At 45.8% G+C, this 60,948-nt stretch overlaps 1 protein-coding gene and 1 long non-coding RNA gene across 7 annotated transcripts; one reads left to right on the top strand and one right to left on the bottom strand.

Annotated features, from left to right (window-relative positions):
- The first annotated feature begins 234 nt into the window (after positions 1 to 234).
- LOC309648058 lies at positions 235 to 896 on the top strand. Its single transcript, XR_014256452.1, has 2 exons — positions 235 to 297; positions 555 to 896. It is a non-coding gene; the product is annotated as an uncharacterized lncRNA (long non-coding RNA).
- A 12,494-nt stretch (positions 897 to 13,390) lies between these two features.
- Positions 13,391 to 34,530, bottom strand: ZFP90 (ZFP90 zinc finger protein). Of its 6 annotated transcripts, none has more exons than XM_082436072.1 (5): positions 34,384 to 34,530; positions 34,003 to 34,069; positions 21,283 to 21,409; positions 20,849 to 20,944; positions 13,391 to 17,381 (listed from the first exon to the last, which is right to left on the bottom strand). In XM_082436072.1, exons 2-5 carry the CDS (start codon positions 34,033 to 34,035, stop codon positions 15,736 to 15,738), a joined length of 1,902 nt encoding a protein of 633 aa, XP_082292198.1. In that variant the 5' UTR covers positions 34,036 to 34,069; positions 34,384 to 34,530; the 3' UTR covers positions 13,391 to 15,735. The 6 variants fall into 6 exon arrangements, with proteins under 6 accessions (XP_082292198.1, XP_082292200.1, XP_082292199.1 ...); XM_082436074.1 differs by having other exon boundaries at positions 34,480 to 34,530; XM_082436073.1 differs by having other exon boundaries at positions 34,355 to 34,482.
- Positions 34,531 to 60,948: the final 26,418 nt, after the last annotated feature.

Below are 60,948 nucleotides of genomic sequence, written 5' to 3'. Positions count from 1 at the left end.
GCGAGCGCCGAGAGTGGCGAGCCGGAGAAGGGGCGTGGGGAGCGGGGATGGATTGGGGGGTAGGGGAGTTCGAGTGGCGGCCTGCTCTAGGTCGGCGACCGCCGATTCCCATGTGCTGAGGCCGGTGGGGGCTACTCCGGAGATCCCCGGAGAGGGAAGGGGCGATGGAGCCCTCGTGCACGCCTTGGACGCACTCTTAGCCCGGCCCCACCAAACGCGCCCGCTCTGCGGGCAGGTTCCTCACCTTGAAAGGAGCCGAGTAAGGGGCGACCGCAATGAGAAGCCCAGGCACCACAAGTAAGAGTAGCCCCTGCTCACCGCAACTAGAGAAAGCCCACACACAGCAACAAAGACCCAACACAGCCCCCCCCCCACCCCCTGCCAAAAAAAGAAGGCAGTAGGGAGGCCAGTGTGACCCGAGTGGAGTAGACAAAGGGCAGAGTGGTGGCAAGTGATTAAAGGAGTGAAGTGAGGATTAAAGTAGATAATGAATGTTAAGCTTTTTGAACCTAGTAGTTGCTCAAAAAATTAAAGCTTTTTTTTTTTTCTTTAAGAAACTACATTTCGGGCTTCCCTGGTGGCGCAGTGGATAAGAATTGCCTGCCAATGCAGGGGACACAGGTTCCATCCCTGGTCCGGGAAGATCCCACATGCTCCGCCAAGCAACTAAGCCCATGCGCCACAGCTACTGAGCCTGCGCTCTAGAGCCCGTGAGCCACAACTACTGAAGCCCATGCACCTAGAGCCCATGCTCCGCAACAAGAGAAGCCACCGCAATAAGGAGCCCACGCACCGCAATGAAGAGTAGCCCCCGCTCGCTGCAAATAGAGAAAGCCCTCAGGCAGCAACAAAGACCCAACACAGCCAATAAATAAATAAATAAATAAACATTTTTTTACAACCTACATTTTGTTTTTTAAAAATTTGTGAAATAATGTCAGGTGTACACACAAAAAGGGAAAACAACATAATGAACATCCGTTTAACCATGACCTACTCTAATAAATAAAACTCATCAGCTATGGCTGAAGCTTCCTATGCACCTGACCCTATCCCCACCCTCTGCCCCAAACATCACTCACTGAATATAGTGCTGATCATTCCTGTACACAGCTTTATATATTTACTCCATATGCATGTATACATAAACAATCTCTAGTACTGTTTTTCAGGTTTTAAATATATATATGTATATATACACATATATATGCATGTATATATACACATATATATGCATATATCTGGTAAAGGATTAATATCCAGTATAGAGAACTCCTAAAACTCAGTAACAAAACAACAAACAACCTGATTCAAAAATGGGCAAAAGATTTGAATAGACATTTTCCCAAAGAAGTCATATGAACGGCCAATAAGCACATGAAAAGATACTCAACATTACTGATCAATAGGGAAATGTAAACCAAAACTACAAGATACAACCTCACGGCCATTAGGATGGCTACTATCCAAAAGCCAGAAAACAGGGACTTCCCTGGTGGCGCAGTGGTTAAGAATTCGCCTGCCAATGCAGGGGACACAGGTTCGATCCCTGGTTGGGAAAATCCCACAAGCCACAGAGCAACTAAGCCCGTGCGCCACAACTACTGAGCCTGAGCTCTAGAGCCGGCGCGCCTAGAGCCTGTGCTCTGCAACGAGAAGCCACCGCAACGAGAAGCCTGCGCACCGCAACGAGAAGCCCGCGCACCGCAACAGAGCATCCAAGAACCAATGCAGCCAAAAAAAAATTAAATAAATTTATTTAAAAAAAAACAAAAGAAAACCAGAAAACAACAAGTGTTGACAAGGATGTGGAGAAACTGGAGCCCTTGTGCACTGTTGGTAGGAATGTAAAATGGTTCAGTCGCTGTAGAAAGCAGTATGGAAGTTCCTCAAAAAATTAAAAATAGAATTACCATATGAGCCAGCAATTCTATATCCAAAAGAATTAAAAGCAGGGTCTTGAAGAGACATTTGTACACCCATGTTCATAGTAGCATTATTCACAATAGCTAAAACATGGGAGCAACCCAAGTGTCTGACTGATGAATAGATTACCGAAAAGTGGTGTATATTGGGTTGGCCAAAAAGTTCCTTTGGGTTTTTCTGTATGGTGTTACAGAAAAACCCGAAAGAAACTTTTTGACCAACCCAATACACTCCACGGAATATTATTTGGCCTTAAAAAGGAAGGAAGGGGCTTCCCTGGTGGTGCAGTGGTTGAGAATCTGCCTGCCAATGCAGGGGACACGGGTTCGAGCCCTGGTCTGGGAAGATCCCACATGCCGCAGAGCAACTGGGCCCGTGAGCCACAACTGCTGAGCCTGCGCGTCTGGAGCTTGTGCTCCGCAACAAGAGAGGCCGCGATAGTGAGAGGCCCGCGCACCGCGATGAAGAGTGGCCCCCACTTGCCGCAACTAGAGAAAGCCCTCGCACAGAAACGAAGACCCAACACAGCCATAAATTTAAAAATCAATTAATTAATTAATTAAAAAAGACAGGGTAAATGCTTAAACCTTTCCCTTTAAAAAAAAAAAGGAAGGAAATTCTGTAATATGCTATAACATGGATAAAACTTGAAGACATTATGCTAAGTGAAATAAGCAACTCACAAAAAGAAAAATACTGTATGATTCCACTTATATGAGGGATTTAGAGTAGTCAACATCATAAAGACAGAAAGTATAATGGTGGTATAATTGACAAGGGCTGGAGAGAGGGGGAAATGGGGAATTAATGTTTAAAGAGTATTGTTTATGACAGGAAACTGTCACATGTAGCCCAGTGATCAAACTTAGTGTCACTAATATAGTCCAGGCCTTCGTGATGGGCCTCCTGATATGATGTAATGGGAAAAAGATAACATGGCCTATGCAGTATTTACACAAAAGTGACTTTCTTGCATCTAATCACAAAGAATAGCCGACAGATTCAGATTGTAGAATCTTCTACAAGACAACTTCACTGGACTCTTCAAAAAATGTCATGAAAGAAAAAATGAGGTGACCATTGATCAGGTCCTGGATCACAAACAAAACAAATTTACAGCTATACAGGACAAAACTGGAATAATTGGGGAAATTTAAATATGGAACTGTATATCATTTAATTGTATTTAGTTATATCCATGCCGAGCGTCTTAGGTGTGATAATGGTATTGTGGCTGCGTGTGAGAATGTCCTTGATTTTAGGAGATGCAGGGTGAAGTATTTTAGGTGTAAAGTGTCAGGATATCTGCAGGTAGGTCTAAAACGGTTCAGCCAAAACAAAATAAAATAATATGTGTGTGTAAATAACCTGGCAAATTGGATCGACAGTGAATCCAGATGAAAGATATATGAATGTTTGTTGATTGTACAGTTTTGAAAACGTTTCTGTTGGTTTGAAATTTTTTTAAAGAAAAAGTTGTGGGGAAAAAACCCATTTTGCCCACGGAGGTACTGAGCCCCTCCTGCATTATTTATGACAGAGTTGCCTGGGATTTGCAGGTCTCACCACAGCCGACGCTCACGCTGATCGGCCCTATTGCCAGGTGTTCCAGATCTCTTCCCCTCAGGTGCATCCCTTGTGGATGGAGTATATCGTTACTTAGATGCTGCGAAAATTCCAGCATCCTTTAAAGGCGGGAAGGGAAAGAAGAAAGAGAAGGAGAGGAAGCAGGCAACAGGATCACCTGGTGCAAGTTGTGTGGCCTCCCGGGCACCCCTTGCGGTGTGGCACCGCCCCCTCGTGGCCACCGGCATGCACGCGTTGTCCGGGCCGGGAGACGGGCAGGACCCTGCAGCACTCGCTCCCACCAGGACGCGCTCGGGGAGAGTTCCCCGCAAGGGCAGCACCCCCACAATCCCAGCTTGTTCACCTTGGGACCAAACATTTTAAAGAACACCAACTACGAGCGGGCATGGAGCAAAGTCCTTTACAGACATTAACTCAATCCTAGCATAAGTCCCAACAGGTGGGACAATGGTAGCCCCATTTAAAAGATGTTTGCGCCAGGTCACTCAGAGAGCAAGAAGTATTGACCGTTTTTAGCCGTATAAAACATATTTCTGTCTCCATTCCTGAAAGATTTTGCTATATACAGACTTCTAGGTTGACAGATATTTTAAGCACAATGAAGATTCCATTCCCCATTCCTATGGCTTCCACAGATTCTATTGGGAAGTTAGATGTTACTTCTTGAAGTTAATTGATCTTTTTCTCTAATTGCTTTTAAGATTTTATTTACCTTTTATATTCTATTGTTTCACCATGATGTATCTGTTGTGGACTTATTTTTATTTATGAAACTCCTCGAGTTTCATTGGGCTTCTTGAATCTGTAGCTTGGTATGTCTTTCATATAGCTTGTTCTGTATTTTCCTTCTGGGACTCTGATTAAATTTATGTTGGGCTTTCTACCCAATGGCTTAAGGTGTTTTACTTTGTTTTCTGTACTTTCCATCTCATTGTCTCTGTGCAATAATAGTTTCTGGACAATTTCTTCTCACCGATATTCCAGTTCATTCTCTCTTCTTTTATGTTTAATTTGCTGTCACATAGCTGTTGGTTTTTTTAATTAGCTTTTTTTTAAAAAAACATTCTATTTGGTTATTTTTTTCTAAACTGCTAGGTCAATTTTTAAAGCTTGTTTTTGTAGATATTTTCAACCTTGTCTTTTATCTCTTTAAAAATACTAAGAATTGCTATTTTATACTTTCTCTGATAATTCCAATATCTGAAGTGTTTGTGTCCGTGTTTGTTGTCTATTAATTCTGCATGTTCTTTCACGATTTCTTATGTCCTTGTGTATCTGGTTATCTTTGAGAATGTGCTGGAAGTTACTAAAAAAGAAGTGTGTGTGTGAATACTTTGATGTCTAAGATGATAATACCTTTCTCTAAGGATCATTTTCATTTGCTTTTGTCAGACACCCGGGCACACCACTAGGTCAATGTTATAGAGTTTGAAGGCTGAGGATCTCTACACCTCCAAGACAACCTGAATTTGGGAGACATGTCTATGCCAGGGCTTATCTCCAGTTTAACATTTTCTTGAGGGTGTCTTCATTTGGGGTCCCAGTTCAAATGTGGGGTGATTATTCAGACTCCCAGCTTTCAACACTTATACATTTGTACCCCTTATACTGCAAGTCCACCAACTTTACTGCTGGCTTTCCCAGGTGTCTCTTTCTACCAGCAAATGCCTTCAGGCAAAAGCAGCTTTGAGTCTTGGGATTATGACTTAGTCTCTTGCTTCTCCTAGAGTCTGATCCCTAATTCTTCACTTTCCTGTTAGCTCTTTGCAATGCTTTTCTTTTTTCAACGTTTCATCCAGCTTAAGTTATTTTCCATGGAAGAGTTGGTCCTAATTACCTAGACTACCATTACCATGAGTGTAACCCTTCACTCAAGGCTTCATTATTCTCCCTCCAGCCTAGCTGCACAGGACGCTTCCTGTCCCGGGGAAGAGAGCAGACGGGAGGAGAGAGGAAGAGGAGATGGTGTTTTTGGTTTTATGACCGTGTTTCGGGGGAGTAGAAACTTACAGCCCCTCAGGAAAAGCCACACTTTTTTTCAGAGAGGGGAGCTATTGTTACCTTAAGTTTCTCCACTTACCTAGACTACCTCATATGATTCAACGTCTCCCCAAATTGTCCAGCAGATCACGTGATAGGAGATAGCAGTTTCCGGCCACTAGGCAGAGCCGGGGTGGGGGAGAGAGCGCAAGGTCCCGGCCTTGCGTGTTCTAGCCATGGGGAGTGGGTGGTTGGTGGCGGCCACGAGAGGAGCGTAGCCTGGCCCCGGGAGCAGGGCGCAGGGCAAATACCTGGCGCGCGCTCAAGCTCTTGCCTTCTCTGCACTTTCTCAAGAGGGAGCGAACACCAAGCGGGACGCATTCGCCTCTGCGCAGATCTAAAATGACCATGCCACGCGCCAGGGCCACGTTCCTCTCCCACGAGCGCCCCGGTCGGTGGCGGAATACGTCAAACCAGGAGCCGAGGCGCACCACCGCCAAGGCTTTCGGGAAATGTAGTCTCTAGCCGCGCAGCGCCTGGAGACCTGGGAGGCTGCTCCCTTTGCAAGCGGGTGGCCCGCACTAGGTGGACTATACTCCCTACCCAGCGCTCCTACAGTGTTGGGGGACTTAAGTGGGCTTCCTTTTTTTTTTTTTTTTTTTTTTTTTTTGGCCCAGAGGCATGCGGGATCTTAGTTCTCCCACCAGGGATGGAACCCCTGTCCCCTGCAGTGGAAGCGTGGAGTCTTAACCACTGGACCCACAGGGAAGTCCAAGTGGGCTTCCTTTGACACCTCTTTAAAAGGCACACCCAGATCTTCCTATTAAGTCTAAATTTGGTGGTATAAACCTAATCTGTCTGGTGTCACCATTTTTTTTTTTTTTTTTTTTTTTTTTTTTTTTTTTTAGAATTTTTTTTTTTTTATAGATATTTCTTTTTTTTTTTTTTTTTAAATTTTATTTATTTATTTATTTTTATTTATGGCTGTGTTGGGTCTTCGTTTCTGTGCGAGGGCTTTCTCTAGTTGTGGCAAGCGGGGGCCACTCTTCATCGCGGTGCGCGGGCCTCTCACTATCGCGGCCTCTCTTGTTGCGGAGCACAGGCTCCAGACGCGCAGGCTCAGTAATTGTGGCTCACGGGGTCAGTTGCTCCGTGGCATGTGGGATCTTCCCAGACCAGGGCTCGAACCCGTGTCCCCTGCATTGGCAGGCAGATTCTCAACCACTGCGCCACCAGGGAAGCCCTGGTGTCACCATTTTAAACGGCTTTCTCGCCCTCGCCAGGCTATCAAATCCCCCTTAGGAGCTCATAACCTGAGAAAAAGCAATTTTGTGCTTACTTACAGTTATTAAAACTTAGTCTAGACCAGTTCAAAACTCCAAATTCATACCTGATTCTTAGATGCCCGCATGCCCAGCCCGCACGGGTCGGGCGAGGGCTAAGAAGGAAGGTGCCGGTCCACTGTGTTAGTCCTGTTGGGCCCAGGGCCGATGGCCTGCCCCAACAGGTGGCCTCCTCACAGGGAGATGCGCACCGGTCTGTGGGCTGCGTGCAGCTTCACCCCAGCCCACTATATTCATTCAGAGAGGGGTAGCCTAGTTCTGTCCTCACCTCCAACCCCTCTCCAGGTGGGTCACCCGCTAGTTTGGTGGGGCAGCCCCTGGGACACAAAGCCATTGCTCCTGCCCACCCTCTGACTTCTTTCCTCCAGGGAGCTCAGGCATAGGATAAACATATCTCCCAGTTTGCGAGCGCAGTCCCAGCTTCCCGTCTGGTTAGCTCCCCCTTGAGAATGAGCTCAATGGTCCTGGTTTAGCTGATCAGTAACACATATGGTCACCCCACCCAGGATCCACTGAAATCCTGTCTTGTGATCTCTGACGGCAAAGAAATTGGAGAGAGTGGGCCTGTCCTTTTTTTCCAAGGCACAGCACAAAGGTGGATGCTCAGAGGCCTTCACATTCTGCTGGTGGGGTTACTCCAGCAGAACACCCCTCCACTCAGAAATCTCCAGACAGTTGCAGGCACCTGTCTGTTACATTCCTCCCCACCTCCTTACCACCGAATACACACTCTTCAGGTGCACGTGCAAGCTCTCCTAAGAACTCGGGGTAGTAGCCCTGAAGTGGGCTTGTGGTTTTACTGGAGATAAAGACAGAAAGCTCCAGTGATGTCAGATACCCCCAATATCTCCAGTCATTCTCCTGGTGCCTGATTCCCCCAGCCCTGTGGGGAGGGCCAGGGGCCTCACCCTAACACAAGGATCCTCTCCTCTGGATCTGACCCTGTTGCGTGGTTATATGTCAGTGGGGGCCTAGGAATGAGAGGTTGTGAATCTCTCACTTCCTAGTGAATCCTGTGGGAGCATGTGCCCAGTTCTTGTGGTACCCTTTAGAATGTAGGGGAACAAGACTTTTTTCATCTTTTCAGGCTTTATCAGCAATTCTAAGCCAACAGAAAAGTCCATGCCAAAACTCTGTGACAACTCTTAACTTCTGAAAATGAGTATTAAAATTCAAGAACAATTGGTAATTGCTAGTTTCTTAATGCACATGGTAAAACAAAAACCCCATTAATTACTACAACTAATACTTATCTGGTCATAGCATAATAAAATACCATCTTTATATCAGGTCCAAATTTCTTGGCTCCTTTATCCATTAAAATGTTTGTCAAAAAAAAATAAGTGTTTTTCCAAACTTACAGGGCTTTCACTACAATTTGCTAGCAAAAATTGGTTCTTTCCTTCCACCAACTCCTGCCAATAATCACCTGCCAATGTTGCTTATCTACAGGAAGCCCTCTGTGCCCCTGCCCTCCCCTTCTTTTTAATTATTCCCTCAAATGGCATTTCTAGAGAGTGGGAACTACTTTGATTCTGACAGTACCGAGACTGACCCTTTCTTGGGCTTGGATCAGACTTCTCACCCTTGGGAGCATGAATGCCCATCATTCCTTCTCCTAAATCCTTCAGACATGCTGGATGTACAGGTCAGACAGGCTCATGGTACCGAGGGGGACCAAGGAGGTGGCTTTGTGTGAGAAGGGACCAGGTAAGAGCAGGGAGGCAGACTAACTGTAAGAGTTTAACATTCACAGAGACACATACAACAAATATTCATCAGCCTCTTTTAACAAATATTAATATTTTGACAGATTTGTTTTATTAAAAAAATTTGTCTTCTTTTATCCCTTCCCAACCCTTTCCCCTCTAGCTACTGAGGAAACCACCACTCTGAAGCTGGTATTTTAATACTTTCCTACTTTTACTTCATATGAGTTGATAAAAAAAAATAGGTGATATGGATTTTTTAAAGTTTTATCACACTGTATGTAATCCCTCTGCAACTTTATTTTCAATTGTTTTCAATGTTAGCCTTGTTAGTACATGTACACTCAGTTCAACCATTCATTAAACATTTGAGTATCTCCTGTACTGGGTACAGGGCACTAAACAAGATACGTAAGTTGTTGTTCTCAATCATCAAGCTGCTCACTTTCTATTTTTATACTTTCCTGTAAATATGTTATGCTTGAATAAAATTTACACCCCCCAAAATCTCTACTCTCACAGAGCTTACCTTCTTGAGAAGGACATATAATAAACAAGTAAATGTCAGGCGGTGGTAGGTATTATGGAGAAAATGAAGCTGGGAAGGGAGGTGGAGCATGCCATGCTGGGGGACTGCTTTTTTTTGGCCACGCCACGCGGCTTCTGGGATCTTAGTTCCCTGACCAGGGATTGAACCCGCGTCCTTGGCAGTGAAAATCCTGAGTCCTAACCACTGAACCACCAGGGAATTCCCGGGGATTGCTATTTCAATAGGATAGTCAAAGAAGGGTTCACTGAACAAAGATCTGCAGGAGGTGAGGAACCAAACCAGGTGGTATCTAGAGGAAGAGGATTCCAGGAAGAGTCAATAGCAAATGCAAAGCCTCTGAAGTGGAAGCTTGCCGTGGGTGTTTAAGTTACTGCAGAGTTTGGTGGAGCCGGAGTACAGTGATCAAGAAAGAAGACGAGTGGTGAGTCAGATAATACAGGAGGGTGGCAGGTGGTGGCAATACTGCGTAGTGCTTTTACTTTAGTCTTTATTCATGAAGTGGAGAGTTATTTGAGGGCTTTGAGAAGATGAGTGACGCAATCTTAGACTTTTACAGTGTCACTCTGGCTGCTGAACTTCGAACATAGAGAGGCACTGGTGGAAGCAGGGAAACCAACTAGGAGGCTATTTATTGCAAATATCTGGACCGTAGATGATGATGGTGACTTGGGCTAGGATGGTAGAGGCAACAAGAAATGGCCATCCACATATATCCTGCAAGTTGGCAGACAGAACTTACTGAACCTTGGACGTGGGGTGTGAAAGAAAGGAATCAAGAATGGTTCCCCAGTTTGGGGCTTGAGCAACTGGAAGGATGGGGTTGCCTTTTCCCAGATGGGAGGGCTGAGGTAGGAACATGCTCATGATGAGGGTGGGAAGGGGAAATCATGAGTTAGTTCATCTTTGGACATATTAAATTTGAGATGTCTGTTAGAAATCCAAGTGGAGGTGTCAAGTAGGCAGTTGGTTATGAGTATGGAATCTTGGGCTGGAGATAAAATTTTCAAGCAGGTATTTAAAGTCTTGCAAGTAGATGAGAGCCCCAGTGAGGGTGACTGTAGAAAAAGAAAAGAGGTCCAAAGATGGAGCCCTAGAAGAACTCCTATGTCTAGAGCAAGGGAAGATATAGAACTTGGGAGAAGTAGCTGTCAATAAAGTATAAGGAAATCTAGGTGTGATAACCTGGAAGCCAAGGGTGAGGAAGTGATCAACTGTACCAAATAATGCTGACAGGTCAAGTAAAAGGACTGAAAAAATACGACTGGATTTAGCCACATGGAGTCCATCAGTGACCTCTGACAAAAGCAGAAACAAAGACCTAATTGGAAGGGGTGCAAGAGAGACTGGAAGGAGAGGAATTGCAGACAATGAGTATTAGACACCTCTATTGAGGAATATTCCTATTAAGTAGGAAATGAAGTGGCAGGTGGAGGGGGATGCAGTGTGTGTGTGTGTGTGTGTGTGTGTATAATATTTACATATATTTACAAATATAGATTTAAGATGAGAAAAATCACGTTATTATGCTGACAGGAAAAATTCAGTAGACAAGAAAAAAAAGATGCAGGAAAGAGGACAACTGTAGGAATGATGTTCTAGTTTATGAACAGGATCTAATACACCAGAGAGAAGCTGGTCTTAGATAAGAGAACAAAGTGTCAACCACAGTAGCAGGAAAGAAAGGAAGAGCACAGGGACAAGATGCACGTAGGTGAGTAGTTACCTTCTGACTGCTTTTATTTTTCTGTTAACTAGGAAACAAGGTCACCAGCTGAATGAGGACTGGGGCGAAGTGCTGGAGGTTGAGAAGCCAGAAGCTCTAAAACAGTACCTTAGGAGACTGGGACAATGGCTGGACTAGGGAAACAAATGCCTGAGGGTAGCAGTCAGGGATTTAAAGTGGGACTCGTCACTGTGGCTCTGTTTCCTGCAGCCACATTTAGCTGCATGCGTACAGGAGCAGAATAGGAGAGTTAGAATGTTTTTTGGGGGTTTTGTTTTGTTTCCAGATGCTCTGGTTCCTTTACTGAAGTACTGTATTACATTAAGAATATGCCACGGTTTATTAACCCATTCACTTACTGTCAGACATTTGTGTTGTGTCCATATATTTACTATTTCAAACACTGCTGCAATAATCATCCTTGTACATGTCTTTGTGCTCACATGGGAGTACTTCTACTCTACCACATAGATCTAGAAGTGGAATCAATGGGTCATCAAGTATGCTTAACTTCAACTTTACTGGATATTACCAAATTACTCCCCAAATGATTATACTAATTAACCCTCTCACTAGCAATGTATAAAAGTTCTCATTTTCCCCCTACCAGACTTCTAAATTTTTTGCCAGCCTAATGGATATGAAATAGTATCTCACTGTTTTCTTTTGCAGTATTCTGATTTCAAGGTTGAGCATCTTTTCATTTTGAAAAGCCAGTCTTCTTTCTCTATCAACACATCTCCACTATACTGCTAACAAGACTATATTAAGTACCTATTGTATGCCTGGCATTGTGATAATCAAGGGAACAAAAAAAAAGTTAGCAAAACAGATGTGGACTCTGCCTTCCTGGTACTCACAATCTACTGTGGCGTGGGGAGAAAACCAAATAATCAAAAATACAAATTGTGGTAAGGTGAAGGACATTAACAATGATCCATGAAAATTTAGAAGGAGACCAATTTAGCCAGGCAGTCATTAAAACCTCCCCTGATGTGACATTTGCATTTTTAACAGATAGGAATTAACTAGTTCAGTATTTATAAAAGCCCACTGTAGCTATAAAGAACCGAGCACCACCAGCATCAATATGCCTAATAACTGCAGAATTGTTTTATCATCCATGCTGGCACAGAGAAGTGCTAGATGCTCTGGCAGACATAATGCCTGCCCTGGGGCCCTTCCCCACACACACCCAGGCACCAGGAGTAGGAGACTGGTTTTCTCTTGCTTCCCTTTTGCAATTTTGAAGCTATTACTCCTACATTATTATAACTAGTTTATTCTTGCATGAATCTCACACCTGGTTATACTTACCTATACATGCTGACCCAGTAATCCCATTTTTGGATATTTATCTCACTCTGGATATTTTAAGAAAAAATTCTATAGAAAAAAAAAGTGGGGGTGCTTAAAAAGGTGAAAGTATTCAATGTCATTATTATAAAACCAATGCCCCAAACTATCCAAATATTATTGCAACAGTAGGGAGTTTGTTAATGGGATCATGAGACTGTGTAGCAACATGAAAAATATTTATAAGAAAGTTTTTTATTTAAGTTTGAGACAAGATTTTATCCACAGTCTAGGCAAATGCAAATAACTGATATATTAAAGTATGAGGGTGTGGGTGAATCTGGGGGATTTAATTTACTGAAACAGTCAAGAAAAACATTCCAAGGCCCTTCATCATTTTGCTTCCACTTGGTCTCCCGTCTAACCTATCACCATATCCCTTCATCCATTCACCCCCAAACGACACTGTGTTACATGCACCTCTTTGAACATAACATGGCTCTGGAGACATGAAATTTAGAGGTTAAGAGCTCTGCCTTTGCAGCCAGGCAGTGCTGGGTTCCAAGTCTGAATCTGCCATGGGCAGTACTTTACCTCTCTGGGTTTTTCTCCCCATTATAAAACAAAGATATAATACATGCATTAAGTTTCTTTAATGCAAGCAACAGAAATATAACAAAGGGGGACTCATTCGACTGATAGTGGGGAGCCCACTGAATCCCAGAAGAGCTTCAGAAATTGAGCCCAGTCCAAGGACCTCAGGAATGAGAAATGAGAACACCCTCATGGCGGCTGCATCCTCTCCCGCTACAACAGACCTCTCCGCTCTGGTAAGGAATCAGGCTCCACGTAACTGTAGGCCTTCACCTTACCAGCCTAGCAACCTCAAATTAAAGTATCCTTGCTAAGTCTATTTTGAAAAAATTCTGTCAAAGGACTCTGATTGGCTCAATTGTTCCTGGAACTATCATTGAGCCCCAGGATGTCCTGGCTTGTGTTGCTGTGGTCAGTACAGCAGGGATTGTTACAAGAGGAAGAGGGGGGGAAAAGCTGGGCAAAGACAAGACACCACAAGACCTATTAGGGGACCTGTAAGGATTAAATGAAATGATGGCTATAAAGTACTTAGCACAATGTCTTTCAAGTAGTAAGCAATCAATAAATGCTATTAACTCACCTGGCTGTGATGAGTTTAGCAGTTAATCCCTCTTCCTTGATGCACCACTCTTTAATCTTAGCCAAGTTCTGAAAATGGAAAAAGACAAACTGACTCCCATTCAACTAAGAAGGCTATTTATTGAAATAATACAACAATGTTACAAGGATGTATTTCATATGGCCTAGAAGCTGGGTGTTCATTAAGTGCATGGTGCATGGTTGCTGGGACTAGAGAATCCTCTGCTCAATCAGCCATACATACATCCTGGGCACCCTCCCTGCCAATGATGATATGCTGAGTTTCAGAGACTGGTTGGATCTAGGCCAGGCTGCACACACAAACCAGTGGTCTCCTTTAGGTCTTCTGGAACTAAGTCTTTATAAACTTCCACAACAGCTGCGTAGCACTCAACTGGTTACAATTCATGCCATTCTTGCAAACAGTCCACTATGGGGATCCCCAAACAATCAACAGAAAAATGAGTTCCTGATAGGCATCCTAGCCAATCAGTAGAGGAGGTTCCAAGTAGAATTGCCCATTGTCAAACCACGTATCAGACAACACAGGCATGGTCTTGGCATTGTGGTGTATGCTAAGCGTGGAACATCATAAACAAGGTATTTTTGAATGGTTAAAGTCTTGGAAGGGCAGATCTGCTATAGAGTATCCCATCTTGCTCCACATATGACAAACTCACTGGGCTGGACTTCCCACATTTCAGGCCCCAGGCACATTTTTCCTGCAGAGAATTATGAAGGATGTTTGGGAGCTGCCTCATGTTGTCCAGGATGAGACAAAAATGATGGATCCTGCCACCTGGCATGCAAAGAAGCCAGTAGGAAAGGTTCACCATCAACACCACCCCATATCACTCCTCCCCAGGATTCATCATTAGGGCAGGAAAATTTGCTTATCTTGGGGGAAACAGAGGCTCTTTCATGAAAGGGGTCAATTTCTACAGTTGCTTCCAAATTTATCTGCACTACTGGTGCCAATGAACGAACAAAGATTCTGGAAATTCCTTTAGAATAGGCCGTGGGAGGCTTTAGGGGATATTAAGGATTAGAGTGGGCTATTGAAGCTTACCTCACACTTTACTGACGGAAAAGCATCACAGAGCCATAAAAGTTAATTTTTTAATGGTGAAAATTTCTTTGGCACACAAAATGACCCACTACATGCTGATTCCCTAAACTGATTTAAAGGCAAATTTTATGGCAATGGATAATTGGATTTGTACTTCTCTACAGTAAAATTAATTTGGGGAAATTTTTTTCTCTTAGTTCTGTGTTGTTTTCCCATTGATCAAATCAATACAGGAAGCTTGGGGCAGTGCTTTTTCATGGGAGGATCACGAAAAGCACAGTAGGAAGACTTACTAATTCTATGAAACTGACATACCTTAGCTGAAGTATGATACTTGGGAAAAGGAAAAAAGTCATTAGTAGTTCAACTATTTACAATTTCTGTTAACATTTTGGTTTGTAAGCTTCCATCAAGCTGCTTTAAATAAGTGTGTGACAAATCTGCATATGTCTTGCTGCCTCTTATGCTTTTATGAATTCCCAAAGTATTCAACTCCTGAGTGCTCATTAAATATTTGTGCATCTGATTTATTTTAAAACTTATTTTAAAGCCCTGAATTCCAAAATATCTTTTCAGTGGCAAGACCATGGGGCCAAAGATCCAGGAGACCTGCATTTTCCACCCAGCTTTGCCGCTATAAACCGTATCATGCTGTGCAACCACTTCACATCTTTGGCTTTCAGTTTCTTCATCTGTACAATGAAGCGGTTGGACCAGTTGATCTAATTCTTTGAATGGTGAATTCCTGAAGGTGAAACTGGTTTCCATGGTAAATTTAACTTAAGAGCTGCAGTTGAATACAGCTGTCAAGCAATTTAAAAATGAGTTTTGGTCACTACCATGGGAGTTTTATTTATTTTTAAAAAAGGCTGTAAACAGTGAGAGTTACAAATTAAACTGTTGAAAGTTGGTGATCTCCTGCAAACATATATTCAAAAGATTTACAAAGTCCAATATATAGGCATATCATTTCTAACAGGTTATATGTTTGTAGTTGTTTTTACACACGTCTGTAATCAGATCTGAGAATGTGGCTTTTATTTTTTTCCTGGTTTTTTTTTTTTTTTTTTCTCTCTTTTTTGGCTGCGCCACATGGCATGCGGGATCTTCGCCAACCAGGGATCGAACCTGTGCCCCCTGAAGTTGGAAGCGTGGAGTCTTAACCACTGGCCCACCAGGGAAGTCCCAGAGAATGTGGCTTTTATTAAAAAAAACACTGTCTACTAGCACAGAGCTTTCTCCACACACAATGTGCACACATACACACACACAATTCATTACATTCTCAAGCTTTCTCTCCAGTAAGAATCCTCTGATACTGAATAAGAACAATATTTTAGCTAAAGCTTTTGGCGCATTCCCTAATTTCAAGGTTCCTAGAGTTTATTTCGTGTATGAATTCTCTGATGTTTAGTAAGAGCTGAGCTTCGACTGAAGTTTTTCCCACATTCCTTACAAGCATAGGGTTTTTCTCCAGTATGGATTCTCTGATGATCATGCAGATTAGTTTTCTTTCGGAAAGCTCGCCCACATTCATTACATTCATAGGGCTTTTCTCCAGTGTGAGTTCTCTCATGCTGAATGAGGGATGAACTCTGACTGAAGGCTTTACCACAGTCGATACATTCATAGGGTTTCTCTCCAGTGTGGGTTCTCTCATGTTGAGTCAGTGATGAGCGTCGACTGAAGGCTTCTCCACATTCATTACATTCATAGGGTTTTTCTCCAGTATGAATTCTGTGATGCTCTATGAAACTCGTACTCCTTTTGAAAGCTTTCCCACATACATTACATTGATACGGTTTCTCGCCAGGATGAGAAATAGGTTGTTGACTGAAGGCCTGCTCACAACCATAGGGGTTTTCTCCAGTGTGGATCCTCTGATGGTCAGAGAAGTCTGTAATGTGGCTGAAGTCTTCCCCACAATCATTGCAATGATAGGATTTCACTTCAGTGAGAGTGTTTTCACCTTGAGTAAGAGATGAGCTCTTGAAATCTATGCTGTAGTTATTGCTTTGGTAAGGTTTGCCTCTCTTATGAATCCTCATATGTTTATAAAGGGATGGGCTCTGACCAAAAGCCCTCCCACATATGCTACATTCAAAAGGTTTCTCTCCTGTGTGAGTCCTCTCATGCTGGACAAGGGAAGAACATCGACTAAAGGCCTTCCCACATTCCTTACATTGGAAGGGTTTCTCTCCACTATGTGTGACCTCATGCTGAGTGAGGGATGTGCCATGCCTAAACGACCTACCACACAAATTACATCGATATGGTTTCTCTCCAGTGTGAATTCTCTGGTGTTGAACAAGGGAGGAGCTGCGCTGGAAGGCTTTCCCACAGAGACTACACTGATAGGGTTTCTCTCCAGTATGAGCATTCTCATGCTGACCGAGGGATGAGCTATGCCTGAAGGCCTTCCCACACACATTACATTCAAAGGGTTTCTCCCCAGTGTGAATTCTCTGATGCTCAGTAAGTTGTGTCTTCCAGAGGAAGGTTTTCCCACAGTCAGTACATTCATGGTGTTTCTTTCCAGGATAAATTCCCTGATCTGTACCGTTGGGGAAAGTTCCATCTCCTTTATGAGTTTTCTCATGTTTAGTCAGTGATGACCTATGAATAAAGGCTTTTCTACATTTATTACATTTATAAGGTTTCTTTTTTGCAAGGATATTATTCTGACTGAGTAAGTCTGAATTATGTCCCAAATTGCTCCCAAGTGTATCACATTCATTAGACCTTGGAGGAATGTTCAGTTGTGTAACCGGGTCTGTGTTCAATCTAGAATTTTCAACAAATTTATTTTGCTCACAAGCTTCCTCTGGTGTGATTATTTTCTTCTGGGTGGATGCATCTGGCCCCAAATGTCTCTTCCAGTTTTCCTTGTGCCTCTCTAACTGGCCATTAACATCCCAAGTGTCTTCTAACGTGGCACATGAGGGATCATCTGTGCTAAGGGATACTTCAGATACGCTCTGCTGCAGATGTGAAGATTTGGCTTCAGGCCTGGTCTTCCAGTCTGAAAGAAATCCAAAGTGCAAAAGTCCCCTATTCCCTCCTGTTATAACAAACTGCTACAGTAGGAATGAGGAAGTAAAAGAGATATGTTATACATCACTCTGTTTTGAAATTAGTCCTGTAGCTTCAGGAGAAGACCCAAAATGGAGAAAGGAAGAGTGGAGAGAGGTGACCATGCAGACTGCAGATCCAGAGTGAAGAATAAGTCCAGAATGAGGAAGCCCATGTAGGAGGGCTTGTTAGGGAGTAGGGAACAGGTGAGCAAGAGAGAGTTAGGCACAGATACAAACGGAATAGGATCATGGTCCGTCTTGCAGAATCCTATCTGCTAGCCATGCCTTCCGTCCATTTTACAAACTGCCATGGAATCTATCTTCCTAATACACTCATTTCATAATTTCTTTAAAGTCACCTCTGAGGCTTCAGATCTTCAAACCCTGCAGAGAAAATCTGCAGCCAGTGATCTAACTGAAATGATTCTTTGACATAACTGGAGATCAAGGGCTATACTTCCCATGGAGAAAAAAAAGTAATATTTCAGGAGGCAAATCATCCTTGCCCTTACACACAGAGCTGTGGTTTTAGTCTATTTGAGTTCTGATTCTACATTAATCACCTCTCTTAACCAAAAACAATTTATTTTAATCTGCCTAAAAAACTGATCTCTAAACCTCTGTTTAACCTCAGAATACTAATAGCAGAAAATTAATTAATGTCTAGGTTCTAAGAATGGTAACCTTTTAAAAACTAAGGGGAGGGAGGTTTCTGGAATGATGGAGATGTTCCATATCAACAGAAGTTTGGGTTGGATGGGAGAATGCACTTGTCAAAATCAAATGGATGGTACATATACAAGAGGTATATATTTCACTGTATATAATATTTTCTAAAAAAAAGATCTATGAACAAATATTGAACTCTAGTCAACGATATACATTTTGAAGTATGTAGGGGTGAAATGTACTCATGTCTGCAACTCACTAGGAAATGCATCAAAGGTAAGACAGATTAATAGATAGATGGACGAAGAGATATGTGATAAAGCAAATATAACATGTTAACAACTATAGCACCATGGTGGTAGGTATATGGTGTTCACTGTATAGTTTTTTCAACTTCTCAAATGTTTGAAAATTTGCATAATAAAATATTAGGAGGGGAAAAAAAACCCCAGTAACTAAGGAGCCCTAAACTCCCAAATTCCTTACCCTGGAACAAGACTCAATTCTAAATTTCTGAGGACAGAGAATGCTTTGTATTCCTTTTAGAATCCTTCTCAGTGGGACATTCAAGAAATGTTTGTTGAAATGAATGAATGAGAAAGTTCTCTCCCAGCAAGATTCCATAACAATCAATCAAGTAATTTTCTGACTGCCTTCTATATGCTCTGCAATACAAATAGAAAATATTTAGAAATATGGTAAATAGACTCTCCAGGAGCTTAAAAACCTAAGAATAAAAACAAGACTCAATCTTTTCACGACTTAAAAAAAAACCCCATCAGATGGCACATATTAAATCTGAATTTGTGTGGTAGAGATGATATAAATGGTATTTGTGATCAAGGAAGAAACAAATAAATATATTAGCAAATATTAAGTTTTATGGATTAGACAGACCTTGAACTTAAAGAATAGATGGCTTTGGATAGGCACAAAGTATTATCTAATGAAGGAAACTATATGCTACTTACAGAGAACATCGAGAAAAAGTTCAACCTAGGTGGAGCTTTTTTTAGAAAGAATAGAAAGATAATACTGGAAGGGATGATGGGGACCTTTAAATCAAGGGAGTTTCTGCTTCCTATAATGAGGTACAGGGAGTAATAGCAAAGTTCTTTCAGAGGTGGCTGGTTTAGGAAGATAAAGAATTAAAATCCAGTATGGTCCATGAAGTGATGAACAGATAAACAAAATGTGATATATCCATACAATAAAATATTACTCAGCAATACAAAGGAATGAAGTTCTGATACATGCTACAATATGAATGAACCTTGAAACATTGTGCTAAGTGAAAGAAGCCAGTCACAAAGGGCTACATATTATGATTCCATATACAGAAAATATCCAGAATAGGCAAATCCATAGAGATAAAAAGTAGATTTAATGGTTGCCAGGAGCTGGGGGGTATGGGGAATGGAAAGTGACTGCTAATGGGTATAAGATTTCTTCTTGGGGTGTTGAACATGTGCTGCTTAGATAGTGGTGATGGCTGCACAACTCTGTACATATCCAAAACAACCACTGAAATGTACACTTTAAAAGGGTGAATTTTATGGTATGTGAATTATATCTCAATAAAACTATGATTTAAAAAATCCAGTATGGATTACAAAAAGATAAGATTGAGTGAGCAATTTCAACTGGGAATTATAGTAATCTAAGTCTGGGGCTTGGTTTAGGATGTCACCAGTCCAAGTTAAAAGGGAGGAAAACCTAAGATACTTCTCAAAGGAGGAAACTAACTTGGGTTGAAAGAAAAAGACTAGACTGACTATGGTGTCTGGCCTGAGGGACTGGAATCCTGGTAATTTCTAATGGGCAAGGGGAGAAATGGATAATGGGCAATGTAGCAAAATGTGCTGACTGGGGATGCAAGATGATTAATTTAGATTTTACACCTTTAATAAGAACGTTGTGGGACTTACAAGTGGAGGGGTCCTGTGAGAAGAAAATAAAAGTGACCAGGGTACAAGTAAGGATGATTCTGAGTCTACAGCACACAATAAAGAGCTGCAACTACCAGAAGGCAGGCACCCTTTTATAGTGAGGTAATACAGAAAGAAAGGAGAGGAAGCCGGAAGGCAGGCTCCTTAAGGTAGATTCACTAAGAGGGAAAAGCAAGAAAAACCAAAGACCCAAAGCCAAGAAGCATTGAATGAGTGGGGAAACCAGGAGAGGATAATACTCCAGGAACTGTGGAGGGAGGAAATGAATCAAATGGACAGGAGTGCAGGATGGAAGGAGGATGGTGTTGCTCGCCAGACAGATGGTACAGGAGTGCAGTCAGGGAAAGAAGTCTGGAGGGAGGGAGAATCAAGGTTATGGGTATTTCCTACAAGTCTGGGGCATCCGACAGTGAAAGCAGCAAGAAAAAAACAAGGAGGAGACATGGAAGTTCAATTAATATCTGAATGAGTAAGAAAAGAGATCTCTAAATAATGAAGGGGGACTGAGGACACCAGAGGAGAAAATAATCCAGAAGTAGGGATATAGGATAGGGAGAGATGGTATTCTGAGTGTAGGACAAAGGGCTACTTTCAGAAAGGAAAAAGAAGTACCTTTTCTTCCAAGACCTACCAGCAGCAAGACACCCTAATGGAGAAGGGAGACATACAGAGGTGTCATCCAGGAGACGGTCCAACCTCTTCTACAGGTCTAGGCGCTCCCAAGGCAGCAATCTGAAGGTGCTTCCCTCTCCCTCAGCTGTGCCATTGTCCTACATGCTTGATTCTCCCTCATTTACCTGGACAGAAAGGTCTTTGGATTTCTCCCTCTGCTATCCATGGCTCTTCTCCTTGCTCCAATTTGAAGATCACCTCTGGCTTGGAAACTTGATATCCTGCTCATGGGTAAATACACAAGATTTGGTTGTTTGTGCAAGTAGACAAAGAACCCTCTACAAGTCAGTACTAGGCCTTGATCCTCAGGAACTCTGAAGGGAAAAAATGGTGCAACTTGAGGAGTCATGCAATCAAATGGCCTATTTCCAGTTCTGCAAAAGAAAGACCGTTACCTAAAGAGCAGGCTCAGAAACCCATAAAGCTGGGTCCCAACAAGATGAACAAACTCTAACCCTGTACACTCTGCTCACAGTCACCCAAACTATGAGTCCCACAACCTTAGCAACTGAGAAAGGAAAGACCCACCAATACATAGACAATGAGATGTGGTCCTTACCAAGAGAAACCAAGTGGCTATAGTTCTCCAGCATCACATCCCTGTACAAGCGCCTCTGAGCGGGATCCATGTGGTGCCATTCTTCCTGGGTGAAGTTCACAGCCACATCTTTAAATGTCACTGATTCCTGTAGGAACACATTCCTGCTCAAGTAGGGATCAACCCCACAAATGTTCCCATGGCAAAACTGGGAACCTACTGTAGGGTCTATCACAAATGGTGATCACATGTGTGATATCCTGAGGGGGCAATGTTGGGTTAAATATACTAGTTGTTACACAATTTTATAGAGAATCTAATATGGCAGGCAGGAAAGTCATGAGGGGCAATGTGTCCCGCAATCCTGTAAGCCTACTTAGTTTTCTTCTTGTTCCCTTCAAAGCCAAGTCTTTCCTATACAATCACCAATTCCTCACTGCCCATGTGCTTCCTTTGGTACAAAACCCAAATACAGCAGGAAATAAAAAGTGACAGCCCTCCTTCACCCCCATCACCAATCCCACAAACTCCCTACAAATAACCATTGTGAACAGTTTGGTGTATACAGTTAACAGTCCCTTTCCATGTTACACACACACACACACACACACACAGTCTTGTTTTGTGAAATATCATATAAATTGTTCTACATCCTGCTTTTCACATTCAGCTATGTATCTTGGAAGTCTTTCCTTAGTGCTATGTACAATTTCACCTTATTTCTTTGAATTGCTTCATAGCACCCCAGAGTACAGCTGTACCATAACACACCCATTGCCTAAAACCCATAGCACCCCACTGTACTAAAAACAAGATTCAAACTCCCCCATCACTCACTGGGCTCTGGTCATGCTGACCTTGCCCTGAATATATCAAGCTTGTTCCCACCCTGGGCCTTGGGATCGCGACATGGTTGACAACCAGTCAACCTAAACCATGTTTATGTCTCAGGTCCAGCATCACCGCCTCAGAAAAGGTGTCTTAGCACCTTCCTCTAATTTACTATGCATCGTATTACCATGCTTAATTTTTCTCCTAAAACAGGTATCGCTCACTGTTCAAATTCCTGCCACCTGAACTCAGGAACCAAATAGATTCAGATGAAAAAGGATGCTTGTACTTCTAATCATTATCTGAGATTTGTTAGCTTTTCTGTCTCCCCAGTTGCAAGTTCCGTGAGAACAGGGACTTTACCTATCTTGTTCACAGCTATATGCCCCCCCCCATGTGCCTAGACTGATGCCCAGCACATAGCAGATGCTTAGAAAAACTTGGTGAATGAATAAATGGACCAGTTCTTATTATTAGATATTTGGATTAGTTCCAATATTTTGCTATTACAAACATTACTGCAATACATACTCTTTGTGCAAATATATTAGAATTCCCGTAGGCTAGCTAGCTAGAATTGGAATTTCTAGGTCAAAGATTTTTTCATGCTTTACTCCACTCCAATCACTTCTTCCTCACCACCCACTGAAACTGGCTGAGGACCCTCGTGCCTCTGAGTAGTCAGTTCTGATGCTCACAGGTTGATTTCTGTCTTGCCTCACCAGGCCTTGTTAAGCCATGGGACACCTGTCACTATGCCCAACTTGAAATATCTCCTTTGGTCCCAGTTAGATTTCTACCTCAAGAAGTACATAATAAAGTATGTAAAGACAATCAGCATGAAAAGACACTGAGACACTGAAAGCAGAGCCATGAGTTCGCTGGAGCAGTGAGGGAAAGTTACGTGAAGGTTTCTGCCTTATTCCATGCCCTCCTCCCATGTGCTTAGCTATAGCTGAATTGGACTTCTGTTTCCTGGAATATATAATTCTCTCCCCACGCTCCCATCCGTCTTTCCCTTGCTAATTCCATACTTCGGGTGTAGGCTAGCAGATCTTCAGTGAGGTTTTCTGATCCCCCAGTGGAGGGTCAATCCCCGTATCATGTGCTTTAAGCCACTTTGCGCATCCACAATTCAAACAGACCTAATAATCTACTTAATGCTTGTTTTCCTAGTTAGATGGTGAGCATCGTGAGAGCAGGGACTCTACTTTTCCTTTTTTTTAAACTCTAGAATACCAACGTCTAGCAAGTACCTGACCCAACTCTAAATATCTGTTTCCTGACTGCGTTGAGCCTTGAGATGGCTGAGATCTGAATTTTAGAGAAAAGGAGAGTGGGTGGCCCCATCTCCAACTGAGTGAGGTGCACGACCACATCCGTACACAACAATGGCTCCTCCGTATCACATTTCTGCTCAACACTGCGGCTGTGTCCCCACAAGAACAGAGAAGGGTTGAAATGTGGCAGATTTTTCTGACAGAGGTCAGGGATCTGACTGTGCCAGGTAAGATGATACTAGATGCTAAAAAAAAAAGACACTAGATATTTACTAGGTGCCTGGCTTTACCATATGCACCATGGCAGAATAAAAATGCAAAAGAAAAACACTGCAGTCCTTGAAAAGGTTTCAGTTTATTTTAAAATGTGTTGTTTATTAGAGCACGATATGAGACAATACATAGTAAAGTGGGTGCTACCAGCGTTCTGGGCAGGGAAAACTGGGTACAGGAGAGAAGCTTCAAGGTAGGCTATGCACTGGGCCTTAAGAGGTAAGTACCATTAGGATGGGAGAAAAAAGAGTGGGAATCCAGTCCAGGGACTGAGAAGTTAGAGAAGGGAGGCTGGATTTGGGATGCACATGGCTAGCAGAGAAAAGGTTTAGACCAAGGCAGACATTTTAAGTTAGGCTGTGAGAAGTAACACCTTTCCACTCCTACTCTGTCCTCTAAACTTACAGCCCCTTTGGTTTAGAAACACACAGTTGGCAGCCAACCTGGATTCCTTTGCTTCGCTGGCTCCCCGTATTAAACACATGGCCTCCTGACTTCATTCTGCTTCCCCAAATAGGTTGAACTAATGTTAAAGAATGTGCTGACCAGTAAACAAATGTCTAGTCCAGGCCTCTCATTTCTTGCCCTGGCAGGACAACTAACTTCTGTTCTACTACTCACGGTCCCACCAACTCTTTCCTGTGTACTATCAGAGTCACTTCTCTAAAACAAATTTGATCATGCATACAAACCTTTAATTTCTTCCCACTTTTTCCTATTCTTACCGCCTTCACCCTAGTCCATGCCACCATCTCCTCTTACCTGGACCACTGCTACTATCTCCTACCTTGCCTCTCCTTTTCCACTCATGCCCCACCCCTCCCAAGTCTGTTTTCCATATAACTACTAGACTCATCTTGTTAAAACCTTTCAGAGCAAGTCATTCCTTTGCTTAAAAGCCTCCAATGGCATCCCAATTCATCCCAAGTAAAAGCCAATGTCTCTACAGTAGCTACACAGCCCTTCACAATCTGGCCCCCCACTATCTCCCTGACTTCATCTTGAACCTCATCCCTAACCTACTGCTCTCTTACCTTTACTCACCCTGCCCTCCTTACAACTCCTGGAACGTACCACACATGCTTCTGCCTTGAGGTCTTCGCTCTGCCTGTTCCTTGACTTGGAACCTCTTCCTGCAGATATGCATGTGGCTCCCCACTCACTTCCTTCCGCTTTTTGTTCATATGTCACCTCACCAGAGCCAACATCCCTGACCACGCTATATAAAACAGCGCCCCCCCCCCCCCCGCAACCTTGCACTGTCACTCTCTGTTCTTTTCCTTTTTCATAGTCCTTACACCTGACGTGTCATATTTTATTTGTTTACAGTCTGCATCCCACAGCAGAATGTAAATTCCAGGAGAGTAGGAATATTACCTATTTTCTTTATGGCTGAATCTCCATTGGCTACAAGAGGCCGGGCACATAGTGGGTGCTCCATAAATATTTAATAAATTTTCCTTGAGATTAAAAACTAGACTCCTTAGTGTGAGCTTCTGAGCTCTTCCAACCTAGTCCTCACCTTACTTCTGCAGCCTCAGCTCTGGCTTCTCTTCCCCTTGTACACCATGAGTCAGTGTGCAGAACACTTACACCTCCTTGAAAAAAAAAGATCTCTCTCTTCTGCAAGTGCTGCTTCAAAATGTTTGGCCTTCCCTCCTCTGCCTGCTAACACTCACTCTCCCACCAAGACTCAGTCAAGTTCTCTCCTCAGGGGCTCCATTTCTACCTCCAGTTCTAGGCTAACCCCCGCCCCCCAGCTCCCCTCCCTAGGCCTCTCTTCAGCACAGCTCATAAGACACTACTTTATGGCGACTGTTACATATTGTTCACTGTGCTTCTAGAGGGTCAAGACCTTGTCTCAGGCACCTTCGAATCTCCAGAGGCCAGAACCATTTTGGTACATAACGGACAGTCAGTGGTCTGCAAGATTAAATAGGTAAAATGTACTCTGAGATCCTTGGTGTGAGTTAGCCACTCTGAATCAAAGCAACTTTAGGGCATTCCCAATGCAGGTCACACCTCAGACTGTAATAAAATGATCCAGTGATGTCTTGTAAACACTGTTTATCCTTCTTCCAGATTTAACTTGACCTCATAATCAACACCTTTTAAAAATTATCAAGAAGTATTAAATGTTCCCCTTCCTCATGGTGACATAAAGAGGACCTTGGCCAAATGATGGAGCCCAAAGCAAAGAACTGGAAACAGCACATACTAAGTTAAGAAGTTAAGTGTGTAATATCCTTGGGCAAATCACAGACCTCCTGTAGCTCCAATTTTCTCATCTATAACATGGATTCCCTGAACTGAAGAAATAAGAGCTTTAAGAGCAGAAGGGTGAAAGAGTACATCCAGAAAGGACATGTCCAACTATAAAAAGTCACGCTCCTGGGGCTTCCCTGGTGGCGCAGTGGTTGAGAGTCCGCCTGCCAGTGCGGGGGACGCGGGTTCGAGCCCTGGTCCCGGAGGATCCCACATGCCGCGGAGCGCCTGGGCCCGTGAGCCACAGTTACTGAGCCTGCGCGTCTGAAGCCTGTGCTCCGCAACAAGAGAGGCCGCGATAGTGAGAGGCCCGCGCACTGCGATGAAGAGTGGCCCCCACTTGCCACAACTGGAGAAAGCCCCCGCACAGGAACTAAGACCCAACACAGCCATAAATAAATAAATAATTAAATAATTAAAAAAAAAAAAAAAAGACACACTCCTCCAACTCTAGCATATACCATCCCTGCAGGAGAAATCCCCTAAAACTATAACTCAGGAAACTTTGTAGTTTTGCAACTTGGCAAAGCTCAAAACCAGAGCCTGGCAGCTAATGAGTAAAAATAATCTAGTTATTTATATCACATATTTTTAAATACTGTATTTATACTACACATAACATTTTTATTTATTATATTTAATATAACTATTAAATATAGCATTTAATTTTTATATTACATACAATTATAGTAATATAAAAACTACCCCCCTCTAAGACCAAGTTACTTTAACCAATTAGAATACATTAAATTTACTGGGATACAGTGTGGCATTTTCACTCAAGTACTCGGTGCTCTATGATACTGGACAATAACAGTTTGGTAAGCTGAGAGTTAACAGCGTCCCTAACAAGTGCGAACAGAGAGAAGTAACATGATTACTGTTAGCCTTCACACACATACACAGATGCCCTACTGAGGCTAATGGCATCATCATCTACAGTATCCCAACTGGAAACCTGGACCTTACCCTTGACTCTTCATTTTTCCTTTATGCCCTAGAATTACCAACAGCCTCAAAAATGTCTCCTACATTCAGTCCCTTCCCTTCATCTTTCAAACCCAGCTCAAATCCTCCCTTGCCAACAATGGGCAATGGCCTAATGGTCTAGATCTATGCTGTCTAATATGGTAGCAACTTGTCACATGTGAATACTGAGCACTAGTAATGTGGCTAGTCCAAATTAGGACATGCAGTTAAGTGTAAAACACTGGATTTCAAAGACTTAGTACCAAAAAATATATAAAACATCTCATTAATAATTTTAAAATATTTATTCATGTAGAAATGATAAGATTTTGGCTATATGAGGTTAGATAGTATGCATTACTAAAATTAACTTCCCATTTCTTTCTACATTGTGGCTACTAGAAAATTTAAAATTATCCATGTAGCTTATGTTTGTTTTGGACGACACTGTTCTAGGTTGTTCTAGATCTCCACCTCAGGCCATTCTCTCTAGGTGACAGAATCATCTTTTTCTTAAATTCTGCCTGCTGCCACACACCCCATGCTTCCGACAGTGGACTCTCTGCCCTGATTACATCATTCTCTTCCATGTTTCCTTGCCTTTGTACATCCTATTCTGATCATCATGTACTTTCTTCCCTCAGCTCTACAGGATAAATTCCAAGTCATCCTTCTAGAACCAGTTCAATGGTCCCTTCCCTTCTGAAGCTTTTCCAGATCCCTGCCACCTTTAGTATTTGGTCCACATCTCAATTTCAGAACTATAGCTACATTTTCATGTTTTTCTCCCTCAACAATTTCTCAAACTCCTTTTCATTTCAGTATTTCCAAAACTAAGCATGTTGGAACTTTCCAGAATCACAGGGGCAATTTGGAAAAATTGACCATGCATGAAAGGCCCTACCAGGCAACATTTAAAAGCTCCTTACATGATTCATTATAAAAAAGCAACAATTAACATTTATTGAGCAGTCACTGCAGGCCACGCACCCCCTCACTAAATTTTCTCACTGAAGCCTTACTGCCACCCCACAGGAAGCAGGTACCTTCTCCTGACTGGTTCTGAAGCGTGACCCTGGTTAAGAATACCAGCCGGCACAGAGCAGGCATTCTAAAAATGTCTGCTGAGTGAATGAATAGAGTCTGGGTAATTCTTACCAAAGGAAAACGAGGAGTCATTTTGAGCATTAAAAAAACATTACAGATTAGTGAATTCTATTCTTGGATTATAAATAGCAGAGGCAAATGGCAAAACGATGGCATTAACAGCCAAATCTAAAAGCTGGCTTCTCTTAAATACTGGCTGAACAAAAAAACCTCTGACAAATATACTAAAAGAAGAAATAAAAAAATAAATCAATTGAAAAATAAGGGGAAGGGGCTTCCCTGGTGGCGCAGTGGTTAAGAATCTGCCTGCCAACGCAGGGGACACGGGTTCGAGCCCTGGTCCGGGAAGATCCCACATGCCACGCAGCAACTAAGCCCGTGCGCCACAACTACTGAGCCTGCGCTCTAGAGCCCGCGAGCCACAACTACTGAGCCCGCGCGCCTAGAGCCCATGCTCCGCAACAAGAGAAGCCACCGCAATGAGAAGCCCGCATACCACAACGAAGAGTAGCCCCCGCTCTCCACAACTAGAGAAAGCCCGTGCGCAGCAACAAAGACCCAACGCAGCCATAAATAAATTAATTAATTAATTAAAAAAAAAAAAAAATAAGGGAAGGGACTTCCCTGGTGGCACAGTGGTTAAGAATCCGCCTGCCAATGCAGGGGACATGGGTTCGATCCCTGGTCCGGGAAGATCCCACATGCCGCAGAGCAACTAAGCTCGTGCACCACAACTACTGAAGCCTGTGCACCTAGAGACTGTGCTCCACAACAAGAAAAGCCACCACAATGAGAAGCCCGCGCAACACAACGAAGAGTAACCCCCGCTCGCCACAACTAGAGAAAGCCCGTGCACAGCAACGAAGACCCAATACAGCCAAAAATAAATAAATAAATAATAAATTAATTTTTAAAAATAATAATAAAAAAATAAAATAAAAATAAAAATAAGGGGATAAACCAGTAAAATACCCAGCAGTGTGTTAAGAAATGTGAAAGATCTTAGTGAAGTGGATAATTTTTAAATCCTAAATCACCAATGTTGACACAAAAAAGGAGAGAAAATAATTGAGGAAGAAACAGAGAAAACTGTTCCCAAGTCATCCTCTTTATAAAAATCCTGGATCTAAATGTTTTATAGGTAAATTCTTTCAAAAGACAGAAAAAGATGAAAGGCAATCTGAATGTTTCTACAAATTAAGGATGAGCAAGCCACCAAAACCTGCCAAAGATCTCTCTCGTAAAAAAAAATTTTTTTTTAATTATCTATTGTAACCAATGTGATTTTATCCCAGTATTATTTGTAATAGCAGAAACTTTATAAGCAACCTAAATGTCCTCTGAGAAATGGTTAAATTTTACTATATCATACAAAGCAGTATAATACAGCCATAAAAGTGATTTAAAAAAACAAAAGAAAAATCCTCATAAAAATTAGATGAAATTTAAAATGTTGTAATTGAGGGGACTTCCCTGGTGGTCCAGAGGTTAAGAATTTGCCTTCCAATGCAGGGGACCCGCGTTCAATCCCTGTTTGGGGAACTAAGATCCCACATGCCATGGGGCAAATAAGCCCACGTGCCACAACTACTGAAGCCCGCGCTCTACAGCCCGCGAGCCACAACTGCTGAGCCCGCATGCCACAACTTCTGAAGCCCATGTGCCTGGAGCCCATGCTCCACAACAGGAGAAGCCACTGCAAGGAGAAGGCCACCCACAGCAACAAAGGGTGGCCCCCGCTCGCTGCAACTAGAGAAGGCCCGCGCGCAGCAATAAAGACCCAACACAGCCAAAATAACGGGAAAAATTACATTTTTGCTATGTGAGGAGCAGAAAATGCAGAAAGTATAAAATCACTGCCTGGGGTTAAGTGGTTATTAATGTTCGCTCATGTGACACCCACTTACTGTGTGCGTACTTTGGAGCAAAGGATGAAAGGAGTCAGGTGGCCCTTCTCTAGAAAAGCAGAAAGCCCAGTACGAGATGGATGGGTAAGCACACCACTCCATATGACATTAGACACTACTATGACAAGTGTACATAGGTGTTACAGGAATGCACAAGAGAGGCACTTGACCTTACCCAGGGGAAGGAGGGTCTGAGCTGAAGCTTAAAGACCAGCACCAGTCAGCTCAGGAAGAGGTTAAGAAAGGGGACCTCGGTATAGAGGGAGCTTGAATATCCCTGGCCACAAACATCCTGACCTGGTTCAGCAAGTGGCTTGGTTTCCCTGGAGCATCTCGTCTGAGTTTGTGACCTGATCCAGCTTTTGCTGGGTCTGTTCAATCCTGATGACTGAACCACAGAGCTCTCTTGGGATCTGAAGTCAGTAGAGACCAGGGCCTGGTCCCTCTGCATTTCCTTCCCTTCAAGATAGAACACCAAGAAACCTGGTCTCCATAAGCAGCTTTTTCCTATAAAACCTTCCCCATTTCTTACTTTTCTGGTGGCTTCAACTTTAAGAATGGTAAAAAAAAAAAAGAATGGTAAACACCTTTTCAAAATCCTAACTAAAAACATAGTACACATATAACGGAAAAAAGAATGCATAGTGTTTACACAGCTATAGTTACTAACAATCCATAGATCCCAAGGATTTTGGGGGTATTCCGCCCAGCCCATCTCTGCTCCCATTCCCCTCCCACTGTGGGACCACTTTAGTTATTTGTTAGCTAAGCCCTGGGAGAAGGTCTCAACCACAGGAGTCCCAACTTTCAAACACTTGCTCCTGCACATCATTCACAGCCATCTTTAAAACTAAGAACAGTTAGTTCCCTGCTCAAAAACATTGGCTCAAGCTACAATAGCCTCCTTGCAGCTCCTTGAACACACCAGACACACATCCCACTGTTCCCTCTACCCAGAACACTCTCCCCCAGAACTGAATGTTGTTAACTCCCACACTTCCTTCAAGTCTGCTCAGATGGTAACATCTCAATAAGGATAAGGCTTACCCTGACCACCCTATTTAAATTGCACTCCTTGGACTTCCCTCGTGGCCCAGTGGTTAAGAATCCGCCTGCCAATGCAGGGGACATGGGTTCGATCCCTGGTCCAGGAAGATCCCACATGCTGCGGAGCAACAAAGCCCGTGCGCCACGACCACTGAGCCCGTGTGCTGCAACTACTGAAGCCCACGCACCGTAGAGCCCACACGCCACAACTACGAAAGCCCACGTGCCTAGAGCCCATGCTCCGCAACAAGAGAAGCCACCGCAATGAGAAGCCCGTGCACCTCAACAAAGGGTAACCCCCGCTCACCACAACTACAGAAAACCCACATGCAGCCACGAAGACCCAATGCAGCCAATATAAATGAATGAATGAATAAATAAATAAATAAATAGCACTCCTACCACAAGCCCCCAGTTCCCTACTCAATTCCCCTCATCCTTCTCTACCTTTTATCTTTTTTCTAGGGTACGGATGCCTTCTAGGATATCATACAATTTCCTTACTTAATTTTTTGCCTCCTTCTAAGATGTAAGCTCCGGACTTCCCTGGTGGTGCAGTGGTTAAGAATCCACCTGCCAATGCAGGGGGCATGGGTTCGAACCCTGGTCCGGGAAGATCCCACATACTGCGGAGCACCTAAGCCCGTGCGCCACAACTACTGAGCCTGCGCTCTAGAGCCCACGAGCCACAACTACTGAGCCCGCGAGCCTAGAGCCCCTGCTTGGCAACAAGAGAAGCCACCGCAATGAGAAACGTGCACACCACAACGAAGAGTAACCCCCGCTCGCCACAACTAGAGAAAGCCTGTGCGCAGCAATGAAGACTCAACACAGCCAAATATAAATAAATTAAATTAAAAAAAAAAAAAAAAAGATGTAAGCTCCATGAGAGCAAGGACCATTATAAATTTTGTCCACTAATGTATACCAACCACCTAGAAAAGTGTCTTAACACATCATAGGGGTTCAATGACTATCTGCTGAATGAATGTATGAATGAATGAATGGATTACCAAGGCCAAAGAGAAAAAAGTCCAAACGCCCTTGTATTCTCGTCTATGCAGTGCCTGCAGCCCACACCCACTGTCACACAGGACAATGGTTTTGGATATAGGCCCCTCATCTTCTTGCCTCCCAACCCCTGCCCCACAGTCAATCAGCTCTACCCCCACCCCCTTCATTTTCACCTGCTTAGACCCTGCCCCTATTCAAAGGTGAAATCTCCACTGACTCTTCCCACAGGCAGAATTTCCTCTCCCTTCTGCACTCACAGCAGTCCCTGGATCTCTGCAGCAACACCTGACACCACCTTTCTGGTGCTATACTTCTGCATGGGGCTGTCCTCCCCCACTAAATTAACTTCCTGGATAAGTAGTCACATGACTCAACTACTCATCTTTTGCATTCCTCTGAGGGCCAGGCTCAGAGAAGGGGAACCATTGACAAAGGGAAATTTCTGCCTGAAAAGCCCCATTTGTAGGGCCAGTGTTCTGTTCTGTCCTGTCCTCCGTCCCCAGTCATCATCTAGAGCCTGAGTTAGGTAACCCAAGTGAACACTGTCAGGCCATTCCATGAGAATATAACTGAGTGCTTTAGGGAACACAGCCTTAAAAGTGAAGTTCAAAGAGGTCCCTAGGGCTTCCCTGGTGGCGCAGTGGTTCAGAATCTGCCTGCTAATGTAGGGGACACGGGTTCGAGCCCTGGTCTGGGAAGATCCCACATGCCGCGGAGCAACTAGGCCCGTGAGCCACAACTACTGAGCCTGCGCGTCTGGAGCCTGTGCTCCGCAACAAGAGAGGCCACGATAGTGAAAGGCCCGCGCACCGCGATGAAGAGTGGCCCCCGCTTGCTGCAACTAGAGAAAGCCCTTGCACAGAAACGAAGACCCAACACAGCCAAAAATAAATAATAAATAAATAAATTTATTAAAAAAAAAAAAAGAGGTCCCTAAAGTTTACTGCTCAGAACACAGATTCATTTTCACCATCAAAAGGCAACTCCCACCCCCACCATGTGGAAATGATCAACACCCCCATGAGGTGTTAAGTGAGTTAAGTCATCTGAATTCTCACAACCTACTGAGGAAACACTTTATACGGAAAGGTGCTGATGACAGTGATTTGCTCTGGCTCTCCTCAAACAAAATAACTGTTTTGTTCTAGTACTGTTACTTGTCTTACTCCTTAAAGCTCACCCCTGTAAAACAAAAACATGTAACAAGAAGTAAAAAAATATAAAGACATTATATGTTGTGTTTAATTTACTGTGAACTGCTTTTAAAGAACACTGGTATTTTCACCTGATTTGTCTCACACCCTAGCAACTAGAATCTGTGATTTTTCCTTAATTGTAAAGAGAGTGTGGATTAAAATACCATCTGAACTTTGTTATATTTTCACTGATAAGAGTCTGTAAATCAACAGGTAAGCTCAGAGTTGTGATGCTTCTAGAAAATGCCTCCTGTCTCACAAGAATAAATGGGTTCACAAATCGGCGTTATGTTAATTAAGTTGAAGGCGGGACATCTGAGGATGTGCATTATTATACCTCTGTTAAAGCATAAAAAAACATGTAAAGCTACGGGACACGTCCTCCCTTCCTCCTTGCCCGGGAAGAGCCCACCTCCAGCCTCTTCCTAGGCAAGTCCAGACCAGGCTTCTTTGGTCCCTTAAGGTCTCTCTATGGCCCCTGGGTCAGAAGCTAGGGCCCCTATCTCCTTCACTCACAGTCACTTTCCCCTCTACATTTTCTATTCTGTCACCCGACCCTCTAGATTCCTAATGGACAGAGTTCAAGGAACTGGCTTGGCCCTCAGGATTCTCAACACTGACACTTCTAATACATCCACTCTTAACTCCTCCCACAAGACCACCCCGCCCTGGTCCCCCTCCTCCCCACAGTGCAGCCCTCCTTTGGGGAAGCCCTTTCCCCCCAGCTCTGGACACCTTGGTTTTGCAAGGCTAGGAGGCTCCGAGGGGGCAAGCAAGTCAGAAAGGGGAGTCGCTCAAGCGGAGAACAATGACTACTCCAAATACGCCCCGGGCTAGGAACGGACTGCTCACCTGGGGCCTGGCCGTCGGAGGCCTCGGGGCCATTCCTGCGTCGCCGGGCCCGGCTCCTATACAGGGTCTGGGGAGAGAGGAGAGGGCCCACTCAGCCAGCTGTAACTGCCAAGCTCACCGCACCCTGCCAGGCCCGGCCCGCCTCCGCCCCGCAGCCACTTCTCCAGGGGAGAGAGGTGGGGAGGTGCGCGGGCCCTGCCTGGGCCTGCCTCCCCCAAACTAAACGCTCGCCGCCTCCTGGACACCCTCCTCCGGCCACGCCCAGTCCCATCCGCAGGATGGTGGGCGCGGCCGAACGCACGCGCGCAAAGCCCGTGGGAGGTGCCGCCCCAACCCGCGCACTCGGAATCACCGCCTCCTGAGGACTCCGGATTTCGAGACCTCAGGCCCACCCAGGGCTCGGGCCGGCTCCTCCAGCCCCCAGTGCAGGTTCAGTCCTCTGCAACTCTAAAGTCCGAGGGGCGGCCTTCGCCGAACCGGTGTCGGACAATGGCCGCAGCGGCGGGGTAGAGCCGGAAGTGCGCCTGCGCATGCGGAGCCTTTCTCCCGCAACCGCCGGGCTGCGGCGGGCGCGCGACTACACTTCCCAGTGGCCACCGCGCATGGGTCCCATGGAGGCTGCCTGGTCGGACGCTTCGCTTTCCGAGCCGCCTGGGTGGGGACCGCTATCGGGGCCCAATGGGTCGGAGGGTGGGGCTTGAGTACTCCTGCTTCCGCTTATTCCAGTAACAGTCACTGAGCGCCTTCTCTGTGCCAGGAGCGTGTTGCTAGGGGCGGGATACTGCGGTAGATCGGGCAGGAAAGATCCTGCTTTCTGGGAGCGAGTATGCACTCCTGTGGACGAGGCCGACAAAAAAAACCCGTAAACATATCAACAAGATAATTTCACGTACTGACTTCAGCTGTAGGAATAAGACAGTGAAGGGAGTGGGGCAACGTTGCCTCTTCTATGCCGTCTACACAAAGGTTTGGACACTGACTCCCCAGACCACATATATAGAATATTACGGCTAAGATACTTGATGAAATAGTTGATACTACAGAAAGAAAAAAACAAAAAACCTTCAGATGAATCCGTAGCCTCCCGAACAGTATTCAAAAGCAAACTGTGCCACTGCCATGTTATTTCATTACTTGGTATCCCATTGCTCAGGATTTTGTACTTGGGGAAATAAATAAATGATGGAAAATTTCAACACAAAGAATTAGATTTATATAATTATGTTTTATATATCACAAATAGTCTAAAAACTTCCTAGACTTACACTTGATTTTTTTAACATTAGAGTATCACATATTCACATGGTAGAAAATGATTGCAAGTAAATGTTCTTTTTGTTACATGCTTTATCAAGATGATGGACATTAAAAAAAAAAAATAATGCTTTCCACCACTGCCGCCTGAATATAATGCTGTGGAACAAACAGAAGGCATCATTCAGAAATATGAATGAGTGGTCTAAGGAGGCCTCTCTGAGGCAGGAACTCAGTAGACTGAGACCTAATGAGGCAACTGCTGGAACATGAGGGAGAAAAGAATTCCAGGCTGAAGGAACTGAGGGTGCCAAAACCCCACGGTGGAAACAAACTTGATGTGTTTTAGAAACTGATGCCTAATGTAGCTGTAGCAGAGTGACGGGGAGGGAGAGTAAGTGACATAGACGTAGGACAGGTAGGCTGGGGTTTGATGGAGCAAAGGTTTTTAGAGGCTGTGATAAGGAGTGTGGATTTTACTTTGAATGTGATGGGAACCACTGGGTTAGCAGGAGCAATGGGTCATTTACTACTATGAGGGGATAAGAGAAAATTTCCCTGTTGTCCCAGAACTGGTAAACAGGACTCAGAGCTGAGATTAAATTCTTCTGCATTCGAAAGAGAGACAAAATGGCGTTTTTCACAGAACTAGAAAAAATAATTCTAAAATTTGCATGGAAATACAAAAGACCCCAAATAGCCAAAACAATCTTGAGAAAGAAGAGCAGAGCTGGAGGTATCACACTCCCCCTGATTTCAAGCTACAGTCATCAAAACAGTATTGGCACAAAAACAGACACATACATCAATGGAACAGAATAGAGAGCCCAGAAATGAACCCGCACTTATATGGGCAATTAATCTATGACAAAGGAAACAAGAATATAAAATGGGGAAAAGACAGCCTGTTTGATAAATAGTGTTGGGAAAACTGGACAGCTACATGCAAAAGAGTCAAACCGGATAATCTCTCACACCATGCACAAAAATAAATTCAAAATGGATTAAAGGCTTAAATGTAAAACCTGAAATCGTAAAACTTCTAGAAGAAAACATAGGCAGTACTTTCTTTGACCTAAGTCCTAGTAACATATATTTTTTGGATATGTCTCCCCAGGCAAGGGAAAGTAAAGCACAAATAAATAAATGGGGCTACATCAAACTAAAAAGCTTTTGCCCAGCGAAGGAAATATCAATAAAATAAAAAGACCACCTACTGAATGGGAGAAGATACTTGTAAATGATATATCCAATAAAAGGTTAATATCCAAAATATACAGAGAACTCGTACAATTCAACATCAAAAAAACAAACAACCAAAGTTTAAAAATGGGCAGAGGATCTGAATAGACATTTTTCCAAAGAAGACATACAGATGGCCAAGAGACACATGAAAGTGCTGTCTGTTGAAATGAAAATGAGTGATGCTCAACATCACTAATCATCAAGGAAATGAACATCAAAACCACAATGAGATATCACCTCACAGCTGTGAGAATGGCTATTATAAAAAAGACAAATGACAACTGTTAGTGAGGACACTGAGAAAAGGGAACCCTCATGCACTGTTGGTGGGAATGTAAAGTGCTGCAGCCACTATGAAAAACAGTTGGAGATTTTTCAAAAAATTAAAAATAGAACTACCATGATCCAGCAATTTCACTCCTGGGTATTTATCCAAGGAAAACAAAAAACACTAATTAGAAAAGATATATGTACCCCTATGTTCATTGCAGCATTATCTACAATAGCCAAGATATGGAAGCAACCTAAGTGCCCATCAACAGATGAATGGATAAAAATGTGGTATATATACAATAGAATATTAGCCATAAAAAAACAATGAAATCTGGGCTTCCCTGGTGGCGCAGTGGTTGAGAATCTGCCTGCCAATGCAGGGGACACGGGTTCGAGCCCTGGTCTGGGAAGATCCCACATGCCGCGGAGCAGCTGGGCCCGTGAGCCACAATTACTGAGCTTGCGCGTCCAGAGCCTGTGCTCCGCAACAAGAGAGGCCGTGATAGTAAGAGGCCCGTGCACCGCGATGAAGAGTGGCGCCCGCTTGCCACAACTAGAGAAAGCCCTCGCACAGAAGCGAAGACCCAACACAGCCATAAATAAAATAAATAAATAAATTAATTAATTAATTAAAAAAAAAACACAGCCCATAAGAAAAAAAAGAATGAAATCTTACCATTTTTGACAACATCGATGGACCTAGAGGGTACTATGCTAAGTGAAATAAGTCAGAGAAAGACAAATACTGTATGATATCACTTGTATGTGGAATCTGAAAAACAAAACAAATGAACAAACATAAAACAGAAACAGAGTTATAGATACAGAGAACAAACAGGTGGTTACCAGAGGAGAAGTGGTGGGGGGAAGAATAGGTAAGGAAGATTAAGAGGTAGAAACTTCCAGTCCCAAAATAAATGAGCCACAGGTATAAAATGTACAGTGTGGGGAATATAGTCAATAACAAAGTAATATCTTTGGGGTGATGTAACTAGATTTATGTGGTGATCATTTGAAATGTATAGAAAAAAATCACTATGTTGTGTAAGAGGAACTAACACAATGTTGTAGGTCAATTATACTTCAAAACCGAATAAACAAACATGCAAACAAACTCAGAAAAAGAGGTCATATTTGTAGTTACCAGAGGCAGGGGGTAGGGGGAGAGGAAATTGGATGAAGACAGTCAAAAAGATACAAACTTGCAGTTATAAGTAAGTACTAGGGATGTAATGTACAACAATGAGCCGTATAATGAACACAGCTGTATGTTGTATACGAAAGTTGTTAAGAGAGTAAATCCTGAGTTCTCATCATAAAATCTTTTTCTATTTCTTTCATTTTGCATCTATATGAGATGATGGATGTTCACTAAACTTATTGTGATGATCATTTCATGATGTAAGTCCAAATATTATGCTGTATACCTTAAACTTATACTGTGCTGTCTGTCAATTATTTCTCAATACAACTGGAAGAAAAAGACAAAAAATTTGGGGCTAGACACCCTCAGGTCTTACAGAAGGAGACCGTGTTCTAAATTTGCCCTGCTTCTGTTAACCATTGCCTCAACACCACCCCTCTTTCCCAGGCTGTATAAGGAGACTAGGATGGGAAAGAAAAGGAAGAATTCTTCAGAATAGCAAGCCCTCCGCCTAGTGGAGAATGCGAGGTTCTACCCTCACCCCAAGATGAGTGTGAGAAAGAAAACATTGAGAGCACCCAGAAGGGGAGGGTTTATAAACTACCCCAAGGCCTCCCCAAAGCAAGGGAAAGGGGAGTTAGAGAACAGGCTGAGTGTAAGGAGAGTAGCCTGAATTTTCATTATTTGTGTAGTAAGTGGATGCAGTGGAAAACGACTGGGCTTTAGCCCCCAGGGGAGGTGGGGGATGGGTGCAGCTCAGGACAGTTAGAGGCTGTGTAATTACTTGGGTATGAGAAGAAGCTGAGGAGGTTAGAAGAGGTTGAAGCAGAGCCAGATCTCCCAAGTCTGGTATTGGTGGGTTTCCTCTAAACTCACAAATCCACCCCCATTTCTGCCAGTGTGACTAAATAACTTTAATGCTGGATGAAACATTTAAAAAATCTTTTAAAATGGATTGGTGAGTTAGAAAATTGGTGAGGAATACACAGAGCCCAAAATGAAGCAAAACTGGTAACTTAGAGTGGTAGACAGATCACTGAAAACTAGTTTTCACCTGGAAATCATTTGCCAAATGAGGCAAACTTGAGCTTTATTTTTCATGGTCCTGTAAGCACAGGGGCCAGGTGATGAAACTCAAACCCCACCCAAAGTAGGATATCTAATAGGAGACACACACACACACACACACACACACACACACACACACACACACACACCAATTCAAATTGGGACTCCAAGGGTGAACACCCTCCTGGTGGAGACTGCAAGGTAAATTGCCTGTTTCAAACCTTGGCAATGAGTGGAAGAAGTGGAAAATGTTTCCCCTGAGAATTTGTAACCACAAGCTGGTTCCTATGTGGATTTGCAACCTGAATTCACAGTCCCTGGGTGCTCTAAAAAACTGCAAGCTAAAATTTTAGTTAATATTGGTCCCAGGTTAATGGTGCTTCCAGGCATCTGGCAGAAGCAAACACAAATCCTGCTTGGAGGAAACTACCTTCCTAAGAAATATGTGTTCACAGTCTTGAATCACGAAACACATATAGAAAACAGGGAACCATGAATGACAGACAGTAGGATAAAATTGTATAATCAGATTTATAACAACATCAAGGGCTTCCCTGGTGGTGCAGTGGTTGAGAGTCTGCCTGCCAATGCAGGGGACACGGGTTCGAGCCCTGGTCTGGGAAGATCCCACATGCCACGGAGCAACTAGGCCCGTGAGCCACAATTACTGAGCCTGCGCGTCTGGAGCCTGTGCTCCGCAACAAGAGAGGCCGCGATAGTGAGAGGCCCGCGCACCGCGATGAAGAGTGGCCCCCGCTGGCCGCAACTGGAGAAAGCCTTCGCACAGAAACGAAGACCCAACACAGCCATAAATAAAAATAAATAAATAAATTTTAAAAAATATATTATGAAACAGAACTGAATAAGAATCAAGTAGAATTTTTATAAATGAAAAACTACAGTAAGTTAAATTTATTTTTTAAATTAATTAATTAATTTTTGGCTGCGTTGGGTCTTCATTGCTGTGCACGGGCTTTCTCTAGTTGCGGTGAGCGGGGGCTATTTGTTGCAGTGCATGGGCATCTCATTGCAATGGCTTCTCTTGTTGCGGAGCATGGGCTCTAGGTGTGTGGGCTTCAGTAGTTGTGGCACGTGGGCTCAGTAGGTGTGGCTTGAGGGCTCTAGAGCACAGGCTCAGTAGTTGTGGCGCACAGGCTTAGTTGCTATGCAGCATGTGGGATCCTCCTGGACCAGGGCTCAAACCTGTGTCCCTTGCATTGGCAGGCGGATTCTTAACCACTGCACCACTAGGGAAGTCCCAGTAAGTTAAATTTAAAACTTCACACACAGAGTTAACAGCAGATTAGGCATAGCTGGAGAGAAAACCAGTGAACAGTGAACAGAAGCTAGACCTCAGGAAATTATCCACAAAAGGACAAAGAGAAGGAAAAGATGAAAAAAGCAGAGAGTTATATCTAACTGGGTTCCAGAAGAAGAAAAGAAGGGGACTGAGGTAATATTTGAAAAGATAAAGGATGAGAATTTTCAGAGCTGATGAAAGACACAAACTTACAGATTCTGGAATACCAACATCCCAAGCCACATAAATAAAAAGAAATTTATGCTTAGACATATCATAGTGAAACCGAAAAACACCAAAGAAGATCTTAAAAGTAGTGAGAGAAAAGACAGATTGCCTTTGAAAGAATGAGGTGTGTATAGAGATGTCACTCATCACAAGGTCCAGGGCTCAGAAGGGATCTCCAAGAAATAGGAGGGAGACCCGAGCTGGCCTGGAGCTGAGTGTGCACACACCTTCAGCACTCAAGAGCAGTAGAATAGCAAAATGGTGCAAACATACGTTTATTTATTTTTAACCTAAGATTTTAAAATTTTCAATTGTCCATTTCAAGGATCATTTATAAAACCTGAGAAGGGACCAACTGGAGATTTTGGGGGCAAAGCCCCTTGATTCACACTGCTCTGGTGGTTGGCTTGGATTTCTGCATAGACAGATTAACAGAAGGATGCACACACTTGGGAGGAATCACTGGTTCCTCCTCACAGTTCTGAAATGCCACACCGAACCAGAGCCACCCCTAACCCTCCTCCTGAACCAGCTCACCTAAGGTCTGGGTGCACCAGAGATGGGCGACGTAACTGGTGCCTGTCAGCTGACTGCCGCTCCGGAGGTCCCACCGGGTTCTGAGCCCTGGGGAGGAAGCCGAACCCGCTGAGGAGTGGGGGAATGGTTCGCGGGGAGTCCAAGAGCAGCCTCACACAGCTCTGGACGGCCGTTCCTGGGTCCCAGGCGCAGTCCCCTTCCTTCCTCTGGAGGTCAGCCCTCTGGATGGAAGGGTCGGGGCACCTCTCAGCGGAAGTGCGGCCCTACCCTGCCAGGCTCTGCTGCTGAAGGTCAGGGGGCGGTTGTAGACTGGCCGCAAAGCGCAGACATCCGAGTGGCCAGTTTCCTTGAGCAGGCCCGCACTTTCGGGTTGACCACAGCGCCCGCTGGCCCTAACAAGCCTCCCAGCCAATCAAAAACCACATTCTTCTCCATGCCCTCCTGTCTCCATGACAACCCCCTCAGCATCTGCTCCACACCCGCAGTCCTACTGCTGAAAAGACAGCCTTGCAGGTCCAGTCCAGGTTCCCGGCACACGGGCCGGGCCAGGGAGATCAGTGGGGGCCTCCAGGTACCCTAGTGGTATCCCAAAGCCTCTGCAAGCTGGTGGGCAGGAGGCTGCCCCTCTGTTTGGGGAGAAGAAGATGCGAGACTCAGCAGGACTTTGTCTTTAGCAGGGCAGAGGCTAAATGCTTTCCATGTTACCTGCTCTGTCTTTTAATGCCCACTTGGACTTGACCTTCAACTCCTCACTCGGCCCGCCGTGGGTCCAGGTTTCTGGCTGGAGCCTCTCCCATAACACAAGAATGTCCAAGTTCCAGTCACTTTAAAACGTTCGTTAAAATGTTCCACCCTCTGGGTTCCACGAAAACTCCTCGTGAGAGGAGACAGGACTCGGCGAAAGCAGCTCGCCCAAATCCGACCCTGTTAAGCCAGAGAACCAGCGATTCCCGGAGCAACAGGGAACTCGGGTCGCCTGTGTTCCGGGCATACTCGAGCCAGGAGGACAAGACGGGGGCGCTGAGTGGGGGTTGCGTAGCTTCAGCCCTCCACTGAGAGATCTTTGGCTAAGCTTCGAGTGGGACTCTGGGGAAGTGAGTCTCACGCTCGGGTCCTCCTCTTCAAATATGACCAAGCGCCTGCCTCAATTTGGAGCTTCCAGGGCGTCCTTCGGCAGAGCGCTGGGCTCGAGCGCCACCTGCCTGCCACTACGACCCTCTACTGCTGTGAAGTTATTGGCATAACGATAACTCGGATCCTGGCAGTTTCCACCTGGCTAGGTGCTTTACATACACTATATCAACTGAATTTAACAACCTATGAAGTATTCTCATCCCAATTTTACATGTGAGGAAACAGGTTTAGAGAATTTAAGAAACTTGCCAAGGTCACTCAGCTACCAAGTGTCAGATCCTGGATTCAAGTGGCCTCTTGTCTCAGGCATGCTCTTGACCCTGTGCATATATCCTCCTATGTTACAGTTGAGTTCCTGGTGATCCTGTCCCAAGGGCCCTCCAATGGGTTCTTCTGCCTGCCTCTGACACTGTAGACTCAGCACAGTTTTTCCCCAGAGCTCTCATGCCCCTCTGTGGACCGCCCACCCACTAGTCTTCAGGCCAGAGCCTGGCTGGCACTGAGGCTCACCTGATGGTCACTGTGCATGCAGGCCACCACACCGGCAATTTAAACTGTACCACCAAGTTGTTTCCTTATTTCTAATAGATTCAGGGGCTGTTTTCATTAATTAACATGCTAGGGAGTCCCCTGGTGGTCCAGTGGGTAAGACTCTGCACTCCCAATGCAGGGGGCCCGGGTTCGATCCCTGGTGGGGGAACTAGATCCTGCATGCATGCCACAACTAAGAGTCTGCATGCTGCAACTAAGAAGCCCATATGCCACAACTAAGGCCCGGCGAAGCCTGAATAAATAAATGAATAAATTTTAAAAATATGTTATCCCATTTAACATGCTGTAATGGACATCTTTTTTCCCCCTCTGCCCAACATCCCTTCCCTCATATCTCAGTAACAGCACCCCCTTTCTTTGGGAGAAGTTCTTCTCCCTCCTCTATGAAGGGATGGGAGATGGGGGATTGGAGAAGGGGATGGGAAAGGGGAATGAGAGAGAAAACAAGAAAGAGAATTTTGTCTGTGTGATTCCTACATTAGCTGGACTTCTGTGTGCAGCTCTAGCCCCGCTGTTCCATAGTTTGATCACATGCACCAATAATGTCCTTTTTGTCCTATGGCAGTTTAAAATGGCTTCTCTGACTCTTGTAAGTAGAGTCCTAGATGATACATTACGCTAACCACCTCCAAACTCAAAACATTCAAAACAGAATAAAGCTGCTCACTAGTACAGTTTTTATTAAAATTCTTATTCTGAGTTAATTATAGACTCACAAGAATGTACAAAAAGTAGTACAGAGAGGTTCAATGTACCCAATATCCAGCTTCCCCCATAATGGCATTTTATGTAACTATAACACATTATCAAAACCAGGGAAGTGATATTGGCACAATACAATTAACTAGTCTACAAACCTTACTTAGATTTTACCTATTTTGCATGTATTTTTTAATGTCCTAGTGTATAATCCTATGGCACTTTATCATATGTATAGAATCATATAACCATCACCACATTCAAGACACAAAGCTACCATCACCACAAAAGAACTCCCTGTGCTGTCATAGTGATACCTGCCTCGCTCCCTTCTCTAATCCATGACAACCACTGGTCTGTTCTCCATCTCTATACTTTTGTAATTTCTAGAATGTTATATAAATGGAATAATACAGTATGTGACCTTTTGAGATTGGCCTACTTTTCCACTCAGAATAATGCCCTTGAAGTCCATCTAAGTCGTTGTGCGTATCAATAGTTGATTCCTTTTTATTGCTGAGTACTATTATATTGTATGGATGTACCAGTTAGTCTCTGGTTCAATCTAATGAAAGTTCTTTACTCAGACATACGGGGTAGGGAAGGTAGAAAAGGGAAAAACTGGACACTCGGTCCCCCAGACACACACAGTGAGTTGTGAGCATCTGGGGCCTTGTCACAGACACCCCATGGTGACATCTGATAAGGTTTGATCTTGGTCAGTTTCTTGACCATTACTGACCCTGCCAGCCCACCCTCAAGTCAAGCTTGAAGCCTCCGCAAGCCCCCAAAACTGTTTTAAATTCAACAAAAGTTCACTGAGCACCTGCAGCCCAAATTTTCTGAGCCCCTGCTGCTCCAGATTGCCTCACAAAACCTCCCTGGTGGTCTCCTGCCACCCCAAGCCGAGCTGAAGGGACCCAAAGACTCTTGGTTCATCCCTGCTGTGGTGACTCAGGCCAGAATCAAGCGACGTTACCTCAGGGACAATGTAGTCCCTGCAAGTAACAAGGGCCAGAGGTCAGGAGACCTCACTTTGGCTCCTGGCTCAGCCATCTGGCTCTCCCAGACAGGTCCTCCTCAGGCCAGTCACTTGCCTTCTGGTTTATTAAGTCTCCTCATTTGTCAGTTGATGGGATGGGCCCTAGGAGCACCCTAGCATCCCATCTTTGCCCTGACCCTGTGGCCTAGTCTGTTTGATCCCAGGCTCCCCTCATGGCTTGGAATCATGAAAATGTCTACTCAAGGAAGGCTTTCCCCAGATACCTCTGTACCCCCTGAGACCAGGATGTTCAATGACCTTGGGAGATGGTTGGTTGTGTGGGGAGATTTATCCCATTGGGCCTTCCAAGATGCAAATGGCATCTGAGGGCTCTTGCAGCCAAACAAGGGGCTTTGCTTAGAGATCAGAAAGTGGAAAAAATGAGCCAAGAACAGGATAGAGAAGGAGGGCAGAGAAAGAATGAGGGACTAGAAATGAAACAAGGTTATTCTCACATGTTTACTGAATTAACTATGTTTGGATTTGAGAGTTTTTTCCCCATCATTGCTTTAATGATGAATGTCTAGAGGCTATTTCTTAATGTCTTTGAGTTTTTAAAATAAACTTGCAAGTTAACTAACTCTCAAATATTCTCGTGGAGGTAGTTTTTGTTCATGGCTAATGTCCTCCAACATTGCAACCAGGTACATGAACCCAAGGGACCTGGGCTAGCCTGTCAGGGGCCCAGTTACAGACATCTGGCTACCAAGCAGGCTCTCACTCCAAGAAGTCCTTACCTATTCGTGTGCCCAGTTAACTGGGCTGAGTTCATGAAATGAAGGTTTTGCTTTATTATAGAGAGTGATGGGCTTTGAGATCAGCTAGGCCAGCTTCTTCATTTTATAGAAGCAATAGAAGCCCAGAGAAGGAAAGACCCTAATTGGAGAAGGAAGAAAATGGTACAGGAAGGAAAAGATGCATGTGACCAGCTCAAGGAGATTCTTGTTACATTGTAGCATTATATATATGCATACACACAAGTGTGTTTAAAACATTTTAAATTAAAAAATGGTAATAAAAAAAATAGAGCACATTGCCAGATTGGTCTTTGGTCATTTGCATACTTTTCTTTCTTTTTTCCTCCAGTTTCTCTTCAGCTCTATTTACAGGACTGCTGTTGTGTGGTCTCCAGCAAGTGTCTTTCCCTCTCTGGGTTTCTATTTCATCTTTAAAATGAAGGATCTGGTTTGGCTGATCCGAAACCCCATTTTATTTTTCTTCCACAACTGCTATGCCTGGCTCAACCGGCAAAAGTGTGACCTGGGTGGAGGTGAGAAATCAGGAAAGTCACCTGGGTCCTTCGTCCTTGCCTGGAGCTGATGGCCACAGACCCGCGAGCATTCGCAACACCCTGCTTGGGCGTTCTCCGTACCTCCCTGCCAGAGTCTAGGGATAACGCAGCAGCTGGCTCCGCGGTTACCATGGCAACCCGCCAGCTGGTTTAGCCTCTGTTTCCCCCTAGCGGACATTCTGTGGACATACAGCTCTGTCATTTTTCCCTTGGGCGGCGTGTTCCGCAGTCAGCTCTGTCCAAGGAGGCGGCTTTCGTACAGGCCCCTCTCTGCTAGGCCCCGTCCTGAGCCTTGGCTTCAGCGGGCCCGCTCCCCGTCCCGCCGCTCCAACTATTCCGGGTTCTCTGCCCTGCGGCCATGTTTCTCTGGCTTTGCTGCCCAGGCCCTATAACCCTAACCACCCACCCCTCCCAGCCAGAGTTCTGGGAACTTAAGAAGGGCTCTTACCCAGGGCACTTCCAGAATCCCTCTAGAAAGTGCAGAAGTTCGATGTGATATGAACTAAAACACTCTTCCCTTGGTCAGACCCCACCCCCCGACCCTGCCAACAGCCCTTAATTCAGACCTCAGCTTCTGGAACCGCTTTTCCGGATGGACTTTGTCCATCCTTAGGATGGGATCCCATAGACAGGACAGCCTGGCCAGAATCCAGGGAGGCACCAGTGTAGTAGGGGCACCACCAGAGCTGGGCATGGCAGCTTCAGTTGGGAGATGGGCAGGCATACAGACAAACGAACCCAACATGGGGCTGGGGTGGGCCGTGACTAGGATGGTGGCACAGGGTGTGCTGGGAGCATGCGTGGGGAAGACAGACTCACCCCAGCCTGAGCCAGAAAGAAAAACTTCTTGGGGGATGTGATGTCTGAGTTGAAGCTCCACGGATGAATAGGCACTGTGGGCTGCAGTAGAGATTTCAGTGATAGTAATAGCGGACTGGGAGGTCTTCAGTGTCTGCCTTCCTCAGGGTGCTATTTCTCATCAGGGTCCATGGATCCTGTGTCTCTTCCTTGTCCTCTTCCTCTTCTCACCCTGTCCCCTCTCCCTGGGCAATCTCCTCCAGCCCCATGATTATAAATAGCACCCCTTTGCTACATGTGGTCCATTCTACCTTGTCACACGCAGTCCCTTCTACCTGGACTTCCCTTGACTTACATGCCTAGCTGGGGAACCCATCTTTCAAGACCCACCTTGATATTCACTCCTTTTTGGTGCCTTTTCAGAACCAACCTTTCAATCATGCTTTCATTCTACAAACTTCTATTGAGCATCAAGTATTAGGTCCAGAATGTGTCCCTACCCTGTAACTTTCTGTTCACTTGTCTGTCACCCCAACTGACCAGGATCTCCTGGGGGCAGGAGTAGGCAAGATTGTGTCTTTTGTCTTCTTAATCCTCAGGTTTTAAGATTCACTCCCTGAATGAATGGATGGATGGGTGAAATGAATTTAAGTACAGCTTCTCCTTGTAAAACAACCAGAAACACCCCAGTTAACAGAGCTGGCACTCTCTGACTCCCAGTTCTGTCTCCTGACATTGTCCCAAAAGAATCTGGCCATATGTTATTAAAATGAATTAAAATTTTCTTGAAATACCACAGACTCCCCCACTCCCCTAAGCCTGCAATGACCAGATTACATCTCGTCCAGGCAGAGAAGTTTGACATTTCATTGCAAAGTCATTTTCTTCTCATTTCCTTATGTTGCTAAAATATTCTATTTCTCTTCACTTCCCCTTTGTGTTCCCATTACTCACGTTTAGTTAAATTTATCTGCTGCCACTTAATCATCTGAGATAGGCTTGCTGGTGTGGACATTCTTATGGCACTGCCTTCCAGACCATCTGTCTCCTCCGGGGCCATTCTGAAAATAGGACCCAGATCCCTGCCCCAGGGCTTCTGGGCTGACCCTCAGACCCTAGGTTTGTGCCCAAGACAACTCTGACTCAGGTCCTCCCTCCTTCCTACACCTACTGCCTTCCTTTCCCCAGCTTTCTCGTCTTCTGTTTCCTGGGGCATGTTTTTCATTCTGCCTCCAATCCTGGCACCTCCTGAAACCCCTTTGGTCACCCTGAGCAAGGGGCCTCACAATTCATCTCTCATTGGGCTCCCTGAGTAAGCGCTTAACAGGACAGCATATCCAGCAGGGCAGCCAATGCGGGGGTTGTTTGGTGCCTGCTTGGGACACTGCCACATCCACCATGTTTCTGTGGCTGTCCGGGACACCTTTCCTTTCTTCTCACCTGCTCAGCTACCGTCATAATGTAGGGGTGGGGAGTATTCTTTTCCCTGGAGACAGCTGGCAAAGACCAGGAAGGCAATTTTGGCTTGGAGTGGAATCCCAGTTTCTCTTCTCAATAACTGTCACTTAGGGACCTGGGATTGCCCTTGGGACTTAGGGCTTAGAACTGCTTAGGACAGGGGCAGTCAAAGCCCAGTGGCCACAGAGCCCTTTCCTCAGCCCTAGGAGGCAGGATAAGGAGCTCGGAATGGCTGCCATCTACTGGGCATTTGCAGTGTGCTGGGCTCCGTGGGCATATCTGGAGAGTTGGTGCTGTGAATCTCCTCTTCCCAGGGGGATAGTGAAGGATGCTTGCTCCTCACCTCAAGCTTGGGGAAAGGAGCTTCTGTGAGACCACGCAGAAAGCTCAAGACATGTCCTTTGGAGCTTCAGGGACACAGTGAACTGGGGCGGCTCATGGCAGAGAAATCGTGACGGCAGGAGACAGGCTGGCCAGATGGCTTAGCAGTGCAGCTAGGAGAGCAGCCACGTCGGGATCTGCCTGCATGCCCAGAGATCAGGAGGGCAAAGGAAGAGCGAACATTTCCAGAGGATGAGAGGTGGCTGCTGACACAAGAGAGCCAGCATGGGGTTGTCTTATAGCCTGATCAAGAAGACCTCCAGGAGGAACAAAAAGACATCAGCCAAGGGGTGAAGAAGGGGTCAGAAGGCGATTTAGCTTAGATTTCATCCAGGGGCTAGGGAAAAGGTAGCTCCATAAGAACATTTAAAGGACAAAAGGAGACAAAGAAAAATTGTTTTACAGTTAGTTCTATTTTATGAGTCATGTTTGTAGGGCTGTGCATAAATTACCTTACTTTTTTTCTTTAATGAAATGTACTTCATTCTTGTGTCAATTCAAAACATGTTCATCTTTCTAGAACAAGATCATATCTCCAGTCTACACTCATCTACATTTTTTATGATCTCTGGTTGCATCTAGGTTAAAAAGATCTATTATCTTTATTATTTCTGAAATAGTTTATGCTCTCGAACTCTTATCTCAATTTTCACAGAAACCCTGGAAGGGAAGGGCTCCTGTTAGCCCTGTTCTACTTTTGAGGATCAGAAATTCAGAACAGGGCTCAAGGATACACAGGAGTAAGTGGCAGAGTCAAAGTTTAATTGGAAAAGTCAGGCCTAGTGGGGGTGCCAATAGGGGAGGAGGGGCTCCCCCAGCCCTCCCTCAAATCTCCGTCCCCACCCCCATTATTAAGTATGGGCAGCTGTTGTTTAGATGCCCTCTGAGGAGGTTCTGGGTGGGTGGGGGGCCTCCTGACAAACACCTATAGGACAGTGGCCCTGGCTGCCCAGGACCTTGACAAGAGTGCACGAGCCACTCTGTCCCCTGGAGACCCCCACGAAGGAGCCAGAAGGGGGTTTCCTTGGTTAATAGTGGCTCTCAAGCTACTGGGTCAAGTGTCATGACTAGAATTAGTGAACCCAGAGTCATGCTTGTGTGAGTTCAGGTTTTGGGGGGATCAGGAGCCAAGGGTTCATCTACAGAGAAGGGGGTGCCCAGAGCTAGAAAATGGGTGAGCAGCCCCAGGTCCAGCACCATGGAGATGCTGCCTGTGACTGGACAGTTACCAGGAGGCCTGGAGGGCTCTCACATTTGGCTCCAGCCCAGGATTTCCCTGGATCCCTGCAGGGACACAACTCCCCCTTGTAACCTTGGCTGTTGATGGTTCTATTCTCACATCAATACATCCCCAACTAAGAAACTCTAAAAAACTGGATTTCACGAAAAACTTACAATTCCCTGCATGCACTGACCCACACCAGATTCCTCCTTTCTTAATGCCACTTACTTATCACTACTATGTCTCCAAGAATGCTACATACTCCCAAGAAGGCCACCAGCCCTGTCTTGGTCTCCTAGCCTCATTCCTGCCATACTGTTTCTTTGGAATAGATGGAGAAAAATGGGAAGACTGGCCTGAAATCAAGCCCCTTGTGCAATCACGTGGCTGTCGCTTGCAGTAGGAACAGAATGAAGTCCCATGGGTTTTTCTCATTCCAACCACATCTGCCCGGCAGGTCAGAGGAGATGTCTGCGAGGGGCTCAGATGCAGCTGACGTCAGACTGGTTCTGAAGGAGGGGTCTTGCATTTCACCCTTTACTGGGACTTCACGGGTGATTTAACATGACTCTGGTAGAGGCCACATCGGGGATCCAGTGGGTGTTACTTTGAATCAGAAGCTCCTCTTTCATTTTTTCCAATGAGGGGGTTTCAGCAGGTGTTGAAGAGCCTGAGGCAGTAGAGGGTGAGATGCACTAAGCAGCGTGTGTCTGGCATCTAATTTGATTTGACTTGTTTTCCTGGCCATGCGAACCCGCAGCCAGGAATAAAAAGCACAGGCTGCGGGGGTGACAGCTCCCTGCCTTGTGTCCCTGGCTCCCTCCAGCCCGAGGGCTCACTCTACAGCCACAGGGCCATGTGAAGGGAGCATGGCCAAGGACTCCTGCCAGGCATACACAGCATGGGAGATTGGTTTTGATTATGTTTGAAAAGCCCCAGAAAAATCTCTTCCCCAAACTTTCTACAATCAGGCAAGGAGGTGATTTATTAAGCATGGGTCAGACTGGGCCAGCTCTCCTGGTTGGCTAAAATAGGCCTAAAAAATAAATTGTAGTTGTCAGATCGTAAATTAAATGATTCAAATACTACTGTGGCTGATTAAAGAACTTTATTCAATTTCCTCTTGACCACATGCTCTTCTGTGAGGGCAAGAGAGATACTGTTTCTGGAAGAATTGCAATGTTCGGAGACTGTTGATCTAATCTAATGGATGATGTTTATTAAATATGGTTCCTTCTCCCTTGTTTGATGAAAGGTGAGACTAAAGAGGGAAGAGGAAATGACTTACTGTTTGTTTTACTATGAATGACCCTCCCTCTGCCAGGCCTCTGGGTAAGGGCCTCCACAGTGAACCAAGGTGGGTGGCTGAGGAATTTTTAAGGATCCTTAAAAGACCTCTAGGCAACAATAACAAAGGTCAACAAATGAAACTCAAGCATGAGTAAACAGATAGAAATAATAAATGAATCTGGGACTCTAGCAGACAGTCTAATAGTGGTGCCTGCATCACCCAGGGCACTGGTAGGAGAGACAGCCTTGCGCCGGCCCCCTTAGTGCCCTCCCTTCTTGGCCCCACTGATTGGACCAGGAGGGGACCATGACCCAAAGCAACCAATCCAGAGACATATGACGTGCCGTGGCACAAAACAGGTGAGCGAGCTTGGGAACGTGAATGAAGAAGTCCAGCAATGAGGCAGTTAGCAGCTGGTGCAGGCACGGAAAGGAGGAAAGGGAGAGGTCAGGAGATGTTCAGATCAATAGTGTGTTCAGATACAAGAAAGCAGAAACTAGCGGGAAACAGAAGCTAGGAGACAGGGAAAGGAAACTCAGAGTGAAGGAGATACAAAGGAGCTGTTGGTCAGAAGAGAGAAGAGAGCAAAGCAAGCTCAGAGAGAGACTGTGTGACCCTGGGAGAGACATGGAGAAGAAACCAGCTGGCCCCCAGAGTGGCCCTTACTCTCACCTGCCCTCTGTGCCAGGCTCTGGCCCAGTTTGTGCTCATCTTGAAAACCCCTTCATAAGCTGGTCTAAGCAGAACCCAAAAGAGCCCAGGTGGACACAAGAATCAACAGAAGTATTCAGCGCTGAACAGAAGGGCAGTTCACCATATGAAACATAAGCAATTTTTAGAGGTGATTCATCTAATCAAAAGGATGTGATGAGGCCAAACCAGTGGGGAAGGGAATGGCCCTTCAGCCACAGCAAGGAGAGTGGCAGGCACTGGGAAAGAACTGGGTTCGCCTCCTCTGGGGCCACCTGGTCTCCCTCTGACCTTACTCTGGGCTTCTGGAGGAAAGTAGGCCATGCAGACAACAGTCATGGCCTGGCCCTTCTACCCCAGGGCAACAGACAGGGAGCTCACTGAAGGGAAGTTCACTTCTGAATTCTAGGTGCCTCCAAGATCTAGTGAAGCAGAGAGACCACAGACGCCTGGGCACCCAGGATCCCGCCGGGGTCCATCGGTAGGTGCAGAGCGCGCTCATCCCCGACTCCCTCAGGCCCCTGTGCGGGCTGACCTCTCGGAGTCTGGGATATGGGTTAGATGGTCCCTCCTGGTAATCAAACCTCTCTCATTGCATTTTACAGGGCTGACTTTTGCTGCCATCCCAGCTCAGAGGGCCAGAATCGGGGTTAGTTATCTCCACCCAAATATTAGTGGGGGCTTCCCTTCCACTTCTCCAGATCATCCACCCTCTGCTGAGACTCATGGGGACAGTTGTCACATGGGATCGGCTGCAGGGAAGTGAGCAAATGCCCAGGGCAAAACCCAGGTGTTATCCTCACTTAATGGTTAGCAGGCAAGTCCTCCCTGAACACCTTGTATGGCCCTGGGCACTGGCGATGGACCAGGGAGGCCAGGAAGGAGCCCACCACCTCCTGTCCACGTGGACAACACCTTCAGCACTGGCCTCAGGGACTTGCCCTCTGCCTGGAATGCTCCTCTCACTGATAATCACGAGGCTTCTCTTTCTTTAGGTCTCAGCTCAAGTGTCACCTTCTCAAAGAGGTCCACCTGACACCTGATTTAAATAGCCCTCCCTCTCCCCCTTTCCCTGCTATTTTTCCCCATGCACTAGCCCACCTGCCATAGAATATTGTCTCATGTTTACTGTTTGTCTCTCCCCACTGGAATGTAAGCTTAATGTTTTGTGTGTTTTAGTATCTATTCCCCTGCACCCATAATAGGGCCTGGCTCACAACAGGCATCCAATAAATACTTGTAGAACAAATTAATTTACTGAATGAATTGTTTTAATTTATACTTTGGTTTTTAGCCAGAGTGTATATTTTCCATATGTTGAGAAACAGTCTGGCACAGTGAGTAAGGCCCTAAGACTCTGGTGCCAGGCTGCGGGGTCAGATACTGGCCCTGCCACTACTGTATAACCTTGAGCAAGTCACTTAGTCTCCTGTGCTTCAGTTTACTCATCCGTGGAATGGGAATACTCGCTGGTAGCTCTGTTGAGAGGTCTAAAGGAGCTGATGCATATAAGGGCTTGCAACAGATCCTGCCTATGTAAACATCAGCTTAATGTTTTATTGGGCATTTGTGTTTCATCTCAAATGTCTCTGTTCCTGTCCTTTGCCCATTTTTATAAGGGTACTTTTCTAGTTGATCGGTAGGTTGTTCAAGCCAGCGCCCCCCTGAGCGTGTGCTGCGCATTCGGGGCTCTCACCGCCTCCAGGGAGCGCCCGGGGCCTGCGGGCGCAGGGGCAGAGAACTCCAGATGGAGCTAAGACCTGGGTGCACGTGGGTTCGTCCCCCTCGGGCCAGATCCTCTTCCCGCTCCCCCACCCAAGGATAGTGAGCCGAAGCGGGCACCGGCGCTGCCGGCTCTACGCGTCGTCTGGGGAGCGCAGCTTCCCGGATCGGTCCCGCTTCGACCTACCTTTGTGTGTGATACCTCGAGCTTCCAAACCGACGTTGGATGGTTTCACCGCCTACCGCGCCCACAGCGCCCCTGTGGAAGCAAGCGGGGATGCCGGCCCGAGGGTCTCGGAGGACGCCCCCTGCGGGTTGCCTGAATCTCGAGCAAAAGGAAGCCCTGGTTATTTTACTCTGAAGAATTTGTACATTAATTAACACGTCTTCATGGGTGTCTCGGTGTGACCCGAGGAACTACGGACAGAAGCAGGGGTGGGGTGGGGTGGGGTGGGGGGAGTGTGAGGGAATCCGGGGCCGGGTTTCCAGTCACGCTGGCTAGTATTGTCACCAGGCAGCAGCTCCCTGCCCAGGCAGGGGCCTTAGATGGCAGCACCTGGGAGTGAGAGATGGAGATGATGAGCTTCAGGGGCCGGAGAGGGAGGTAGTGGGATGGCCACAGTGTCCCAGCTGGAAATGAGGGGACACAAAATCCTCGGGGCTGCTGACCAGAGACCTCCTGGGGGACGGGGGGCAGAAGATGAGAGAAACACAGAGTGCTGGGTGTGGCCAAGACTGTACAGGGTCCAGTCTGGACATGGCAGCCTGGATGTGGCAGAAAGTGAGGGGCATCAAGGAAGCTTGTGACCTGGACGGTGGGATGGGTCGTTCACACCTCATTAAAGCTACCCAAGATGAAGGCAGGTCTTTGAAGTGGGAAAGGGTGAATCAGGGCCCAGAGCAAGGGCTGGAAAATAGGGGGGCAGCATGAAAGAGCATCAAAGGCTGGGGGCTTTGTTTAAGGGCATAGGAGCCATGGTCTCCAGGGGTATGGGGGGTGCTGGAGAATGAGCGGCAACCCCCAGCGGCTGTGGGGAAGCTGTGGTGGGAGGGGGCAGGTTAACAAAGCAGATGGAAGAAGAGGCGAGCACGTTTCTATGGGGATGGTGCCTGTGGTGGGAGGATTGCAAAGGGGAGCAGGTGAGGAGATATGAGACTTCACTGGATGGGAGGGCAAGATGGGGCAGCCAAGGGTGTGAGGGTGTGAGGCTGGGCAAGCCCCAAAGCATCACAGGGCCTCTGGATAGAGCCAGGCCTCACTCATGCTCCAGACCTCAGCTGCTGCTTCGTAGGACCCATCTCCTATTAAGAAACCCCTGCACCACAACAGGTTCTTAGAGGGAGGGAGCCCTGGGCTCTCAGCGCACACCCAGGAGCCTCACATGTGAGAAAGCTCCGGAAGCATTTAGTGGTTTAAAAGGCCCACTGCTCGGCATGTTGGCCCCATTAGAGGGAACATTTTATCACAATGGAGGCACAAGTAGGTTGCCTGATGGTAATTGCTTTTCTAACCCATAGAGAAAATGCATCACAAACCCACCACAATTAAGTAAAGTGGTCACATTCCTCTTTTTTTGATTTAGAGCTATTTAGAAATATTAGCAGCTGACTTTGCTTCCAGGTTTTTTTCCCTCAGCTGAACCTTTTTTTTCTTTTGAATCCCATTAAATAATCTAAGTGCTCCAGGAGGGAAGAATGAAAAGATGTTTGCGTTTCCAGCTCTGCAGCCAACCATTGCTCAAATAATACCCTCAATGCGTAACCTGGGAGTTTAATATCCTCAAATATTTATAATTATGCAGAAATAGCCCTAAAAAATGTTCAGCTTACTCACAGCTGGATAATCATCGGCATCCAACATTCACAAACTCAGAGCTGCTTCTCAAAGTTTGGTGGCGTCCCTCTGCCACCCAAGGCATTCTGGGTATGTGGAATCAGTGGGCAGATCCCTAAGGGGCAAGGAGATGGCCTGTAGAGCTCCGGCTTTCCCTAGCACCTTGCAGCCCCCTCCGCTCCTAGGCTTGACTTCCCTTTTCCTCTCCCAGAGCGTGAAATGTCCAGACGTGGAACGCAAACGGTGCCCAGACCCACTGGTCATGAGGAACAGCCAGTGTTTTGTACAAACACACACAAAAGGAGGACTCAGTCATTCCCAAGATATCCTTTAGTCGATTCATGGATGAAGTCCCACATCCAGGAGTGTCCCACGGAGTCTCAGATGCTGCCCGAAAAAGGGTGCCGTGATCAGATAAGCATGGGAAGCTCTGCACACTCTATCTCTATGGCCCTTTGGAGAAGCACAATGCACACCCTCTATTAATACATGTCCCCTTTCCTATCGTCTGCCCTGCAGCTCTCTCTGCTCCATGCACATTTCCAGAAGAATATCAAGAAAACTATTTTCCCTGCATAATTACCCACCTCCTCCCCACCCACCTACACACATCTTTCCTGCTTTTAAGTGGCAGCTGCTCCGATTTCTTTAAGTGGACTGCACTCTGCATTTACCAGTCAGGTGGAGTTAAATTGAGGGAGCGCCAGACAGGCTCGGGGGGAGGGACCTCGGCACCAGCCTTCTCCTCACCAGACCTGCTGCCCCTTGGCTCCTCTGTCTGCACTGAGGGCCCTTTCCCACCTCTCCTGGGCTGGGGGTGCAAGGCTGTCGCTCCCTGAATGGGTCACCAACCAGCTGCCTGGTCTCCTTCCCCTGAACAAGGCACCCTCAGTCTTGACCTTGCAACCTGATTGGAAATTTCTCTTTAGTGAGATCAGCTAGCATGCTCTCAGCTGGAGGTTACAGAAAACCCAACCCAAACTACAATAGAGTGCGTTGGCTCATGTAACCTCAGAGTCCAGAGGTGGCCGAGGTTCCAGCCGAGCAGGGCACTGGCTCCACCACTCTGGAATTCTCTCAGGCCTGTCTGCCTCTGGCTCTGGACCTCATCCCCAGCCTGGCCACACTCAAGGATACAAATGGGTCAAAGCTGCTCCGAACCCATGTCCCCCATGTCTGTGCTCTGACCATCCAGAAGAGTCAGTAGGTCTTTCTCCAGATGATCAAGAAAACATGTCACAGGGGCCCTTCAAAAGTTCCCCTGGTCTGGTGGACCCAGCTTGGGTCTGAGGTCCATCTGTTAGCCAATCACTGTGGCCAGGTGGACGGGTGTGCTGACTGGCTTCACTCAATCAAGGCCCACCCCTGCAGCTGGGGGAGGCTGGGAAGTCCACAGGCTGCTGGGGGAAGGATGGGCATCCAAATAAAATGTGGACTAGGGCACCAAGGGAAGGGAGAATGGATGCCAGAGGCCCACAGCGGCAAACATCCATTTCTCTGGGTAACTTGTAATCAAGTCCCCTCACCTTATCTCTCTGAGAAGCAAAGATGAACCTCTTTCTCTGTGCACCTCAATAAAGAGTTTTCCAAGGAGGGTCCTTGCCTGTCTTGTGTCCCCGGCGTCTAGAACAGTGGCTGGCCAACCAGGTGCTCCACCAGTATTAGTGGGAGGAAGGGATCAAAGGGAGGGAGAAACAGGGAAGCCAACTCCCCCCTTGCTTGGTACATTGGCTCTGGGGCTCTGGGTGAGTGGATGGACTGAGTCAGCCTTGGGATCAATGGAACCGGCTGGCTGGGGGTCCAGGGCCCAGAGCGACACACACCCTTCTCCACAGGCCTCGCTCCCGAGATGGCCAGGAGGTGGGAGAGCTTTCACCGACAGAACTGTGTGTGCCTGGCATGTAACTATTCTACTACCCAGGCTGCAGGGATAATTCAGTGAAATTCTGGAAGCATTTGTGGAACATCTACTTAGGCCAGGTCCAGGAATGGGCAGTGCAGAGCCCAGAGCACGTGGACAAGGCACAGCTAGTCTATGCCCTGTGGGTGTACAGCCTGGTGGATACAGGTCACGACAAAGCCAGCACAATATCAGTGGGAGCTCCATCACCAGAGGTGGGAGGGGCCCCCTCACTGCGTCCTCTGTATCACCTCAGGCCTCTCTCTCAGCAGCCAGGATGAGCCCCTAGGTGCCCTCATATAGTTGCTGGGTGTGCTGGACACTTTCCTTTTATAAACACATGATTTGTGACAAATCAATCCAAACCTGCATGTTTTCACCTTAGATGCTAAGGCTTAAAGGAAAGAGCACCTCCCCAACTTTCCTTATGAGGAAGTTGGTACCTTGGACAGAATGTTCAGCTTCCTTGAGAACTCTTATTAGTAAGATGAATAAATTTATTTCTTCAGTAAAATAATCTGTTGCTCCAAATTTTTGAAAACTGCCTTAATCTCTATGCCTAATTCCAGAGTGGATGTGTGTTCAATGTCAAGGGTCAGTATAGACCCCAGGTCAAGTGTTGGGGCAGCAAGAAGAGATCCTGTGGCCTCACAAAGCCAGCTCCCATTTGCCAAGAAACAAAAAGAGGAATAAAATAAGAGCCACATGGCACCCTGTAAAATATGAGATGCAGTAGGGACTTCATTAATAACCTTCTCATGTAGTGTGGAGGGTGTCCAACATTTTTGTTGAAACTACCTGGCAGCCCTTCCCTGGGCTGACTCATCCAGTGAGACCCCCTAGAGCCCTTGGGTCTGGGAGTAGCTAGGTCACCTGAAAAGGGGCACTCTTGGGGTTGGGATCCATGGTGTTCAGTGGGAGTCCACGTCAGTCACCCCTGGAGGGCACTGCTTCTCCCTCCCAAGTTATTCTGATTCAATCATCAGACTGAAATGCATTCATTCACCTTGCAAATGTGTGCTGGGCACATACCATGTTTCAAGTTCTGTTCTATGTGCTGGGTCTGAAATGCTGGGCTGCCTAATTCTCAGGACAGTCACACAGAAAAAGGTCTCCGTGTTCTCCCACCTTTTCTCAGCCCTAATGAGGAGGCGTGGCTGGGAAGAAGTGCCAAGGAAATTTCCAATCCAGGCTTCTCCCTGGGCAGACTGTGCTGCTAGAACACACGTGGGCTTTTCTCACTGACATGTCAAGCAGGCAAGTGCATACCTGATGCCATCCACGTTCAAGGCTGCCTTACCAGACACTGGGAGAGCAACCCGGAATAAATCTCATAGGCTTCAGTGGGAAGAATCCCCAGTGACTCTCAAGTTCATCTCCCTTGTTTGATGGGTGAACAAACTGAAGCCCAGGGAGGCTGGAGGTTTGCCGAGGAAGCCATTAAAGCAGGATGGGGACAGAGTGGTAAACTGAAAACCGAGTCCTGGACTCCTGATCCCCAGGGCAACATTCCTATCAGATGGATTAACTGGGGAAAAGCCCAAGAGTATCTGCTGAGAGTGATGGAACTCGGGTGAACTGCCTGCACAGGGATAACTTCTTTTTGGGCATCATGTCATTTACAGGGGTGACCAACTCTCCTGGTTTGTCCACTACTGAGGGATTTCCCTGAAAGTGGGACTTTCGGTGTAAAAATGGAAAAGGCCCAAATGGAACAATTTAGTCACCCTACATTTAACCCTCTCAAAACCTTATGAAGGAGCCACTATTGCTGCTTCCGTTTTAAGGATAAGAAAACCAAGGGTTAGAGATGTTTCATGACTTGTTGAAGGTCTCACAGCCAGTGAATGAAAGAAGCAGCATTGGGACCCAGGAAATTCAACTTCAGAGCCCACCAGCTTAATCACCAAGTTAAAACGGGGACCTTTCCTAAAAGATGAGGAATCTTGCAAAATTTGGTTTGTGAGCATATGTTTTTGGGAGACTTTTTTCTGGAAAAAGAGTCTAAGGCACTCATCAGATTTTTAAAGGGGCTTAGGATCCCATAGAGGCTGAAGAGAAGGTCTGGGTGTGGCGTAACAAAGGCTCACACGCCAAGCTAACTTCCCTTTTGCTCTGGAGATCCAAAGGGGCTCACCTGTAAGATCAGGCTTCGTGTGCAACCACAGGGAAACACAGACAGTGGGGGCTGTGCGATTCCGGACCGGTCCGGAGGAGTCATGAAATCGCCTTCTCGGGAAGTGTTTGCAAAGGGGAGAGTCCCCCGTTCAGCTGCCGGGACTCAAGCTTGACCTCCACATGGCTCTGGGGGGCTCTGGGGATGTGAGCCCTTGAGGGCCCAATTTGGGGAGGCCGGAAGCAGCTCCAAACTTTACCAGCTCAGCAAGGCCGCTTGCCTCTCCGTGTCCTCCTTGCTTTGGTCAGCTCAGCAACTAGCAGGGGGCTTTGGGATTCCACTGGGAAGGGCTTGTCTAGAATACACCATATAAGCTAATATTGATGGGGCGGGTGTTTACAATTTGAAGTACTGTGCTAAATGCTTTATGTGAAAGAAAGGAATTCATTTCTCATCACAGCCTTATGAGGTAGATACTATTATCATCCTCATTTTATAGGGTAAACTGAGGCTCAAAGCTGCTAATGGACTTGCTGAGGTCACCCAGCTGGTAAGAACTGGCCCTGGGCTGTGAACCCAGGCAGTCTCACGCCAACCACCCCTCCACCAAACACTTGGCTCTTTGCTTTTCCTGCCATTACAGTCTCTGTGGCCTGGTCGACTACTCCTGCTCCTCCCCTGTTGGGTGCCTAGGGGCACTCTGAGTGTCCCTCCCCACAACCTGGTACTTAGCCTGTTTGTGGAGCCCCTTGGGAGATACTACGGACATCAGCACGGTGACAGAGGTCAGCATACCTGCATCAAGGATGGAAAGTGAGAGGAGAGAGAGAGAGAACGAGGCTTCCTCACCCCCACCTGTGTGCTACTCCCGAGGATGAACCTAGAGAAGACAGGACGAAGGGGCCCACAGCTACTCAGCCCTGCGCGGAAGCAGCGGGGCCTCACCTGCAGGAAGAGAAGGAAAGCTCTGGCTCTGGAGAGGAATGGCTCTCAGCCCACCTAGGCGACCCCTGGTCCTTCCTCCCCACTGTGGCTGGGGAGTTGCTTTCCCACACAGCATCCAAATAAACATCCCATAAGCTATGGCTCTTCCTCAGTCCCAAATGTTCCCCTGAGCTCCAGACCTGCACATCCAGGGCTTCCACACAGAGTTCTGTAGTTTGTTTGCTGCACAAGGGTGCATGGCCAAGGGGACTCATGGGGCTGAGGTCCAGCTGTGCTCAGCTCACCCAGCTATGTGCCCTGGTAGGAGGCTACATTTGCCTGAAGGAAAGGATGCCCTTCTCTCATTTGCACAAAGGCACCATATGGGCTGGTGGAGGCCTTGCATTTATCTATCTGCCTCCTGACAGTTCCACTTGGTACCTGACAGGCATCTCAAACGTTGCAGGACCAAGATTGATCCCTTGATTTCTGCACCCTTCAACCTGCTCAATCCCAGACTACCCCTTTTCAATGATTGGCACCTCCGTTCACCCAGTTACTCACACCAAACACTGGACTCTTCTCCTTTCATTGCCCCTCACATCCAAAGCAGCAGAAAGTCCTTCAGCTCCACCTTCAAGCTGGCCAGCTCCCCTGTCCTCCATAGCTCCCATCCAGGAAAAAGACCATCGTCTTTTGCCTGGACTGGTGCAGTAGACATCTATCATTTCACTGCCCTGCTTCAAACCCCCTGGGGGATTCCCCACATTCTTAGAAAGCTAACATCCAAACTTCTCACAGTGGCTTACAGATGCCTACAGAGTGTGGGCTCCACACTCACCC

Source organism: Balaenoptera physalus (assembly GCF_965194825.1).
Source record: "Balaenoptera physalus genome assembly, chromosome: 19".
Lineage (NCBI taxonomy): Eukaryota > Metazoa > Chordata > Mammalia > Artiodactyla > Balaenopteridae > Balaenoptera > Balaenoptera physalus.
The sequence above is the reverse complement of the archived record's forward strand: the minus strand, read 5'-3'. Positions and strand labels throughout refer to the sequence as shown.

Coding starts and splice junctions, on each gene's coding strand:
- ZFP90 (XM_082436072.1), bottom strand. CDS start 34,035: ATGGCCCCGAGGCCTCCGACGGCCAGGCCCCAG. Junction 21,410..34,002: donor CTCCGACGGCCAGGCCCCAG/GTGAGCAGTCCG, acceptor GTGTTCCTACAG/GAATCAGTGACATTTAAAGA. Junction 20,945..21,282: donor TAGCCACTTGGTTTCTCTTG/GTAAGGACCACA, acceptor ACCCATGAGCAG/GATATCAAGTTTCCAAGCCA.